This window comes from Spinacia oleracea, chromosome 2 (assembly GCF_020520425.1).
Source record: "Spinacia oleracea cultivar Varoflay chromosome 2, BTI_SOV_V1, whole genome shotgun sequence".
NCBI lineage: Eukaryota > Viridiplantae > Streptophyta > Magnoliopsida > Caryophyllales > Amaranthaceae > Spinacia > Spinacia oleracea.
The window spans coordinates 31,177,237-31,249,325 of record NC_079488.1 but is presented as its reverse complement, the minus strand read 5'-3'; the positions used below and the strand labels follow the sequence as shown (position 1 = coordinate 31,249,325).

The window sequence follows — 72,089 nt, the reverse complement described above, 5'->3', positions numbered from 1 at the left end:
CTGCTAAAAATAGTAACTGCCGTAAAGGGTAGTTGCTAAAAGTAGTAAAAAGATAGAAACCTATCAGAATTAGGTGTTGCACTCCAACATAAATCCTAAAAGAGATAGAATTGTAAAAGGAATTCTATTCCTATCGCAGTTCGATAAAAGAGTTAACGTATTAATTAAACTCATAACGAACCTAGAGTTCGTAAAGGGCCCAGACGCATTCCGTCGTAAATTGATACGCACCAAATAACTCGGATTAAGTCTCTTAATGAACTCCGTACTCTAGAGTCCAATCTGACAAAGAATTCTGCCAGACCCTATTTTCAACGCCCAGCCCTGGGCGCCGAAATCTTTGACGCCCAGAGCTGGGCACCGAAAATACTTGGGACGGATTCTTTTCCTAATCCGTTTCGTATTCAAATTCCTGAAAAACTATCTTTCTACGCCACTTTTTCCTATAAATAGACCCCTAAGTTCGACGTGAAAAACACACAACACACAATTCATATTCTGAGTATTGACTCCAACCCCTAGCCTAAGCCTCACGCTATGAAACTGTTCACGCGTTCTGTCGCAATCGATCCATAAATCGAACAGAACGTATCCTGTCCCATAATTTGAGATTCGTTAAAAAAAAGGAGAAATAGAAAAGTCAAAGTGGTTAGTTTTCTGAGAACCGTGACGCACCTCTCATGGGTGCGTCGTAATGTGTCCCTTTTCGATGATTTAATTGCTTTCCTCGCCCTTTTTATGAACTGTTAAACTAACTAAATCTGATTGTTCTACCACGCCTAACAAATATAATATTTTTGGGAAATTGGATTATCATGCTAGGTCCCTTAATGCTATTTAAATCAGATAATCGCGATCGATCTAGTATTATATGTTGCATATTGCTAAAATCAACTCAGATTAGTTTAATAGTTAACGCATGTCCCTTCAGTTATTTATGCTGAGCTAGTAAGGATATCCTGCCTCTGGAGTTATCGACGAGCGAGTACTCCTCTCGGTAGTTACAGTCCCCCGAACCCTCAATCTCTACCTTGCGGGTGTATGTTGAGAGATCCCCACACCAGGGATCACAAGGGAACCTACGGCCGTCGTGGTCAAACATAATTGCACTCCCTTTATGTCACGATAACCGGGTTTTGTCAGTTTTTCTCATTGTCGTTAAAAACTGAATGGCGACTCCTATATTACTAGTCAATTGGGTGTAAACTCACAGGAAATCCAATTACACTTGATTGAATAAAAAGAATCGTCACACCCACGAGGGACGAGGTCACGCATTAGCCTCGTGCTTTTTCGACCCCCTCACAGTGGCGACTCCACTGGGGATAGTGAAGGAAATACTCGTGCTTGTAGGTAATCAAAATAGCCGAAGGGTGAAACGATCCTGTCCCGCGTTTATTTCCCCATCAAGTTGGGACGACCTGAAAATCAGCATATTAATGTGAACGGGCAGAACAGCATAACGAATCTCGGCTCCCTCGGGAGTTGGGACTAAGGATACCTTTTTTCGCCAATAGGGGGTGCATACGCCGCGCATGTTGCCCACTCGGTACTTGTGCAGGTAGTACACCTATCCCGAACCCAATCGATCGCTCATTAGGTCCCTCTCGCCTGCATGCCCCCTTGGCTTGCACTTGCGGGTTGGCCTCTTGGGCGAAATTCGTCTGTTGAAGACACTACCTCGACCGGGGCATGTGTTGGATCTACGATAGAAGCGGTACCAAGCCAGGCGCAAATACTACCCATTGAAGCCTATCATAAACTACGTGACATATTTAATTTTCAAATCCATGTTTGTAATGTAGTTATGTGTAGCGAACTATGTGACTATGTTATGATTGCGCGTACGAATAATGCTAGAAAACGAACGACCTTAAAAATTGCCCAAACATTCATGGACCAATTGGCCAAAGAGTTATACCAAAATACGTGTTCCGCAAGCCCGAACGATCGCCACAAAAATAAGCGACGCTCGGGATGGCCGTAACGAATCCCACAAACGCTGCACAACGCGTAAAGGACGTTATCAGGCAAGCACGCAAATTTAAAATCACAAAAACAAAAGTAGACGAAAACTGAAAACGAGAACCAGCCAGGGATGCATTTTCAACGCCCCTGGCTGGGCGCCGAAATTTCTCACGCCCACTGCTGGGCGCTGAAGTTGCTGCTTGGCCTTTTGGTCAGGCACAGCAGCCTCGGTGCCCGCGCATAAAAAAATATACGTAGCAAAAAAAAAACTTTTCGTGAATTTTTTTTTTGCTACGAGGGCGTATGAAAAGCACTCGATTCTAAAAGCGACTAAAAAATAAAAATAAATAACTCTTTGTGTCGTTGTTAGGCCTCCTACGACGACAATGCTCGGCACCAAAACCGAGCATGCTAATTAAACGACCTTGAATGTCACATGGGCAAAGTATTCAAAAAAATAATGTTCGAATAAAGTCTTCAAAAAAAAAATGTTCAAATAAAAAAAATACATAAATCCAAGTCTAGACTAGGCTATGCCAAAGTACAATCTAAATCCTAAGTCTTAGTTGTCTTATCCATAAGAATCGGTCCCAATGCTTGGTGTCGTTCTGCAAGCTAAAAGGTTAAACCATATTGAGTCTCCCTTCCTAACATTTAAATCAATGAGCACCCATATGTAATTGGCATCCCTTGCTAGGAATCCACGGCCTCAATACTCTCTCTCACCAATAAAAAGGATATATTATAGTATTTGCAAAATGGAAATGGTCACATTCTGGAAATCATTCCCCCATAGTCGCACAACCCCCAAAGTGAACCTAAGGTGTTAATACCATTGGCAAAGAAAAAATTAATGGCCCCAAGGCTTATAATCACATTGGGTCACGACTATCATAGTCCTCTCGAGTCACTCACTCCTTGAAATACTACTAAGTACGGTCTAAAAGATTTTCCATGAATGCAACATGACCAACCATGAAAATACCCAAATCGGCATACCATAAGGCTACCATTGGAGTAAAGCAATACACACTAAGAGAGAAGCCGCACTAATGATTCTAGTCTTGCAAAAATAAAAATTCGATCTCCCCAATTAACTACCTTGCCAACATTAAGCAAAATGGCGCATGACAAATGAACACCCAAGGGTTAAAATCTAAAGTGTCAACCAACGAAAGTTATGGTCCAATTAGCCTAAGTCTGAGAGTCGCTTGGTCAAGTATTATAGGCTTATGCCACGTCATTATTTTGAGTCTAGGCCACCTCCTTATATTCCTACACGGGTTATAATCAGAAAGATTAATGAAAGTTCGAGTCTAAATCACAACTTCCAATTAAATCCCATAAACTGGAATCTGAAAAGAAGCAAAAAAAAAAAATTATTTTCAATGTAATTCTTTCGTTAAATTTCAATAAGGTAGAAGCAACATTTTGAATCTACGCTATTTGCACATTTTAAGAAACGACTAAATACGCTTGCAAAGTAAGACAATTTAAAGGTCCACCCTAGGCCCGCTAAAATTAAAGGTCCACTATAGGCCTACCAAACGAGACTCACTCAGTCTCGCCTCGTGACTCAAAGACCACAACCATCTACCTCTTAGCCCAAACAAAAAATTGATTGAAGAATTTATGTTAGGGAGAAATCCCAAGCAAAAAGAAAAAAAGAGAAAGAGAAAAGGGAGAGCGAAAAAGAGCCATGAAATACTTAGCCCGTACCTCCCAAAGTGCGAAACCTACCCAAGTAAACGAAGGAAAAGAATTGAGTCAACCAATTCAAATCATAAAATTCTACGATCCTTATGCTCTTAGACGCATTCGCTCTGGGGTCCCTGTTCAGCTCATCTAACCCATCCATATTCTCATTGCCATAACCCAAGAAACCATTACCTCGACTCTTGTTCTTGAACTTGTTGTCAACCGCAAACCACGCACGGCCATTGACACGTGCGTCATACCCATTATTTCCAAAGCCCAAAACCTGTTCTTACACCACCATTAGCATTATGACCATATAACTTGTGTGGATACATCCTGTTGATATACCCTTAAGCCGTCCCCATACTACTCATTGACCTTGGTTGATTTAAACTCATGACACTAGCTTGAGGCTGCAAATTTTGAGCCCTAGCAGGTGTAATCCTCATGCTCGACTAATACCTATACAACTTATCCTATCTCATTCAACCCGTCTTTCAAACCGTCTTGAGTCACGAATAAAAAAAGAAGACAAATGAAAAGTACAAAAAAGTAATAAATAATAAAGAAGGAACTTTGCAAAGCGCCTCTAAATTTAGTCTAAAAGGAAAAGGAGCATTTAGCGCACCAAAAAAGATCCTCCCAGAAGTCATTTTCAGCGCCCATAGCTGGGCGCCGAAATCTTTAGCGCCCCAGCCTGGGCGCTAAATCTCTCTGCTCGCCAAATTTTGTCCAGAAGTGCTCGTCATTTTATCCGCACATGCACGGAAAAATAACGAACACTTGGAGGGGTACAGCACGTATTCAGATATACGTACCACCAAAAAATACATGTACTCAAAAAATATATAAAACAAATTTTTGGCTTACGTAAAAGCAGTAGATTAAAATAACAATAAACTTCACTTATTCTACCGTTTCAAATAATATGTTTCCACCTCAGAACGTACTTGTTTAAAATCGGCATTCTAAGAAACCATTTTCTAGGCTAAGAACTACGCAAGACCTGATTCCAAATTAAATCCATTTAAGGCGGATACGTAGGCAATCCATGATTCGGTCCAACCAATTCGCAAAAATATTAAAGCCTATAGAAAAACAAGAATAAGAAATAGAGTCCCTTATAGAAATTTAATTACTTGCAATCCAAGTCGAAAGAAAAATTTAAGACTAAGGAAGAATCCAAGTCATCAAGATGCCAAAATTAATGAGCACACATCAAAAAACAATAAGGGCACGTACCCTTGCCAGAAGGAGCACTCACACTCCTAGGCACTTAGCCAAGACTCAAAAGACCGCTTTGCCTCAATTGAATGGGGGCTAGCGCAAGCGTCCATGACCTCTAAAGTACTCGACTTGACCCTCCCTAAAGCGAATTAACTCACTTAAAGACTTTCTTTCACCACTAGACATAGTCGTTCGCTTAAAGACCTTCTTTCACCATTAGACACAGTCATGATCGCCAACAAATAGTAAAGGCATAAGCTTGCAATGAAAAAGATTCTTCTACGGCATCGCCCCATCGTTCCTTCGAACTCAGGGCACCCGTTCATGGTAATTCAAATTCTTGCTAATCTCCTTTGAAAAAAAATCAGACATTGTGAATAGGATTTGGCACTTAACCAAGGCTCACCCTACTCAGACATATGACACGGGCATCTAAAAATCTGAAAGCATCCTTAATGGGAAGACATAATAGCAATTGGGGGCTAAAAATTGAAATGAAAGAGCTAGGGAAAGAACTAAATATACCTTGACCTTTTGTACGGACATACACCAAGAAAACCAAAGTCAATTGGAAAACGATTTATATTCCCGCAATTCTGGAAAAGATAGCCCTAAAAGCCTAAAAGCATATGCCAAACGGGCACAAGTAATATCTTGACACCTGCACCCTGGCTTCCAGTAAATCCTTAGACAGCATTCCAAAAATCGTAACAGTATTTTGATTCACTCATATAATCCTGTACGAACCTTTCTATAAGTCAACTTACCTAGGACACCTCGGATTGTACACAGTAGGATTCGGATTTTAAATAATTTCCAAATAATTTTCAAAGACTTTTTCGAACATAATAAAGTGTCGTTGGTTTAATCTAAGTATGCGTTTATCCCGATGTTGCAAGTGAGTCAAAAAGATTTCTAAATATGAGTATGGGTAAAGTTAGACACCTAACTTTTGGTCAAGGCACACTTCCACATGTTACTACCTTGACCATGGCGATGTCGCATAATACGACATTTACAAGAGAAGTAGCAGGTCACTACTCGAACGTACCTCGCACTAAACGAGTCTGGTTCAAACTATTCATGATCCATGTCACCATGAATGCATAAAGACGTATGCAAAGCATTATAGCACCAAGCCAATCCCGTAGCTACATTTGGAGGCTTGAGAAAAACACTCTAAAAAAAGCTAGAAATGACGATTTTATCGCAAATTCTCGACGCTAATGCTATACATACATCATAGGGGCACAATCCTAAGCTTTAATCGTGTAAAACGAACCTTAGAATGGCTACAACCCCTCCCAAATTCTAAAGCACTACTTAGAATATATAAAGTCACCCCACTATCAAGGGTAACTGAAAATCGCGAGTCACCAAAACTCCGATCACACTACTGCACATAACGCTCGCCCTACAAGCGCCCGTTACATAGTCTACGTCGTTCCAAAGCAAAAGCGAAAGAAAAATCAAGGATAAGAACTGTCAAAATATACCCAGAGATAATTTTCAACGCCCAGAGCTGGGCGCCAATATCTTTAACGCCCCAGCCTGAGCGCTGAATATCTCTGCTTGCTAAATCTTGCCCTGATATAAAAACAAGAAAGAAACATCTATGAATGCTCGCATCGAACGAAGTAATAAGCCGTACAAACCCACGCAGAAGATGCTACACTTGTTCGAACACCTGAACGAGGCATGATGAAGTACTCCAATGCAAAAAAAAAAAATATCCCAACACCTGAGGAATGTTCTAAGACACGCCGTTAGGCCACACAAGCCTACGTCGCACCATAAGTTCAACCGTCCCACGGTACAAGTCTAAAAGAAGAGTAAGGCATATTGCACTAATGTAGGCACGACCAAGAGCACGTGTAAAAGAGGCAAAGACTACTTATCGGCCAAATTCAAAATGCAAGCCACACGACTTCTACATTAAGGATTAAAGGTAGCAAAATATTACCTACCACGGAAGGGATAGCCCGCACCTACACGAGCGGAACCCCAAGGCATCTTTCTCGAAAGAACCTACAAAAATCGTACGCCAAAAGGAAAGCATCCCAACATGCATACTTGGGGGTTCCAAGCTACGAAACAACCATAGCAAAATAAAAAAAATCTCGAAGCAAATGTTTGAACAATCGAAAGGGCACGATGAGCCCACTTCATGAATGGGCCTGAACCTTATCAAGCTTCTAAGCAAACTATTCAAAATCAGTCGTTGCTAAAAAAAAAATGAAACAATTCAAGCAAACTGATTAATGGACCGCACACCACGGCCATTCTATGAACGCTCGTTCGCACACACATATCATCTTTTCTAAGTATCGAACATTGACGAACGCGTTCAAAAGGAAAAATATACAACAACAAGGGCGGTCAAAGTCTTACGCCTCAGGGTATGTTCCTCGGGCCATATAGACTCGCCCAACTATCGCAATAACTGTACGCCTTAAGAGCAACAGTTCCTTAAAATAATCGCCCCAAAGCGACAAGCACCGTAGTCCACCAATCGGCTACGGCTTCTCAAGCAAATCATCACGTTCTAAAAACAAAGAAAAAAACAAAAGAAAAGAGAATACATAGAACTTCCAAGTGAAATAAACGAATGAACAAGAGGCCAACTGTGTCATCAAAAGACCAGCCCAAACAACACTTTCAACGCCCCACCTGGGCGTGAATTATTTCAACGCCCAGGCCTGGTCGCCGAAAATGAACCCAGGCTCAAAAAAGGGGCCCTAACTTCTAGTGGGCCCTACCGCATCCATTCGACTCGAAAATTGTCGATTTCCTTACTGAAAGTCGCACCTCACGACTTTGTCAAGAGTAGCACACCACTACAAAGACCGCTCGCATTTACGAGCACAATCCCAAACACGATCAAGGACATTACAGAATGCGTATCCCCAAGGAACCTCTTTGACAAGAAATGACCGTCAAGCACGAATGCTTGGGGGCTCGAAAGAAAATATATATTATGCAAAGTTAAAACAATATTCCCAGACTACGCTGTACGAAGTCCCGTGTTTGGATGTCTCAAAAAATAAAACCGGATTACGACCTCAAGACAAAGGTCGCCGTTGATACTTATACATAGTCCCCTAATCAATGACCCAAGTAATGGCAAAATTGAGCCATAAAGACTAGCTCAAAACCATGAAAGAAGATGACGTCTAAGCACGTTGTCAACCCACATTCAGGTTGCAACTAAATCCGAGCATCCCTCGAAAGAATTCGCTCCTGCAAGAATGAATGAAAAGAAATTCTCAAGAGAAATCACAAGAAAAAGATGAAATAGGGACTTGTCCACCTCAACCAGGCAAGACCGCGGCACGCGAATCCCAAATCAAAAAGACGAATTCAGGTTCGCTCACCTCCAGCGAGCGGGGCGTCCACCCTTAGCGGACAGGGCTCGCCATCTTCAGCCGGCGGGGTCTGCGTCACTAACCGCGCAGGTCCTCAGTTTTCAAAAATGAGATCTTCAAAACACAAACAGGCTCGCCATCTTCAGCCGGCGGGGTCTACATCGCAAACCGCGTAGGTCCTTATTTTCAAAAAGCACAAACAAATTTCAAAATAGATTCGTCCACTTCTATCGGACAGGGTGTCCACCCTTAGCGGACAGGTTCGCCATCTTTAGCCGGCGGGGTCTACGTCACAAGCCGCGTAGGTCTTTATTTTCAAATTTCAAAACCAGATTCGTCCACTTCTATCGGCCGGGGTGTCCACCCTTAGCGGACAGGCTCGCCATCTTTAGCCGGCGGGGTCTGCGTCACTAACCGCGCAGGTCCTTAGTCGCTGCAGCGATAACTTTTTCTGGTTTTCCCTTTTTCCAAAAATTAAAGGATTGGTTTTCCAAATAAGAGCGATGTGCTGGATTTTCCTTCGTTTTACGTCCCATAAAAACAAGGGGGTTTTCTCGTTTAGCTAGCCCTGAAAATGAGAATCTTTAAAAACATTTTTACCTCGTGGTTGGGCTTTGCCAGGCCCAATTACACTTTATAGCTTTGATTTCGAAAACATCTGTAGCTACTCCCAATGACAAAGTGAGGGAGTTTCTACGCCTCTTTAGATACTTCCAATGACAAAGTGAGGGAGTATTCTATACTATCCGTTGACAAATCCCAATGACACGTAAGGGATATGTCGACATTTCAAGTGATGACCCTTAAGTCAAATGTTATCACTCGGGGGCTCGTGAGACCCTCGCAAAACAGGTCACATACACCATGGCTTGTGCGACGCACTCCGTCTAATACTTTGACCATCATCTTATTCCAAGACTCAGTCAAAGTGGGGGCTAACTGTAGACACCTACTTTTGTCCCGATTCCCGAAAGGGAAGGTTCGATGATGAAAACGTAAATCTCCACTTGACAACGCATCTCCTATAAAATAACGAATCTCAATTCCCCTTTTCATTTCACCCGAAACCTGCTATTTATGGAAACCTGCTAAAAATAGTAACTGCCGTAAAGGGTAGTTACTAAAAGTAGTAAAAAGATAGAAACCTGTCAGAATTAGGTGTTGCACTCCAACATAAATCCTAAAAGAGATAGAAATTGTAAAAGGAATTCTATTCCTATCGCAGTTCGATAAAAGAGTTAACGTATTAATTAAACTCATAACGAACCTAGAGTTTGTAAAGGGCCCAGACGCATTCCGTCGTAAATTGATACGCACCAAATAACTCGGATTAAGTCTCTTAATGAACTCCGTACTCTAGAGTCCAATTTGACAAAGAATTCTGCTAGACCCTATTTTCAACGCCCAGCCCTGGGCGCCGAAATCTTTGACGCCCAGAGCTGGGCGCCGAAAATACCTGGGACGGATTCTTTTCCTAATCCGTTTCGTATTCAAATTCCTGAAAAACTATCTTTCTACGCCACTTTTCCTATAAATAGACCCCTAAGTTCGACGTGAAAAACACACAACACACAATTCATATTCTAAGTATTGACTCCAACCCCTAGCCTAAGCCTCACGCTGCGAAACTGTTCACGCGTTCTGTCGCAACCGATCCATAAATCGAACAGAACGTATCCTGTCCCATAATTTGAGATTCGTTAAAAAAAAGGAGAAATAGCAAAGTCAAAGTGGTTAGTTTTCTGAGAACCGTGACGCACCTCTCATGGGTGCGTCGTAATGTGTCCCTTTTCGATGATTTAATTGCTTTCCTCGCCCTTTTTATGAACTGTTAAACTAACTAAATCTGATTGTTCTACCACGCCTAACAAATATAATATTTTTGGGAAATTGGATTATCATGCTAGGTCCCTTAATGCTATTTAAATCAGATAATCGCGATCGATCTAGTATTATATGTTGCATATTGCTAAAATCAACTCAGATTAGTTTAATAGTTAACGCATGTCCCTTCAGTTATTTATGCTGAGCTAGTAAGGATATCCTGCCTCTGGAGTTATCGACGAGCGAGTACTCCTCTCGGTAGTTACAGTCCCCCGAACCCTCAATCTCTACCTTATGGGTGTATGTTGAGAGATCCCCACACCAGGGATCACAAGGGAACCTACGGCCGTCGTGGTCAAACATAATTGCACTCCCTTTATGTCACGATAACCGGGTTTTGTCAGTTTTTCTCATTGTCGTTAAAAACTGAATGGTGACTCCTATATTACTAGTCAATTGGGTGTAAACTCACAGGAAATCCAATTACACTTGATTGAATAAAAAGAATCGTCACACCCACGAGGGACGAGGTCACGCATTAGTGTGAGGCGGTCGAAAAAGCGCGAGGCTAATGCATGACCTGTCCCTCGTGGGTGTGACGATTCTTTTTATTCAATCAAGTGTAATTGGATTTCCTGTGAGTATACACCCAGTTGACTAGTAATATAGGAGTCGCCATTCAGTTTTTAACGACAATGAGAAAAACTGACAAAACCCGGTTATCGTGACATAAAGGGAGTGCAATTATGTTTGACCACGACGGCCGTAGGTTCCCTTGTGATCCCTGGTGTGGGGATCTCTCAATATACACCCGCAAGGTAGAGATTGAGGGTTCGGGGGACTGTAACTACCGAGAGGAGTACTTCGCTCGTCGATAACTCCAGAGGCAGGATATCCTTACTAGCTCAGCATAAATAATTGAGGGGACATGCGTTAACTATTAAACTAATCTGAATTGATTTTAGCAATCTGCAGCATATAATACTAATTCGATCGTGATTATCTGATTTAAATATCATTAAGGGACCTAGCATGATAATCCAATTTCCCAAAAATATTATATTTATTAGGCGTGATAGAACAATCATATTAGGTTAGTTTAACAGTTCATAAAAAGGGGTGAGGAAAGCAGTTAAATCATCGAAAAGGGACACATTACGACGCATCCTTGAGAGGTGCGTCAGGGTTCTCAGAAAACTAACCACTTTGACTTTGCTATTTCTCCTTTTTATTTAACGAATCTCGATTATGGGACAGGATATGTTCTGTTCGATTTATGGATCGATTGCGACAGAACGCGTGAACAGTTTCGCAGCGAGAGGCTTAGGCTAAGGGGTTTAGAGTCAATACTCAGAGCATATTATGTGTTGTTGTGTCCTTTCACGTCAAAACTAGGGGTCTATTTATAGGGAAGAGTTCGTGGAAAGATAGAATTGCAGAGTTCTAATCCACAAAGAATTAGGAAAAGAAACGTACCCAGGTATTTTCAGCGCCCAGGCCTGGGCGCCGAAGATTTCGGCGCCCAGAGCCAGGCGTTGAAAATAGGGTATGTGCAGTTTTTGTTTAGTCAGATTCGGATTCTAAAATCCGTAGAGTTTGAGATTAATTTTAGTCTTTTAGCGCGTATCAATTTGTGACGGAATGCGTCTGGGCCCGTTACGAACTCTAGGCTCGTTAGGATTTTAATTAATACGTAACTCTTATTTCCGAATCCTTTTAGGAATAGGATTCTCGCAGTTTTCTATCTCATTTAGGATTTATGTTGGAATGCAACGCCTAATTCTGACAGGTTTCTATCTTTTATGATTTTGCCACTTTTAGAAGCTACCTTTTACGGCAATTACTATTTTTAGCAGGTTTCCATAAATAGCAGGTTTCGGGTGAAATGAAATGGGGAATCGAGATTCGTTTATTTTATAGGAGATGCGTTGTCAAGTGGAGTTTTTATGCTTTCATCATCGAACCTTTCCCTTGCGGGAATGGGGACAAAAGTAGGTGTCTACAGTTAGCCCCCACTTTGACTGAGTCTTGGAGTAAGACGATGGTCAAAGTATTAGACGGAGTGCGTCACACAAGCCATGGTGTATGTGACTTATCTTGCGAGGGTCTCACGAGCCCCCGAGTGATAACATTTGACTTAAGGGTCATCACTTGAAGTGTCGACATATCCCTCACGTGTCATTGGGATTTGTCAACTGATAGTATAAAAACTTCCTCACTTTGTCATTGGAAGGATCTAAAGATGCGTAGAAACCCCCTCACTTTGTCATTGGGAGTAACTACAGATGTTTTCGAAATTAAAGCTGTAAAGTGTAATTGGGCCTGGCCAAGCCCAATCACGAGGTAAAACGTTTTTAAAGATTCTCATTTTCAGGGCTGGCTAAACGAGAAAACCTATTTGTTTTTATAGGAAGTTAAACGAAGGAAAATCCAGTACCCTTGTTTTTATAGGAAGTAAAACGAAGGAAAATCCAGTAAAAGTTATCGCTGCAGCGACTAAGGACCTGCGCTGTTAGTGACGCAGACCCCGCCCGCTGAAGGTGGGCGAGCCAGTCCTGTGAGGGGGACCCCCCGTCCGATAGAAGTGGACGAATCTGTTTGATGTTTTTGAAAATAAGGACCTACGCGGTTTGTGACGTAGACCCCGCCCGCTGAAGGTGGCGAACCTGGTCCGCTGAGGGTGGACACCCCGTCCGCTGAAGTGGACGAATCTGTTTAAAAGTTTTTTTTTGAAAATAAGGACCTATGCAGTTTGTGACGTAGACCCCGCCCACTGAAGGTGGCGAACCTTGTCCGCTGAGGGTGGACACCCCGTCCGCTGAAGTGGACGAATCTGTTTTTTGAAATTTATTTTGTTTTGTCTTTTTTGAAAATAAGGACCTACGTGGTTTGCGCCGTATACCCCGCCCACTGAAGGTGGCGAGCCTATTTTAAATTTGAAGTTTTTATTTCTTTCGAAAACTGAGGACCTGCGCGGCTAGTGACGCAGACCCCGCCCGCTGAGGGTGGGCGAGCCCATTTTGAATTTCTTATTTTGCCTATGTAGGAGGGCTTTTGTGATTACAACCTGTTGGTGGGCCGTAATTTTTCCTGATTAGATGTGTCCTGTAAGTGGGTCCACATTGTGTATATTTTTGTTTAACAATATTTTTTTTGAGATATCCAAACATGTTATGGTACGTGGCGCAGTCTGGGAATGTGATTTTGATTGCACACTCTTTGTTGGAGTCCACTTTTCGCGAGCCCCCAAGTGTTGGGGCTCGTTGGTTGTTTTTCGCGTCTTGTAATCATGTTTGGGGTCAAGCTCGTATGTGCGAGCGACCTCCTATAGTAGTGTGCTATTTTAGTGAAGCCGTGGAGTGCGACTTTAGCTTTCAGGCGACATCCGGTTTTGGCTTGGCCCAGATTATCCCTTTGACAGACAGACATTTTCTGTTTTGAAAACCAATGACTTGACGACACATATTTCTGGTGTTTCGAAGTATGACCATGATATTTAACTTGCTTTTTATTTTTTGAAAAGTGTACATGAGCGTTTTCTGAGATGAGTCTAAGTGGAGACCAAGTTTCAATGTTATTATTATTTTTTTGCTTATTTGGGAGCTAAAGGTGCTTTGGGCTTGATCTTACTTGTAATAGGGCCTCGTGTTTTAGCAACACGGTCTTAAGTCCTTTCCTGTTCCGTGTTTTTTGTGAAATCTGGGCCTTGGGCTGAAGGAAATAATGCCCTTGGTCCAAGTATGCATTCTATGTTAAGTCTAATAAATGCGGTTCAGTATTAGTTAACAAGTTAATAATTCAGTGAGATCAAGTGAGCTGAATGCCTAGCTAGAGGCCGCTTCAGTTCAAGTGGAATTAATTATATTAATCCACAGCTTACTCTTGACTGAACCCGTAGGGTCACACAAATAGTACGTAAACGGATCAAGTATTTAATGCCATTAAATACTCCATCTATGGATATTCGGAATCGACGGATCTTGGTTTCAGTGGGAGCTGAGATCGTCACAGGCAAGAAATGAATACTCCGGAAACGATGATATTGCCGGAAACGGAAATATGGATCGTATCGGAAATATAAATATTATCCAAGTCGTAGATGTTGCCGGAAACGGAAACATGGTACGTATCGGAAAATATTATCGGAAATGGAAATATTGCCGGAATCGGAAATATTGCCGGAAACGGAAATATTGTCAGAATCGGAAATATTATCAGAATCGGAAAATAATTCCGGAAACGGAAATATTAAATATTTGTTCGAAACGGATATTAATTCCGGAATCGGAAATATTAAATGTTGTTCGTATCGGAAATGAATTCCGGAATCGGGAATTTAATCGGAAGCGTATCGTACGAATTAGCATCGGACGAGGCCCGCTAGACGAAGGCCCAGCACGAAGCCAGGCCATCGCCCAACGAGCCGCACGCAGCAACGCACGCCTCGACCAGGCCCAGCGCAAGGCCAGGCCCAGCCAAGGGCGCGCGCGCGCGCAACACCGCACATGGGCTGTGCGCTTGTCGTGGGCCGCAAGGCCTGCGCGGGTGCACGGCTTCTACGATGCGTGTGCGGGAAATCCTAATCCTATTAGGATTCGTGCGAAGATTAAAATCCTAATCCTATTAGATTTGCTTTGTTATTTGGAGTCCTAATAAAGTTCTAATTAACAAATCCACATCCTAGTAGGATTACAATTCCTTTTCCATACCTCTATAAATAAGGGCCTAGGGTCATTATTTGAAAACACGATTCAAGTATTCAAAGTGATTTTTGAGAGCAAAAATTCAGTCATATAATTGCCTACAATAGCCGAAAATTCTAAGTACCTTAAGGGCGATCCTAGTTGGTCAAGCTTAAGGCGGATCCGGACGTGCTGTGGACTATCTACGGAGGGACGACATTTGGAGTCCTAAAAGACTTGTTCTTGTTCGGTTCGGGCGTAGCTAGGGAAGGCACGCAACAAAGTGTATGCATCTAAACTATGCTAAATGATTATGTGTAAATAATCTGCTTTCCTGGCTTTATGGTTTTTCCGCATGATTTATGAATTGTCATATGTATCATAACCTAACAGTGGTATCACGAGCCTCTTATTATTTTCATAATCTAAATTGCATGAACATGGTTAAATATTACAAATTTGCAAGAATTAAAAGGGGTGATTAATTTTCGTAATTGTTAATTAATTGCAAATTGCGTTTATTTAATTATACGTACGCAGTTTTTCGGCAGTTTCTTTGTTACTCATCCAAATCGAGTGATTTTTGTGTCAATTTCGCATGTAAACGGCATTCTAAAATTTTGACAAAATTAATTATTTTTCGGCCGAACCCAGAATTCTCAAATTCGAAGCCTAACTATGACTTTTCGGAGGTTTTAGTTTTTCGAATGCAAAATTTCGTAAATTTAAGATGTTAAATTAAATATTTGCGATTCTTGTTGATAAATCTTGAATTTTTGATTGACCTACTGTATATGTTTAACAAGTTTGAATGCCTAGCCTTGTTAATTATGCAATCTAATTTGTAATTATGATTAATTTGTTGAAAATTGGAATAATTTAGAATTAATTTGATTTTCATAATTAGTTATAATTTAATTAGATACCTATGATTAAAAACCACCATAAAAATTGTAAATTTATGTTAAATTTTAAATTTTTATGACCTAGACTTGAATCCATGTTAATCGGAAATCAATTAAATAATAAATTTTCGATTTTTCGCCCTAAAATTATGAAATTAATATTATTTATTAATTAGTCATTAATTTTGAATATAAATTTTTAATTTTATGCGACTCGCTCATATAACTTGCACGCACAAAGCAATGGACGCTACGTGTTACCCTTAAGGGGTGTTGTATAGTGCGGGCATGCGACGACGAACAAGGGAGCTCGTCGCCCATGCGGTACGAATGAATCGAGCAAGGGCATGGTGCACTAGCACAAGGCAGCAGCCCTGCCTTGTGTTGTGGGCTGTGAGCCATGGGCGTGTGGGCAGGGGCGAAAGCAAGGCACGAGCAGTCGCGTGTGGGCAGCAAGCGTGCTGCGCCACAGCGCGCACTGCCTCGCGCAAGCATGCGGAGCCTCGCGCGCAGCGAGCGCAAGCTCGCGTGCCACGAGCGCTACGCACAGCGTCGATGGCTCGCGCGCAGCGAGCGCCAGCTCGCATACTGCTGCCTCGTGCGATGAGCGCAAGCTCGCGTGCGGGAAAGGCAAGCGCGCAGCGAGCGAAGGCTCGCATGGATCGAGCGCTGGCAAGCGAGCGCAGCGAGCGATGGCTCGCGTGCATCGAGCGTTGGCGCGCGCAGCGAGCACCAGCTCGCGTGTTCGATTGATGCCTTGCGATGGTGAGTAGCAGCGATGCGACGCAGCGCATGGGCTGCGCGCACATGGCCAGCGATGGCTGTGTGCGTGTGGCCCATGGGCGTGCATTGCGTGGGGTTGTTGCGTTACGATTAGATCGTTTTGAAATTTTAATTTGAAATTTTCAGTTTACGTAATTTTAATTAATTTTAAAATTAATAATTTAAATTATTTTCTTGAATTTTAATTTTGAATATTGTAATTTTAATAAATTTTATTTATTCTAATTATTTTACTAAAATTAAAATCATGAATTAATTTAAATACGACTGAAATTAAATTAAATTTGTGGATTCAATTATAAATTTATATGAGCTTTAAATTTTAATTAAATTTGTATGTTTCCGGTTACACTAGAAATACATTTTTATGTTTAAAATTAGTAAAGCATATGAATTTATTGGTTTAAGTGGAAGCCCTTTTAGTCATATACTCTTGATTGGGTCTACAAATCCTTAAGGTTAAAACAACTTGATTAGAATTAATAAGGACTGAATAATTTGTAGATTATTGGTGCCCTTGATTAATTGCAGCAAATGTTTATGTGATGCATAATGTGTTTTACTAACCAGCTATGTGGGCCATTCATGATAATGAATGGGTGAATGGTATATATTGTATATGTACTGTTTTGCAGGTTATGAAGTGACTAGTATGGCCCAAATAGGATAGAAAATATGGTCTGCGTACCATTAATTTGAATGTAATTGGTCTAAAGTACCAAAGTTGTTTTTCAATTCAAATATGGTCTGCGTACCATCAAATAGTTGTAATTAGTTTTAATTATAGCTTATCCTATTTGAAGAAAATGGTGCCTCCCACGGAGATTTTCAAGACGGACTTTGAAGTTAAAGCTTCAAGATGAAGTCGGGCCATACTAGATCACATTTATCTTATGCATGTTTTAAGTTATTTATTGCTTTTAAATATGTCTTAAAATGCATGAGATCAAAAGCTTGATTATGTTGCATGATTAAGGATTTTAGTTCACTTAAAATCTAACCAACATAGTAAGAGCCTTAAGTTCCAAACTTAAAAATTGAGTTAAAAGGTGCCATGCCAAAATATACACTTGCTTGGATATCCTTTACATCAATCTAGTAATAGTTTTCGCTCAGCGAGGTGTTACTTATTGGTCCTAAAGGGGCAAGGTACACAAATAATTGTGAGTACATGTTAGTTTTGGTGAAACTCAACGATATAAGTAAGGAGTCCTTTTATGTCGTGGCAAAATCGATAGGTTTACCTAAAAAGTTCTTAGACGTACCTATCAACCAAGAATAGTTTCTAGACTATTAGCAAAAGGTTTTTGCTTACCTAAGATGTTTTAGGATTAAGTCGACAAACTGTGCTTAATTCTTCAATGATTTTAGGATCTTGGAATCATTTTATTCACACCTGCCGGAACACATAATTCGAATAAAATGCTAATGACTTGTTTAAATTGCATGATTGCCTTCATTTTCAAGTTATTATTCATGATAAATGTTTAGACTTTGCATGCTTCAATGTATGTTTTAATTATTGTTTATAATTAAATATCTTGCACTGCAATAAATCCTTTTAGAAAGGTAACAGTAAATTTCCTCGATTGGTAGTGAATTCAAGAACGATTCACGGAAATGAGAGAAAATGAGGGATTTAAAATGTACGTTTCTTTTAGCGATTTTTATGTTTGTTTTCGAGTATCAAAGTCGAATGGCAAACCGATTGGTGCTTGTGAATTCAAAATACAATGTAGTTTTGAGATCATAAAGCATTGAGTTTAAACGCTAAGCCTTACCAATGGTTAACAACCTAATATCTTTTTCCATTTAATTCTCGAATGAGTCTAGTCCCTAGACATTCGAATAGATCGATGCTTAGAGAACTTTAGAAGCTTCTGGTAAGATCATCTAGTTGAAACAAAATATTCAACATAAATTAAAATGGTAAAGAACCTTGTTGGTGACATTGGACATGTCTAACAAAGTATAAAAGTCAACACTAGAGAATTCAATTCTTAAAACTATAAGAAAGGGTACAAGAAATAGGAAAACAAGGAACAAATGAAAGGAATTTACAATTCCGTTTCTACCTAAAAGTAAATGTTTAAAGAACAGTGACCTAGCAATCAAACTTTCTTGGTATCATATACCGCTTGAGGTTCTTACTTCGGTAATAACTCAAATAATGGAAGGTAGGCTACACTAATGGCCTACAAGTGAAAAATGAAGCATGGCAATGCTACATTAGTTGTAGGGTCATCTAGTTTGTTTTAAGTCCTTCAAGGCTGGAACTTAATGGCTATTTTGTTCCATAATCAGCATACCTAAATTTCTGTTTCAAACACAGAAAGACTCACATTCAAGAAAACAAAAACAATGTTTGTTTGTTTATTTGAATGAAATGGTCAATTACGGGTTGAGTCAATATGCTTGATTAAAACAAACAACTCTTTAAAGAACTTTACTAGGTTCAAATCAACCTCTTGATTTGAGTTCCACTAATCTTTGGCATTGTTGCTTAGACCATATGAATAAGTTAACATTCAAAAGCTCTATTTTGATGGACTTTTGAAAGTTCATTGATTTCTAAATCAATTTACGACAACTAGTCTTACTTGTTGAAAGTAACAAAAGATATGAACTATTGTTAGAACGCCTAGACAATAGAGTTCAAAGCTAAATTTTATGACTTTATTATTTCACATGGATTTGAGTGAATATAGGTTTATTTACTCAAATGTGATATAAGTTGAAAGATTCAGGAGTATAAAATCCACTTGGCAAGAAATCATAAAGATCTAGGTTAGATCATGTTGATGATTACTTAAGACCAAATATGATCATCAATGATTGTGTGTTGTAATTTCACAATCTAGCTCCATAAGATATGGCATATCTACGTTGGAATGATCGAAGTCAATTAGTACTTCATTCGATCAATGATGAATCATAAAGACTTTTCCTATAATTTCTAAAACAAAATGCTCAACTACCACCAAACTAAACCAAATTCGTCAAAGCTATTGAAAAGTAATTTCAGAATAACTTTTCATAAAATATATCTAGAGAGTTGCAAAACTCAGTGGGAGCTTAGTGTTTGTCATTCGACAAACTAAGGCCCAAGTATAGATATATGTTTCATTGTGATTTATTCAAATGAGACACAAGGGTATTGTTTCTACCACGAATTTTTGAGAACATAATGTTTGTTTGCTCGAAATAATGTCCTTTTGGAGATTCGTTTCCAAAATGACAAGTGGGAGAAAATAGGCCTCGAAAGTCTTCGAGGCGAACAACAAACATAAACGGACATTCCGGAGGCTTTTCGAAGTGCTTCAGAAAATCCGAACTTATTCTGTAAGGACTTTACAAGTGGCTTTAAAGAATAGACATCTCTTAGAAGACTTTACAAGTGCTTCAAGGAGAACAGAATATTCAAAGGACTTTCAAGTGGCTATTGATATTCTATTGTTTGATGTTCTATACCCAAGTAGGCATAGAATTCAAGTCACTGAAACTATGAGATTCTTCTATTAGATAGTGAAGAAACATAGAGATCAGGTCAATGAAACTATGATATTCTTCTATTAAATAGTGAAGAAACCTACAACTTGCAGTCAAACTATTATCATATAGATTAATGAGTTTGTGACTTGTAAGAAAGCTATGACGAAATATAGATTCCCTAAAATGGTTAGAGGCCATATATAGACTATATGTTTAATTGGTTAAAGGCCATAAAACATACTCAATGTTTTGATGACAAAATTGAAATTTTGTTGATTTGCAAGAATAGTTTCACACCTATTGGTTGCAAGTTTGTTTTAAAGGATAAAAACCATCAAACATTGAATTGTGTTCACACACAAAGCTAGATTAGTTGCTAAAAGTTACAAGCAAATTCACGGTGTGGATTGTGTTGAAACCTCATACATAATCGTAATGCTCAAGTCTATATTCAAGCAAAGATTGCATATTGGTACATATGGCAATTGGATGACAAAACGTATTCCTCAATCAAATGTTGGAATAAACTATGTACATGGTATGTCATAGGATTTGTGGATCCAAATAAATGCTTGAAAAGGAAAGCTAGCTTATAAAATCTAAGTACATATTTAAGCAAGCAATTGGGAATTGGAACTGTATTTTAAGTGAAGCTAATAAGCATTTTAGTTTCATAAAATATACATGATTCTTATAGATATATAAGAAATTTAGTGGGAGTACATAAAAACTTAATTGGTCCTATGTGTATCACACACATATCTCTCTATTGTGAAATAACATTCAAATGCTAATGACTTAGATTTGAAATTATTCATCAATGACGGACCATGGCGAAACTTAGTACATACTGGGTATTAAGATCTGGTTACAAAGATCTTATAATATTGTTTTAGATTAAGTAATGGAATTTACTAAATCAAACATGAAAGACTCCATTGGAGATATTCGACCCATATGAATAAATCTAAGTAAAGGATGTTTGAACTATGTATAAGCATTTACTAAGTTAAAGATCAAAGAGTCTAAATGAGATTCTTAAACCTATATTATATGTCAAAGAATTTAGCTGGATTCAGTATCTGCTGAAATTGAATGAGCTAAAGTTACATGAATAGAATTCAATTGGGAATTATTCTGCAAAAGAATTTATCATGTATGATATAATATGAGGATCGCCAAAAACGTATCGTATGACTTTAGGCATGACGAACATATACCAATCTCTATTGATCTAAGTGAAGATCAACTAGATTGAGATCAAGAATACTTATGGTACTTGAAAAGGTACATAGGAATAGTTCTTGATTCAAGGAAATAAAGATATGCTAAATATTGATGCTACACGCATAAACACTGGCACTACTAGAAAAAGGGTTTATAACGACGAACTTTTTCGTCGTTATAAGTCCAAAATGTTGTCGTTAAAACCTTTAACGACGAACTTTGTTCGTCGTTAGTTTTGTCGTAATAGCTTCCGACGTTAATAGCATTAACGTCAACGTTCGTCGTGAATTTTACACGACGAAATTATTGTTTGTCGTTACTTATTAACGACAAAATTATTGTTTGTCGTTATTTTATAACGACAAAATGATCGTTCGTCGTTATTATGTATTCAATGATGTCGAAGAAACGACAAATAACGACCAACAAAGTTGACGTAAAAAGAGAATCATATTGGCACAATGATTTTAGTTATAGTCCAACAACGACAAAATATCTTGACGTTAATGTGACTATATAAAATAAATATATTTTGTCGTTAATATGAAAAATATTTATAACCTGCAATTTATTCAAAATCATAAAAAGTATACAGAATAATACACTAAATTTAGATTAAACGTAATCAATCACAAAATATGTATTATAATTAATAAACAATTTCAATGAGTCAAAACAACCAAACTAATAAGATCAAATAACTTGTTCTATACTAAGAGTTAAATCTAAATATTCCTTGTTCTTGAACAAAAAATATGAAAATTTGCACCAAATATCTAAAACTGATGTGTAGCGGCTTCAACCTAATTTTGCATTTCTGATCCAGCCTGTGAAGTTTGAATAGTAACATCCTTCTTGCCTTAGGAAGCTATATGTTGAGCTGGTCTCAGTTTTGGTAACCTGTATACGATGCAAGGAGCAGACATTTCAGATATTCGATTGATTATATATAATAATGTGAGAGCAGAACAAGATGCTATTCATGGAACGCAACCACATCTTTGAACAAATTGTATTTTTTAGTTATACGGGCCTAATGCTCAAGTTTGAACAATTTTCAGCATTCAGCAATGCAGCATACTCCAATACGTTTTCCTTGATACGCAAACCTAGAGCAAGATGATATGATGCAAACAGTTCATCATATTTAAAGTGTATTGTTGTCGTTCTGGAGTCCACAATGTGTAAGTGATGAAATGCGAGGAAAATATGACTGAAACTACAAAGAATCTTGTCTTAGTCAAGGAGAGGGATGATATTTGTTTTTTTACTTATTCTTTGATCAACTTTGATGTTTCTGATGTTTCTCTACCCTAGCCTACATTAATTTACAGGTAAACCTTAGCCGATTGGGGTCACAGTGGACTAGTTATAATAATGCAAGGGACGAGGAAGATTTACCTATTTTCTCTGTCCATGCAGTCCATCTTCTAATTTTCCCTGCAATCAAACATATTATCTTTAGATTGTCAGTTCCTGGTAATCACCCGCACACAAAATGAACATCATTTAAGTAAAAACTAAAAAAAGTGTCCCTTCACTTTTTTGCAGTTACCTTGTATAATGTGCCAAAACCACCTTGCTCAAGCTTGTTAATTTCCTGAAAATTGTCTGTCGCGATTGCCAACTTTTCCAATCCGAACACTGGTAAATCTACAACTTCCACTTTACTAGTTCCATCTTTAGGTTTTGAGTTTTGCAATAGCATATCCTTGCTTTAAAATCTCATCATTACTACAACAACAATGTCCTTTCAGAGAATATAGCCAGAAATCAAGTTTCAAAATAGTGCAGTACAAATGAGTTAAAAGGGAGGAATACCATTTTTTCGACACTTCCACCTCCATATAGAGTACATGAGTACATCAGCTGTAGGCCTGTAGCTATTCCAATAATGACAATCACTATAAGAATTATTTTTATTTTCCTTTGTTTACCTTGGTGCTGCTGATTAATTTCACCTGAAAATAGGACGGACAATTTTCAAACTGATCAATATTTCAGTAATATTAATCTCGTGTACAATTATTTATTAGTCATCAATTGGAATATTGTACTTTAATTGGAATATTCACAGTTAAAATAACATAAATTTGCCAAACATGTCCTATTTTCAGGGCATGATCCAGATCAGCAATTAGATCATTCGCATCCTCGATGCCGACTGAAATGCGGACAAGATCTTCGGTCAAACCTCTAGCTTCACGAACTGCAGCTGGTATGGAAGCATGCGACATGAAGCAAGGCAAGCTTATAAGTGATTTCACACTTCCTTATGCAGAAACTAACATTCCAAGTTAAGAAACTAACATTAGTTAGCTAAAATGACTTATATCAAGTTACAGGTTTATATAAGTGCTCATTTATGGACACCCAAAAAACCAAAGATGCCAAATTATGCAGCGGGATTCAAGAAATGTTAAATCCCTCACAGATAATTTAGTTTCTAGCTAAATATGAGTGAGTAAAATTACCAAAACTGACAGTAATGCTGAAATACTTGGTTTTCTCCACAATGTGTTTTGAAAGAGCCGTAGAACAGGTTAGAAAACTAAGCACAGATCCTGCATCTTTTGCCTGCAACAAGTATGCAAATCTTTTTATCTTAAGGCAGAAATATAAAACGCTAGCATATAGAGTATCATATCAGGCTGTACCATGCATTGTAGCACGTTTAAAACACCTGGGAATAATGCAAAGACCGTCCAAGATGATCAGGAAGCCCATCATAGTTAACCTTCGTAACTCTTGGATGGGAAGAAAGAAAATCAGCGATCTTCTGTTTATTATCCTGTGGAAAGTACAAAGAAACATATCAGGGTAACATAATACATGAAATTCTTCATACCAATACGCATACTGATCCACAAGAACACAAGTAAAGGTTTCCATTCAAGAAAAGATCGTCTCAAGCAAACACCTAGATAGGCAGATTTTCCTTCTCGCAGTACAAACAAGTTAACAAACACATACATGATGTGAGAGACCAACAAGCAAGCAAGAGAAGAAAAAATTATCACAAGTAGAACATGTTAATGGATGGATCTTCAGCGACGACATCCATAGATGGCTGTAGATTTAGTAGTTCTTCTGAAATAAGTATAGGAGAATTTAGTACTGGTGGTCCTATAAGAGATAGGAAAAAACGTAAGAATAGGTGAATGAGTCGTCTCCAACTACAGAGTCACTATAAAGACAAAGTAATGAGAAGGTTAAGAAATATCTTTCATTTGAGTAATATTTTTCTTTTCCATCACACTGAAATGAGGTGTGTGAGGTTTTTCTTAGGTCTTCTTGCATCAAGAGGCATTGGTATTACCTATTTGAGTAGAGACTCGCACAGGATTGGGAAAGAAGCCATTGTCTTTATCCAGCATGGTTAACAATTAATGAACATTATTCCGACAAACTAATTTACACTGCAAAACAGGACAACTCTAGCTCCGTGAACATGATTCACGGAATGCATAGAACTAATGTAGAGAATGATAATGATATTTTCAGTCATAGATCATTAGCCAGAACTTAAGTAACGACTGAGATTTTACTGGTTCATATCATACCTGATTATCAAACTCCAATGCAGATACACCATGCCTGCATATAGGCAACAAATCTAGCTGAACAGACAATAAAAGATAACAAGGCGGAAGTAATTGTTGATGAACAAGGCAGCAAGGAGGAGGACAATAAAGATGGCCAATGGAATATACTTCGATAATGACACGTACCACACTGGGGACTTGCATCACAAATTTAGGTAGATCACTGCAAGCATATAATAATCTAACAAATTACAACAGCTATAGATAGTAGCAAGACCAATATTAACCGAGCAAGACTAGCTGCAAGTTCTATGTCTATTCAGGAGGAAAAACACACCAGAAAATACAGAAGTACGAGAGATCAAAGATAAAAAATATTATAATCTACAGAATTACAGATAATATCATCAAGAAAGACAGAATGTTAACCTTATATCTTGTTCCGCTCTATGGAAAACACATTAGGAAATTGAAGTTCAAGGACTTGAGCATAGCAATTCACAGTCGATTAATTTTTGGAAAGAGCAATTTAAGGACAGAAAATCAACAAGCTATCAAACAAACTCATCTTAGATTTTATGAACCGTAACATACATATTCCATTTCAAACAAATGCCCACAAAAATTCATTACCAAATTGAACAAAAACAACACTGAATTAAAATTTTCATGAAGAAATCAATCAGATTAAAAATTCAAAACAAACCTTCAAGCAAAAATGAGCCCCGAATTGCAATTAAAAATCCAGCCTCAAAAATAACTAATTTTATTGATGAATTCTGATTAGAGAGTGTGTAATGGGCACATCAACAAACCATAAAAACGCCCAAAACCAAATTCGAAACATACCAACTCGGATGATTAAACCTTCAATTTCGTAGATTTCGTAGCAAACTCCAACTATAGCAGCTTCAATTCCCTGATTTCATTCCTCTTCTGTCTTGCTTTTTTGTTCTTCTTATTAATTTTGTTTTTCGATTACATGTGAATCGTGAGTTTTGTGATTAGGGTTTTGGAAGGAGATTGAAGATTGATGAAAATTGAGGAAGAAGATTTAGGGTTTGAAAGATTTTCAGAGAATTGCATTATTGAATGAGAGAATTGCCGAGTTTTTTTCTTATTATACTTGTTCACATTAACGACAGTTCTATTAAATTTTTTTATTCTTAGTTTTAACCAATTGCTACCAACAATTAGGCTTGTCGTAGTAACATAGTGCAAATAGACTATTAACGACAAAAAATTCATTTCGTCGTTAATTGGTTGTCGTTAAAACTGCAAATTCTAGTAGTGTGGCAAAGGATCAAGCAAGACCCTTTGGAGTTAACCATTGATAAGGACGAGCTATAGAGCATCGTGTTTTGAAATGGCAACATGGATTGGAAACCATGAGTTGTTGCGTGGGATATTAAAATATTAATTTCTATGGTCTAAGATACAGCCGTAAAGTATTCCACATATCTTTGAACTGCTTGGATAAGTAATTCCAAACAAAGCATCACTAGCAACCTATAAAGTTGAAGTAAAAGTACTTATTGCCTAAGAAGCAATAAAACAGGGTTGTTTATGTTAAAGAGTTCTTCATTGAACTTGGGTAGATCACATGTCTGTTGACTTAATAGTTCTTCATTGGAAAATGCGTAGAACCACTATTTAAGTAAGAAAGACTAGATCACATAATAAACAAACTCAAAAGATCTTATCATCATATCTCGAAAATCATTCGATGAAAAGGATATTAAGATTGGCAAAGCATGATAACTAAACCTATGCAACAAGTGAGAAGCAACACTCACATTGTAGCACTGGAAATCAAACATAGCTTTGAAATTCCATGAACTGTTTTAAAGATGGGTTTAAGGCCCATGGTTGTAAAACATTGGGGTTGAACATTTATCATATATGAAATGGATTTTCATATTCCATTTAATCTTGGTTTAGTATTGAATGATGAGTCCCTTCAATTTGACAATATATTCAAGATAGACTGTCAGGACCAGTCCTGTGACTAAGAAATGTCTATCAAGTGAACTTGAATGTCAAAGGTTGAAAATGGTCCCTAGTCGGAGTTTTCTATAAAATTGGACGCATAGAAAACGTTAGACGATTAGAATGCAAGATGACTAGTAGTTCTGTTTCTTGAACTATGTGGACATGGCAATGTCATAATCATTTGCATAGATACATACTTTGGGAAGACTAGTATCGGACAAGACCTATGAAACTTTACTGTAAGAGATGAAAATCTGTCATAAGTAAATTTCATTAAAATTATTAGACACTAAATCCTCAATACCTGAGTGATTTGAGATTACTTGTTTGAGAACTGGTTGCTTTGACGTTGACCAACCGTCGCACCGTAAAAGGAGGCTATAAAGGCAACGATTAGGTACTCACCTATCAAACGAAGTCTAATCTCAAGATCGCAAGATTGGGATTGTCCTCCCATAAATCGGGATGAGATGCTTAAAAGTTGTACAAGGCCACTCGGAGAGCTAGAAACTGTGAAATGCATGGCCGTGCTCGGATGAATCATAGGCTATGATTATCTGTTTATTTGATCAGTTGAACTCTGAAACCGAGAAACACCTCTGGACATAATAAGGATGACAACTCTTACCTTATGTTCAAGAGCAAGCATCGAGCGACAAAGGAATTAGGAAATGCACACTTGTCCCTAAGGACAAGTGGGAGACTGAAGGAAATAATGCCCTTAGTCCAAGTATGCATTCTATGTTAAGTCTAATAAATGCGGTTCAGTATTAATTAACAAGTTAATAATTCAGTGAGATCAAGTGAGCTGAATGCCTAGCTAGAGGCCGCTTCAGTTCAAGTGGAATTAATTATATTAATCCACAGCTTACTCTTGACTGAACCCGTAGGGTCACACAAATAGTACGTAAACAGATCAAGTATTTAATGGCATTAAATACTCCATCTATGGATATTCGCAATCGACGGATCTTGGTTTCAGTGGGAGCTGAGATCGTCACAGGCAACAAATGAATACTCCGGAAACGATGATATTGCCGGAAACGGAAATATGGATCGTATCGGAAATATAAATATTATCCAAGTCGTAGATGTTGCCGGAAACGGAAACATGGTACGTATCGGAAAATATTATCGGAAATGGAAATATTGCCGGAATCGGAAATATTGCCGGAAACGGAAATATTGTCAGAATCGGAAATATTATCGGAATCGGAAAATAATTCCGGAAACGGAAATATTAAATATTTGTTCGAAACGGAAATTAATTCCGAAATCGGAAATATTAAATGTTGTTCGTATCGGCAATGAATTCCGGAATCGGGAATTTAATCGGAAGCGTATCGTACGAATTAGCATCGGACGAGGCCCGCTAGACGAAGGCCCAGCACGAAGCCAGGCCATCGCCCAACGAGCCGCACGCAGCAACGCACGCCTCGACCAGGCCCAGCCAAGGGCGCGCGCGCGCGCAGCACCGCACATGGGTTGTGCGCTTGTCGTGGGCCGCAAGGCCTGCGCGGGTGCACGGCTTGTACGATGCGTGTGCGGGAAATCCTAATCCTATTAGGATTCGTGCGAAGATTAAAATCCTAATCCTATTAGATTTGCTTTGTTATTTGGAGTCCTAATAAAGTTCTAATTAACAAATCCACATCCTAGTAGGATTACAATTCCTTTTCCATACCTCTATAAATAAGGGCCTAGGGTCATTATTTGAAAACACGATTCAAGTATTCAAAGTGATTTTTGAGAGCAAAAATTCAGTCATATAATTGCCTACAATAGCCGAAAATTCTAAGTACCTTAAGGGCGATCCTAGTTGGTCAAGCTTAAGGCGGATCCGGACGTGCTGTGGACTATCTACGGAGGGACGACATTTGGAGTCCTAAAAGACTTGTTCTTGTTTGGTTCGGGCGCAGCTAGGGAAGGCACGCAACAAAGTGTATGCATCTAAACTATGCTAAATGATTATGTGTAAATAATATGCTTTCCTGGCTTTATGGTTTTTCCGCATGATTTATGAATTGTCATATGTATCATAACCTAACATGGGCTGCATTTTCAGCGCCCAAGCTGAGGCGCTAAAAATTTCGGCGCCCAGTGGTGGGCGCTGAAATTTCTTTCCTGGTAATATTTGATTTTCGGATTTCTAAACACGTTTCCGAATGGGATCATGATGTTTATTGGGTGCGTTCAGCTATATATAGGGGTTGGGTACGTCCTTCTTTTCCACCACTCTCAAATTCTTTCTCTCTCTCGTTTTTTTGCTGTGCTCTAATTATTTACTGCTTTTGCCATGTCGATCCCTACTTTCTCACTCCAACGGACTGTTAGGCGTTGGCTACGAGCCCTTACTCCCACAGAAAAAGCTTTGTTAAAAGAATACCACTTAGAGGCACTTTTAGGCTTACAACAAATTAATATTGATTATAATTTTCTGCATGCTGCCCTAAACTTTTGGGACTCCGATCATCATGTTTTTTCCTTTCGGGGCAATGAAATATGTCCTTTGCCTGATGAATTTGCTGCGATCCTTGGTTGTCCTACTAATGCTACTCCTGTTACCCCTGGCACTGTTGAAGAGGGTAAAACAACCATAAGGGCTTTCCTAGGGTTAGATGATAACATGTTTGCTGAACTTGTTGTAGATGATAAGGTTAACTTGGCAAAACTCGTAAAACATCATTTTAGGCCTAGTAAGAATATGACCGAACAAAAATTGAACATTCGAGCCCTTGTATTTTGCTTGTTGAATCCTTATTTGCTGTCGAATAATAATGGTGAGTTCGGTGACATAAGGCTGATCCCCTTGATTAGCCAGATGGAAAGTTGTTATTCTATTATGCCGTTGGTTGTTGCTGAGACTTTGCTGAGTGCGGATGAGCTGAAGAAGGATGCCAAATCCGAAATTTTTAAGGGAAGCCCCCTATTACTGCAGGTAATCTACTTTTTTCTTTGCGCACATATACGCCACTTTTCTTTTCTTTTGCTTGGGGCTGAGTTTCAGCGCCCAGGGCTGGGCGCTGGAATATTCGGCGCCTGGTCCTGGGCGTTGAAACTGCGCCCCTTTTTTCTTTCTTTTCATTCTTTTGATTCGATTGTACCTGTTTTTGCAGATTTGGCTTGCGGAACGGCTTAGACTTTTGGAAGCTCCTGCCGATCCTAAACATTATCGCCCTATAGCTTTGGGTAACCGAAAATACTTGCACCAAGGCCAGGACGAGGCCCAATGGACCTCCTTTTTTACTTACGGCATTTGTTCTATTAAGTGGGTGGTACCATGGTGGGGTTTGACTACTATGACAGGGGGGTCTGATGTATCGGTTTATATTTCTTTGTTGGGGCTATCTTGTCCCATTTATATTTTCCCTTACCGAGTCATGCGTCAATATGGTTTAAGGCAGACTATCCCCTTTTCTGATACGGTACCACCTAAGGTAGCTCCTTTGCACAAACACGGGTCTTAGCGTGGGCTAGGTATTATGATGGTCTCCCGCGTTGGGCTGTAGCTACAAATGGGTTTGTGGGTCTTTCTGAAAACTATAAGTTGTGGATGAGTTCCGATGACAAGGATGTGAGGACCGAGGCTCGTAATGGAGAGCCGGCTGAGCTTTTGATACCTCGTATTCGTGTTAAGTATGAGGGTCCTGATTCTGCCAAACTTCGTACCTATAGTTTTAAGACTGTGAAAGCTCGTCCTGATCGAAAGCGAAAGGAAGTTTTTCCCCGTTCCAGTGTCAGGCCTAAAAAGGTGCCTAACATGAAGGGGCCTGCTGTTGTTAAAAGAAATGCAAGCTCTCGCGGAGACCGTCGCCGGAACAATGTATGGGTTAGGAAGGCTCAGCCGCCTGTAGAAACAGTGGCTGGTCCAGTCGATGATAGTAATCCTTCTCCCACCACTGTTTGTGCCCTTGAGGCTGAGCAGGCTATAACTGAGAATGTTTCTAAAGCTTTGACATCTTTGGAAGTTAGTGTCCAAGAGCCGGTTCTTATGGAGATTAATATTGGGGCAGCGCAGAAGACTGTGGGGGTGGATCCTGCGAACATTGCTCTCTACAAGACTTTATTTGATGATCCAGAAGAACTAGAGTAGTGTAGTTCTTGCTAGGGTGTAGGTGCCCTTTATTTATTTCAGTTGTGTTTGTTTTTATTCCTAGCACTTTGTTTTCCTTCTTATTATATTTTAATAAAGGCATATTTTTAGTTCCCATTCAATTTTGTTTATGTGTCTAACACTTTTTTACACAAAGAATATAATTTTGTTATTATTATTTGGACCGAATCCTTGGTAAGGATTGCCTACGTATCTTGTCAGAATCAGGTCGCGCGTAGTTCTTAGCTTTAGAATAAGTTCTAGTATGCCGGATTTTGGTAGATATGTTCTGAAGTGGAAACATATTACTTAATCGGTCAAATGAGTGAAGTATTTGCCATTATTTTCATCTGCCGTTTTCCATAGGTTGCGTAATATTCGACCAATTTGTTGGTAAACCTATTTGGATACGCTGTACCCCCCAAGTGTTCGTTATTTTTCCGTTGTGTGCGGATAAAATGACGAGCATTTTTCGAAAAAAGGAGAACTTTGGCAGGCAGAGAGTTTCAACGCCCAGGCTGGGGCGTCAGAAATTTCGGCGCCCAGCCCTGGGCGCTGAAAATAACTTGGGCGGTCAATTTTGACGTTTTGCTTCACATGTTCTTGCGTTTATTTTTATTTCGTTTTTTTTTTGTGCCTTGATATTTTGCTTCATAGTTAAAGTTAATTTTGAGGCTGTTTTGGAGGTTTTTTTACTGTTAGCGTGAAACGCATTTTTGTCCAGATTAATTTTTTCTATTGGTGACCCAAAACAGTTTTGAAAATGGAGTTAGGGTGCGGAACTTATGAAGATCTTTGTGGACGGTATGATGGAATCTTATGTGAAAGCTGTCGGTGGGTTCTACGTTTTATGAATTTATTTTTTTGGTAACATTTGCATTTGTTTTAAATTTTTGATTTCTTTTTTGATTTTGGGTTGCATGGGTTGGCTCTCATGATGACATTGGTTGGCTTTTTAGGTTTTGAGGATGGGATAGTGTGGTTTATTTTGTGGGTTTCGGGAACTGGTTCACATGGCATTGTTTCAAAACCGAGTGGGCTTTGTTTGTTGGGCCTATAGTGGGCTGTTTCTTTATTATTATTTTTATTTTGCAAGTACATTTGGTGTTTATTTAGTGTTAGAATAAAAAATTTAGGAAATTATTACGCCTTTATTGATTTGGAAAGTAAGGAAAACACACTGAAATAAATCTGACCCATATTTTCAAGGGCCTTAGGACCATCTAAAGTCTCTATTATTTTTTTTCTATCAATCTAAAGAACTACTAGGCGCTTTTTTACTAATGGTGCTCTATGTGGCTCAAGCCTGGGGTTTAGTCTCATAAAACTTCGGTCCTTCACCGGTACTCATCTTGAATTCCATTCCTTTTGCGTTGACCCACTGATATGTCTTCACCCATCCGTTCTCGACCTCTTCTAGTGTTGATGCAGGAGAGATTAACCGGGTTGGATCGAAACTTTCATCTTGTAAACCTAGGGTAGTCATCGCAGTCTCGTTCTCCATAGGCCTCGATTCGTTAAACAATGTCCATAGAGCCTGGTTGTCCAATATTTCAGCTGTTTTAGTCTTGGTGGGGTGGGGTGCCTCATCCAAGGTGTGGCAGTCATGGAAAATTTCAAATCCGGGTTTTAGCAGGCCATCCTGAACGAAGGGTTCAGGGAAATCACAGCATGGGTGTTCTTCTCCTTCCCGAACAAACATCCCGTTAAGGGTCCTTTGATATGGGGGAAGGAGGGTGGTTTGTTTGGCTTTGTTAAGGCGTAGCCTAGATAGGTGGTCAGCAATATCTTCCTCCGTTGGTTCATAGCCTAAGCCAAAGGGAGTAGATTTGTACGGAAAAGGATGGAATGTGCATTCCTTCTTCCTTATGCCCAATGGGGTTCCTGGAAAATAACCTTGAGCCAACAGCATTCTAGGGATGACTCGGGATGCATGCGGGTCTAGAAATGCTGGATCATAATCTTCGATGAACTGGATTGCTTCTTCCATTTGAAACCCATAAAGGTCATCTGCAGTTTCGGCTGTTCCAACCATAGTACAACTGACGTCGAGAGGAGGGGCGCGGATTTCTAGTATTACCCCGTTATGGTTAAGTTTAACCATTTGGTGCAAGGTTGAAGCCACACCTCCTAAGTCATGGAGCCAAGGTGGCCCCATGAGTAGGTTGAAAGTGGGCTTGATGTCGATTATTTGAAACTCCGTGGTGCGTGCCACAGGCCCAGTTTGTATGGTAAGGTTGATTTTTCCCAACACAGGCCTTCGGGAGTTATCATAAGCTCGTACCCCTTGTGAGGAGGTTTGGAAGTCATCGCTTCCTAGCCCCAAGCAATGGTTCGCAATGGGCAGACATTAACCGCCGAACCATTATCTACGAGCGCTAGGGGGATGTTTTGTCCTTTGCATCCAACCACTAAGTAAAGGGCTTTATTGTGAGTACCCCCCTCTTTGGGTAAGTCTTTATCAGTGAAAACTATGGCTTTTTCTCCGGCATCTCTCGTGACATGGCTAACTAATGAGTCAGGTGTGATATCTGTGGGTACTGAGATGAGGTCAAGTGAGCGAATAAGCTTTTCGCGATGTTCCTTTGAAGTACACATAAGATCCCAGATGGTAATCTCAGCTTTGGTTCTTTTCAGTTGTTTCAGGAGAGGATTTTCAATGACTTCCGCGACGGTGGCGTGCCGCCCGTTCTCAGGAGTTTGCCTAACCGGGATGTCGCCCATAGGAGGTGGGTGAATATCCGGTTGGTATATCCTTCCGGATCGGGTGAGGTTGTCGACCTCGGGCTCCTGAGGGGTGGTGTCAATGAGAGCATACCCGGGCCAAGTTTCAGTGAAGAGGTCCTGGCCCGAGACTTGAGATAGGTAAATATCTTCAGCATCATCGTTCCACACACCGCACACTTCCCCCTCGATTCGATCCATAGGTACCACAGCGAGTGGTGCACCTTGAGGTGTAATATACACCGTGGGGTCGAAATTCTCTGGTTGGTCGAGAGAGATGTGACAAGAGCCGAGTGGGCTCTTGTTGTTGTTGGGCTTGCCAACGTTAGGGAGAGGTATTACTTCATCCTCTATCATGTCCTGGATCGTATGTTTTAGATACCAGCAGTTTTCAGTGTCATTCCCATTTCCTTGATGGAATTTGCAGTAAGTACCTTCGACCCAATATTTGTTTTTGACAGGAGGGTCGCAGGTGGGGCCTATAGGTCTCAACTTTCCTTGATTGGTTAGTCTTTCAAAGGCTTGTACCAAAGTTGACCCGAGTGGGGCAAACTTTCGGTCTCGGACCCATCTTGCAGGGTATCTTCGGGCGGGAGCCTCTTCTACAGCATGGACTTGTTGGGCTTGGGGTGTGTTACCCCGATTATAGGTGTTGGTCTTATATGCAGGTTTGCTCTGTATGGTTTTGGCAAGGTCGTCCTCGATTTTATTCCCACATCATAGACTCTCTTGAAAGTGTCGAGTCCCAGGTACCTAAGGTGTTGCCTGTAGGCCGGGTCTAAGTTGTCAATGAATTTTTGGACCAATTCTGTTTCGGGAGGCCTATTGATTAGCTGGGCTGCCTGGTCCCTCCATCTAGCAAAGTAGGTTGTGAAACCCTCATTTTTCTTTTGGAAGAGAACTTCCAGCTCGCGCATGGTGACTTGGAAATCCATGTTCGACGAGTATTGCTTGATGAAGACATTGACAAAGTCTTCCCAAGTGGGGAAGAGCTTAGGGTCCTGGTGATAGTACCATTTGAGTGGCACAGGTTACAAGGACAAAGGAAAGGCAGGTAGGTACATGGACTTGTCCACGCCTTTCAAGTTCATGGTGTTCACAAAGCTCAGTAGATGATCACGGGGGTTGTCCGTGGCCTTGAACTTTGGTAAGTCAGATGAACTGAACTTTTCTGGTAATTTGCCAGAAAAAGGTTCAGGCTCGAGGGAGAAGTATTTGCTCCCCATGGTTTGCTGTAGGACCATTTTTTCGATCCTCTTCTCGTTTCCGAGGTCATTTTTGGCTTGTGCAGCCGCTAAGGCTTCGTTTTCCATTTTCAGTTGGCCCATGAGTTGGGTCATTTGGACCATCTGGTCTCGCAAATCTTCGATGGACATGTTTGGAGGTGCGAATCGAGGTTGGGGAAGCGGAGATCCTTGAAATGAGGGACGACGGACGGAGCTTGGGGTTACTAAACCTGGTGTTGGTGATGTATCTTCGAGACGTACTAGCCGTTGATTCCCTGATCGGCACCAAGTGGCAGGACCGGTCCTAGGCATAAGATAAGCTAAAGTTTAGGTTCCCAGAGTTTCAAGCATTACTTAGTCTAGACTTCGACTCTCTAAATTGGCTTTTTTTTTTACTTTCTCGCTCTTTCTTCTGTCGGTACACTTTTGGGGTTTTTTTTTTATTTTGGTCATTCTTTGGATTTTCGAAACACTTGCCTGTGTGACATTCATAGTTGTTAGCATGTTCGGTTTTGGTGCCGAGCATTGTCGTCGTAGTAGGCCTAACGACGACACAAAGAGTTATTAATTTTTCGCGAGTCACCTTTTGAAATCGAGTGCTTTTCTTACGCCCTCGTAGCAATTCTTTTGATGAACATTTTTTGTGCTACGTACTTTCTTTTTGCTTGGGCACCGAGGCTGCTGCGCCTGACCAGAAAGTCAAGCAGCAACTTCAGCGCCCAGCAGTGGGCGTGAGAAATTTTGGCGCCCAGCCAGGGGCGTTGAAAATGCGTCTCTGGCTGGTTCTCGTTTTCTATTTTCTGTTTATGCGACTTCGATTTGCGTGCTTGCCTAATAACGTCCTTTACGCGTGACAGCGTTTGTGGGATTCGTTACAGGCCATCCCGAGCGTCGCTTGTTTTGTGGCGACCATTCAGGTTTGCGGAACACGTGTTTCGGTATAACACTTTGGCAAGTTAGTCTATGAATGTTTGGGCAATTTTTAAGGTCATTGGTTTTCTAAGATAGTTTGTCACACAATCACATATTTCGCTACACATAACTACATTACAAACATGGATTTGAAAATTAAATATGCCACGTAGTTTATGATAGGCTTCTATGGGTAGTTTATTTGCGCCTGGCTTGGTACCGCTTCTATCGTAGATCCAACACATGCCCCGGTCGAGGTAGTGTCTTCAACAGACGAATTTCGCTCAAGAGGCCAACCCGCAGGTGCAAGCCAAGGGGGCATGCAGGCGAGAGGGACCTAATGAGCGAGCGATTGGGTTCGGGATATGTGTACTACCTGCACAAGTACCGAGTGGGAAACATGCGCGGCGTATGCACCCCCCTATTGGCGAAAAAAGGTATCCTTAGTCCCAACTCCCGAGGGAGCCGAGATTCGTTATGATGTTCTGCCCGTTCACATTAATATGCTGATTTTCAGGCCGTCCCAACTTGATGGGGAAATAAACGCGGGGTAGGATCGTTTCACCCTTCGGCTATTTTGATTACCTACAAGCACGAGTATTTCCTTCACTATCCCCAGTGGAGTCGCCACTGTGAGGCGGTCGAAAAAGCGCGAGGCTAATGTGTGACCTGTCCCTCGTGGGTGTGACGATTCTTTTTATTCAATCAAGTTTAATTGGATTTCCTGTGAGTATACACCCAATTGACTAGTAATATAGGAGTCGCCATTCAGTTTTTAACGATAATGAGAAAAACTGACAAAACCCGGTTATCGTGACATAAAGGGAGTGCAATTATGTTTGACCACGACGGCCGTAGGTTCCCTTGTGATCCCTGGTGTGGGGATCTCTCAATATACACCCGCAAGGTAGAGATTGAGGGTTCGGGGGACTGTAACTACCGAGAGGAGTACTTCGCTCGTCGATAACTCCAGAGGCAGGATATCCTTACTAGCTCAGCATAAATAATTGAAGGGACATGCGTTAACTATTAAACTAATCTGCTTTGATTTTAGCAATATGCAGCATATAATACTAATTCGATCGTGATTATCTGATTTAAATATCATTAAGGGACCTAGCATGATAATCCGATTTCCCAAAAATATTATATTTATTAGGTGTGATAGAACAATCATATTAGGTTAGTTTAACAGTTCATAAAAAGGGGTGAGGAAAGCAGTTAAATCATCGAAAAGGGACACATTACGACGCACCCTTGAGAGGTGCGTCAGGGTTCTCAGAAAACTAACCACTTTGACTTTCCTATTTCTCCTTTTTATTTAACGAATCTCGATTATGGGACAGGATATGTTCTGTTCGATTTATGGATCGATTGCGACAGAACGCGTGAACAGTTTCGCAGCGAGAGGCTTAGGCTAAGGGGTTTAGAGTCAATACTCAGAGCATATTATGTGTTGGTGTGTCCTTTCACGTCGAAACTAGGGGTCTATTTATAGGGAAGAGTTCGTGGAAAGATAGAATTGCAGAGTTCTAATCCACAAAGAATTAGGAAAAGAAACGTACCCAGGTATTTTCAGCGCCCAGGCCTGGGCGCCGAAGATTTCGGCGCCCAGAGCCAGGCGTTGAAAATAGGGTCTGGGCAGTTTTTGTTTAGTCAGATTCGGATTCTAAAATCCGTAGAGTTTGAGATTAATTTGAGTCTTTTAGTGCGTATCAATTTGTGACGGAATGCGTCTGCGCCCGTTACGAACTCTAAGCTCGTTAGGATTTTAATTAATACGTAACTCTTATTTCCGAATCCTTTTAGGAATAGGATTCTCACAGTTTTCTATCTCATTTAGGATTTATGTTGGAATGCAACGCCTAATTCTGACAGGTTTCTATCTTTTATGATTTTGCCACTTTTAGAAGCTACCTTTTACGGCAATTACTATTTTTAGCAGGTTTCCATAAATAGCAGGTTTCGGGTGAAATGAAATGGGGAATCGAGATTCGTTTATTTTATAGGAGATGCGTTGTCAAGTGAAGTTTTTATGCTTTCATCATCGAACCTTTCCCTTGCGGGAATGGGGACAAAAGTAGGTGTCTACAATTAGCCTCGTGCTTTTTCGACCCCCTCACACAATCACTTAGTCATCGACTTACAAACACATTAGAGAGCGACTTCGCTCGTTTTAGGGATAGATTTTAGGGGTGTAAGGGGTATTATCTTCACCTGATAAGAATTGTTTTTTTTTGAACTTGGAATTTATTAAATCTAATTGACCTGAGGATAAGCTTGAGATAGTAATCTTATTGGATCTGATTAAAACTTAATTAATGAACCTAGGTAGATAAAAGTCAGTGAACATGATTATATTGAAACTTATTGAAACTTGTGATGTACTATACTTAAATAACAACTAGAAGGCTTTGTTCTCTTCACATGGCCTTTGAGTAATTTTTCTAATTTCTGGCCTAATAAGCAATAAGAATAAGGTGAAAAGAACACGCCTAACTCTGTATCGCATATAGAGTTGGAAACAATGGAAATGACGAACAGTGCATACCTAATGCTGACATCATACATCAAGCCAAAGAGGAAGAAAGGTTAGAAGTCTAATGATTAGTTATACCCAAAATAGTGCATCAATGATTTGATTATGTTAAAGAAAAGAGGAACATATTAGATCTTTAGGCAATCCTTTATACCAGTTTATAACATCATTACCGGCACGCCTTTGATTAGATTATAATGTGGATTTAAAGCATCACAATACTACACTCGATCATTCTCTTAGTAACACCTTCTCCGTCGTCTTTTCTTGCCACCAATGAACTACTAGTAGTTTTGTCGTTACTTCTTCCCTATAGGGGCCGGTTTTAGATGAAAAAGTCTATGTCAAAAGTGTTTTGTCTTTAAAATGGACGCATGTGACTCTTATTGAGACTTATTAATTTGATATTGGTAATGAGATTAATGTGGTATTAATATTCCAATATACTACTAAGGAGTACTAAAACAAGTTATTTGCGTTATTGGTATTGACATATTATGTGTTAATACTAAAAATGGTTATATTGTGTAACCTTTTTCCAATTTGATCAATTTGGTCACAAACCACTTAACATTTAGAAAACTTCAATGTTAGATAGTGTTCCTTTCAGGCGAATGTGGCAAATTAACCCCATTACTTGTGTCTTATGTGCAAATTAGTCCCTTAACTTTCAAATATAACAAATCAACCTCACAAGTATTTTGTAAGCTGTAATTAACTCCAACTGTTAATTTGCCGACCAAAACTCATCGGAATTATATAATTTTCGCCGGATTGTGTAATTAACTCCATTTCCCAACTGCCATTGTTACTAGAAAAATGATAATCATGTTTATGGCTAGAACTATAGAATCTAATACTAATACTATAGAATCTAATACTCACAAACTTTAATCTAATACTAAGAATTGAATATGACATTTGCGATATGATGGGGGTGATGGTTCATTCTTTCTGCTATTGCCTACCGGGAAATTGAAAGGCAAACAAGAGAGCAAGAGAAAGAGTGAGATTGACGAGGGTGCTAGAGTATTTAGCGATATGGATTATGATTTACTCCCTCCGTTCCGGAGGACTCGAAACGCTTTGACCGACACAGAGTTTAATGCATTGTAATGCCATAGTGGGGTAGTGAGGTATTTTTTAATGTTTATTTTTAGAGAGTAGGGATGTAGGTGGGTCCTTAGGCAAGTTAGAAATTGATATATATTAATAAAAGTTTCCATTTTTAGAAACATTACAAGTAATCCGGAACGGCTTTATAAGAAAAGCGTTTCGAGTATTTCGGGATGGATGTAGTACATAAATCAAATGTATTTTGCTCGTACACTCGTTTCAATCCGGCAAAAATTATATATTTTCTGATGATATTTGACCAGTAAATAAATAATTTGAGTCAATTACACATTATAAAATACTTGTGGGTTGATTGGCTACATTTGAAAATTAAGGGACCAATTTGCACATTAAACATAAGTAATGGGGTTAATTTGCCATATTCGCCGTTCTTTTCATTTGCATGGTACTTCTAATCCTATGTTATTTAAATTTGGAGTTCGTTTTATTTTCCTAATTTAGTTTTTTTTTCCTTAAATCAAGATGGTCAGGACTTAACTAGACTATACGAGACTCATAAAAACTTAATTTAGTTGCAAGTTGGATTTGGGAAGCACTTATTTTTCTTGAAATAGACTTATTTTAACTTATCTGAACATGTATTGCATATTATCCGTAAGAACCTAATTTTCAATTATTTGAATTTATTGTATTGTAAAGTGAAGGTGGAAGACTTTATTTTTCCTGCGTACTTTGTAGGGTAACGTAGTCTAGTCTAGATGTATAATTGGGTTTAGAGAAGGATGTCAACCAATCGACAATCGCATTCTTAACTTACGAAGTTTTCCATTGTTTTTAACTTTGAAAGTAGATGTAAGTTACTTTTTTGAAAGTTTAAACCTAAGAGCATGTACATTGGGGCTTTTGGAGTGGCTCTCCAATTAGCTCTCCAAGTAGCTCTCCAACAAGAACTAGCTCTTGGCCAACATTGGGGCTCTTGAGTGGTTCTTGAGGAGCTCTTGAGTAGCTCTTCATGGAGAGCTACTTCAAGATAGCTCTTGCCCAAGAGCCCTCCAAGAATTGGTTCTTGTTGAAAATTGAGGAGTAACTTTTTTCAAATAGATAGTAACTTTGGTTAAAATACAATTAAGTAGTAACTTTTTTACATTTAATATTTATGATTCAATAAAATGAAAAACTAATATGTTTAATATTTCTTTACGAAAAATCTACAATAATGGTTACTTTTTCTGTCATTTAACAAGTCTAATATTGAGCTATTTATTTGCAAATAAAATTATTTTGTCTTCTTCTTTTTAACCCATTGGTTGAAAATGAAATCTAATTATTGTTAATATTGCAGTAACCTAAAATTTTCTATCATAATTACTTAACTTATTAGTTATTACCAATAAATATTAACATTGTTTGATATATCTCTACCCAAATTCTTATATGAGACTGTTCTCACCATCAACTGATGGTGAGACCAGTTCACACTTGCGAATTTAGGTATGTTATTTCTATAGTTTAGACATGTTACTTTTTTTTTTATAATTTTAGAGGAGGTACTTTTTTAGTTTAATTATGTTACTTTTATAGTTCATACATGTTACTTTTTTTATACGGAGTAGTTTTAGGGGAGATACCTTCTTAGTTTAGGTATGTTACTTCTATAGTTTAGACATGTTACTTTTTTTTATATAATTTTAGAGGAGGTATTTTTTTTAGTTTAGGTATGTTACTTCTATAGTTTAGACATGTTACTTTTTTTTTTATAATTTTAGATGACGTACTTTTTAAGTTTAGGTATGTTACTTCTATAGTTTAGACATGTTACCTTTTTTTATACGGAGTTTTAAGGGAGGTACATTTTTAATTTAGGTATGTTACTTCTATAGTTTAGACATGTTACTTTTTTTATATATAATTTTAGAGGAGGTACTTTTTTAGTTTAGGTATGTTACTTCTATAGTTTAGATATGTTACTTTTTTTTCATAGTTTTAGGGGAGATACGCTATTGGTTTTGTGCTCGTCACACTATCAAGTTGATGGTGTGACTGGTCTCACAGGAGACGCACGGATATCTCTATTATATAAGCCAAGAGGAGAGGGTTATTTTCGTAATCATACTTTTGGTGTCCACCTTGAAAAAAACTAAAATACCCTCTACCTTTTACTTTAATTCAATTAATTCAATTCAAAAGTTAATTATTTAGTGGAATAAAGTACCAAATCAGAAAACCATAAACAATTTAAACGCCTAATTAAAATCTTCTTTAAGACTCATAACAAGCTATCCAAAAAAAAAGTCAACAGAGAATAATTTTATTTTAATTGAGATCAAAATATTAGGAAAGTCGCCCATAATCTATGTTGATTGAGAACCATTCACGTGACTAATAATAAAAGAGAATCAATTCACATACAAATTTATTACAATTTACGTAAAGTATTCTACTATAAACCTAATAGTACACTACAAGAATTTATATCTTTAACGACAACCTAATTACGACGGGTCAAAAATCCCGTCGCAAAAGCCTTTTGCGACGGGGATAACAACCAAACAATGACGGGAATAACCGTCGCAAATGTCTTTTACGACGGGTTTATGACGGATTTACGACGGGATTTCTATTAACGACGGCCCCCTTTTATGACGGGTTCGCGACAGGAAATCCCGTCGTTAATCAACGATTATTGGCCTTTCACGACGGGATTTTCCGTCGTTAATAGTACAATTTCTTGTAGTGGTAGGAATTACAATTACGTTACTGAGTTAGAGTGAATAATACAAAAAAAAATCAAATTATTCAACTGTATACCTAATACTACAAAGCTCATTGTATAAACAAAGTTCATCGCAAAAGCTCCACCGTCGTTTCCCTTCAAGTAGCACCGATACAAGTATGTATATTTTTCTTCTGAATTCATGCCCTAAAATTTTTAGAAATTGTGTTATTGAACAATTCATGATTATATTATCCGATGAAAATTGTATTATTGCTAAAATACTAGGTAGAATATGAATATGCCATACTAAAACAATTGCATTAATCTTTGTGTAGATTAGATAAATGGCCATTGCCATCAACCACTACCATCGAATTACTTCCAAAAGATAAGGTATGTCGTTCATTAAACAAAAAACTAATTGATATTGATTGTTCGTGAATTTGTATTATGAGGATGTCCAATTTCACATTTACACTTCTAGTAATTGGCTATTATGAAGGCTTGAATTTCAATTAAAAGTTAATCATCGCATGCAATAACCACCGGCCACTGGCATAAGGTATGTTTTCATCAACCTCTTAAACAAAAAGTAAATCGTAATATGCACGCTTTTATTGGCTATAATTCTTGGTTATATGTTAGTTCTTAAATGTCATTTAACAGTTAAAAAAATAGAAATTGTATGATTGTGCCGTCCAAATTACAAAATTATCTGTAATTTGAAGATCTCCATGTTGCTTTTAAAGAATTGACAGGCCATACCTAGAAAACAAGCCACTGGAAGATGCTCCTATGAGAAATCTCCTTAGATGTTCAGACTGCCGCATCGTCTTAGGCGTTCAATCAACAAAGTTCAGCTTGAACCTATGTAGAGCAAGGTGAAAATCAGTGAAAGTCAGCTACAACTTAATATGCCCCTGTAATTATTTAATTAAGAGCCGCCGCGCACCAAATGAATATGGGATAATCCCCGAAATACTAAACAAAACACTTGAAAACATAAAATGACTCAAATTTTACATGGATTCGGTTTTAATGCCCAGATTTTGATTACAATAACCCGGGATTTGTTGTCAAAAAGGATAATACCCTTGACTGGTGAGCATCTCAAAATCCAAACAAATAGACAACCCCCAAATCAACGATGCCAGAATATTTATCTCCAATCAGAAATTCACAATGAAACCAAAACGGGGAAAGAAACTCACCCCTAATTATATATTTTAATTTTTCAGTGGGATATGTTAGTTGTAACAAAATAATTGTAATTTTTTTAATATTTTCGCACGCATTGCGTTCATATAAGACTAGAGGAAAAGAAAAACAAAAGGCATCAAAATAATAATAAAAAAAAATTAATTTTAATTAAAACTTTCGTTTTAGAAGAAAAGAAAAACAAAAGGCATCAAAATAAAAAAATTATTTTATTTTATATTTTAAATTAAAACTTTGTTTTAGTGGAAAAGAAAAACTCGATTATAATCTAAATAAAAACTTAAAAATTATCTTTTTTAAAAAATCAAATTAATTAGTGAATAAATTACATTATTCACTCTCCAAAATATTTCGCACAACATTTGTGGTTTTTAATTTACGAGTTTGTTACTGATTTTGATAGGCATATTATGATAGAGTCAGTAACTGGTCAATTGAGTTATATCAAAGATACTGCCGATTATTATGACCTACTGCAATATCCTCTACTGTTTCCTTATGGTTCGTACGACTGAGATTTAAACGGTCGAAGTTGGACTGGTAAAAAGTTGACATGCCGGGAATTCTATGCATACACGTTTCAAGTGCATATTTCTAATAACTCTTTTTGTGCGTCTTATCTTTAAAATCTTATACTTATATCTTTCTGACCAAAATAAGTATTTTGTGTTATAGACGCGACAACATCTTGATTCTCTAACCATGAGAGGCAGTTGTCTACTCCAACAATTTGTCGTTGATAACTATGTCAAAATGCAAACCAATAGCTTGAGGTGGATTGCACTCAACCAATATAAGATACGTGCTGATTTATATAAGGGTTTAGAGAATTCTTTAAATGTTAGAGAGCATAACTGAGATTCTGATTTTTCGTTGAGATATGTCAGTTGTAACTAAATAATTTTAACTTTAATTCATACTTTCACACACATCGCGTGCATAAAAGACTGAGATTTGATAATGTTGTGTATATTCTTTATATTATGCTAATATATTTTTTTTTCTTAACTTTTCAGCCACGTGTTTGTGATGAAATCTTCCAATAAGCATTAAATCACTGGTTTCAAATACTTTTCTGAAGAAAAATACACTACTACAAAAAACCCTTTTGGAGTCGCCTCTTAACCACCTATAGAGTCGCCTCATGGGCGACTCGGCCGACTCCACATGGGGCGATTCTATAGGTACCCCCTTTACGTGTCGCCTGTGACCCGACACTATAGGGCGGTTTATGTGTCGCCTCTTATATTGTAGGCGACTCTGTAGAGGAAATCTATGAATTTGTATGTACTTTTTCGAGTCGCCTACTTCATTTGAGGCGACACATGGGGTACTTTATGATGTCCCCTGTATTTTTTGTCGATGCATATGGTGCTCTATCGTGTCGCCTGTTTCGTTTGAGGCGATGTAATAGTACTCTATGGTGTCGCCTACTTCGTTTTAGGCGACGCATATGATACTCTATGGTGTCGCCTGCTTAGTTTGAGGTGATGTATATAGTACTCTATGGTGTCGCCTATTTCGATAGAGGCGACGCATATGGTACTCTTTATAGTCGCCTACTTCGTTTGAGGCGATGCATATGATACTCTATGGTGTCGCCTCATTTGTTCGACGCGATGCATATTTTAGTTTCCTCTATTGAGTCGCATCTTAATTAGAATTGCTTTTTTAGCGCATATATATATTTGCAGCCTATTTAGGACTCGAACCTACATATACGTGCATGGCACATTGCTCTACCATTTGAGCTAATAGGCTTTGAAGAAGAATTAATGGTAGTACAATTTGAAATACTCCACTGGAAAGAGAGAAAAGTCACTTTAGATGCCGACGTTTTGTATAATGAGTAATACATCCTTCACAGCAAAGAGATCATCTTTTAGAATTATACCTGAATATTATGATCCTTCACATCAGAAGGAAGAATTTCAGACCCAAAGTCATTGGATCTTGGGTATGCCTGTGTTAGAAGTTTAAGTAGAACATATGTCTTAAACACATGAACTCCAAAGGATGCAATGTAAGGGTTACTTGATGCATCGTTTTGAGATAATCAAAGGATTTGGGTGTCCACTTGCCGCAGAAAATTGGACATCAAAATGATTTAGTCTTCTTCCTTTTCAGTTGTAAAAACAAAGAAAACATAAGCACATAATAGATATATTTTGTCACCATAGATTCCAAGTCAGCCCCCTTGGATTTTTCACAAAACTGGACAACTTGGCCTCTGTTGTCTATCTTCATCAATCCATAATCACATGCACTATAAGGCGTAAATGAAGCCAAATACAAGCAGGAAACTTAAGTGTCACTGTGGAACTGTGGAAGGGTAGCTCTCACCCACAGGATCACAAGAAACTGTGATATCGAAGTTTATGTTAATGTGATTCTGCAAGTGATTTAAGCGAAGATAGTTAAGATAATTTTGTGGTGACCAAGATTACATTAATTCAAAGCAAGAAGAATCTTATCCAATACCTGCACAAGATCCACATATAGTCCATTCTGTAGAGCTGATCACCAGACAATATGAGAACATTCTCGATATTCTTATTCCTCGCATCTTGTATATATTATAGAAATTCAGCACAAACTCTTCTCTCACATTCCAATACTTTTTATTCTATAGGTTCCCAAGCAGAAGTAAAAGAACTAGAAAATCAACTATCCCTACCTCAAACAGCCATATAAATTGTTTGACAACATCAGTTGTTCCTTGAAATAGTTCTTTCCAGTTTCTCCTTGTGTTTGTGTAGCTGCCAAAACCTATTAATCAAATAAGATTTGACAGAATTCTATGTCAATTTTTTATTCTTATTCGATTAGGCAATCCAAAGTCACATCTCAAGGCGAACTAAGGGTATGTTACACCAGAAGTTTACCTCTGAAATCCGTCTTCAAAGTTGATACCGTTTCCATGATTAGTGCGGTATATGTGGCGATTTAGGGAAGCAGAATAGAATTGAACTGAGTTAATATGAACACTTGGTTTATATGACTATTGATGCAGTTACTCATCGGAACATAAATAAGCTTGTAGCATCCTCCAACATTAACCTGTATCAAACTCGAATTAATATACTGTGAGGGGGTCGAAAAAGCACGAGGCTAATGCGTGACCTCGTCCCTCGTGGGTGTGACGATTCTTTTATTCAATCAAGTGTAATTGGATTTCCTGTGAGTATACACCCAATTGACTAGTAATATAGGAGTCGCCATTCAGTTTTTAACGACAATGAGAAAAACTGACAAAACCCGGTTATCGTGACATAAAGGGAGTGCAATTATGTTTGACCACGACGGTCGTAGGTTCCCTTGTGATCCCTGGTGTGGGGATCTCTCAACATACACCCGCAAGGTAGAGATTGAGGGTTCGGGGGACTGTAACTACCGAGAGGAGTACTTCGCTCGTCGATAACTCCAGAGGCAGGATATCCTTACTAGCTCAGCATAAATAATTGAAGGGACATGGGTTAACTATTAAACTAATCTGAGTTGATTTTAGCAATATGCAACATATAATACTAGATCGATCGCGATTATCTGATTTAGATTGCACTAAGGGACCTAGCATGATAATCCAATTTCCCAAATATATTATATTTGTAAGGCGTGATAGAACATTCAGATTTAGTTAGTTTAACAGTTCATAAAAAGGGCGAGGAAAGCAATTAAATCATCGAGAAGGGACACATTACGACGCACCCTTGAGAGGTGCGTCACGGTTCTCAGAAAACTAACCACTTTGACTTTGCTATTTCTCCTTTTTATTTAACGAATCTCAATTATGGGACAGGATACGATCTGTTCGATTTATGGATCGATTGCGACAGAACGCATGAACAGTTTCGCAGCGTGAGGCTTAGGCTAAGGGTTGGAGTCAATACTCAGAATATAATTGTGTTGTGTGTGTTCTTTTCACGTCGAATTTAGGGCTGTATTTATAGGGAAGAGTTCGTGGAAAGATAGAATTGCAGAGTTCTAATCCATAAAGAATTAGGAAAAAACACGTACCCAGGTATTTTCAGCGCCCAGGCCTGTGCGCCAAAGATTTCGGTGCCCAGAGCCAGGCGTTGAAAATAGGGCCTGGGCTGTTTTCTTAGTCAGATTCGGATTCCTGAAATCCGTAGAGTTTGAGACTTAATCGAGTCTTTTAGTGCGTATCAATTTCATGACGGAATGCGTCTGGGTCCGTTACGAACTCTAGGCTCGTTAGGATTTTAATTAATACGTAACTCTTATTTCCGAATCATATTAGGAATAGGATTCTCGCAGTTTTCTATCTCATTTAGGATTTATGTTGGAATGCAACACCTAATTCTGACAGGTTTCTATCATTTATGATTTGCCACTTTTAGAAGATACCTTTTATGGCAGTTACTATTTTTAGCAGGTTTCCATAAACAGCAGTTTTCTATAAATATCATGTTTCGGGTGAAATGAAAAGGGGAATTGAGATTCGTTTATTTTATAGGAGATGCGTTGTCAATTGGAGATTTATGCTTTCATCATCGAACCTTTCCCTTTCGGGAATGGGGACAAAAGTAGGTGTCTACAGTTAGCCCCCACTTTGACTAAGTCTTGGAGTAAGACGATGGTCAAAGTATTAGACGGAGTGCGTCACACAAGCCATGGTGTATGTGACCTGTTTTGCGAGGGTCTCACGAGCCCCCGAGTGATAACATTTTACTTAAGGGTCATCACTTGAAATGTCGACATATCCCTCACATGTCATTTGGATTTATCAACTGATAGTATAAAAACTTCCTCACGTTGTCATTGGAAGGATCTAAAGGTGCGTAGAAACTCCCTCACTTTGTCATTGGGAGTAGCTACAGATGTTTTCGAAATCAAAGCTATAAAGTGTAATTGGGCCTGGCCAAGCCCAATCGCGAGGTAAAAGCGTTTTTAAAGATTCTCATTTTCAGGGCTAGCTAAACGAGAAAACCCCCTTGTTTTTATGGGACGTAAAACGAAGGAAAATCCAGCACATCGCTCTCTTTTTTTTGGAAAAAAAAAACGGAAAACCAATCCTTTTAATTTTTGGATAAGGGAAAACTAGAAAAAGTTATCGCTGCAGCGACTAAGGACCTGCACGGTTAGTGATGCAGACCCCGCCGGCTAAAGATGGCGAGCCTGTCCGCTAAGGGTGGACACCCCGTCCGATAGAAGTGGACGAATCTGTTTTTGAAATTTAAAAATAAGGACCTACGCGGTTTGTGACGTAGACCCCGCCGGCTAAAGATGGCGAACCTGTCCGCTAAGGGTGGACACCCCGTCCGATAGAAGTGGACGAATCTATTTTGAAATTTGTTTTATGTTTTTTTTGAAAATAAGGACCTACGTGGTTTGTGACGTAGACCCCGCCGGCTGTAGATGGCGAGCCTGTTTCATTTTGTTTATTCTGAAGATTCTATTTTTCGAAAACTGAGGACCTGCGCGGCTAGTGACGCAGACCCCGCCCGCTGAAGGTGGGCGAGCCCTGTCGGCTAAGGGTGGACGTCCCTGAATTCGTTTTTTTTTTTTGGGAACTCGCGCGGTTTGTGACGCGATCTTGCCGACTGAAGATGGGCAAGTTCCTATGTCTTTGGTTCTTTGTGATTTCTTTTGAGAATTTCTTTTTGTTCATTCTTGCAAGAGCGAATTCTTTCGAGGGATGCTCGAATTTAGTTGTAACCTGAACGTGGGCTGACAACGTGTTCAGGCGGACCTTTGTCTTGCGACCGTCTGCTTTTGTGATTTTGAGCTAGTCTTTACCTCTCGACTTGATCTTCGATCAGAGGACCGTGCACAAGTATCAATGACGACCCTTCGATGAGGTCGAACCTGTTTTTTTTTTTTTTTTAGATATCCAAACATGATATGGTGTATGGCGCAGTCCGGGAATGTGATTTTGATCGTGCGCTCCTTGTTGGAGTCTATTTTTCGCGAGCCCCCAAGCACTGGGGCTCGTCGGTCGTTTTTCGCATCTTGTAATCATGTTTGGGGGTCATGCTCGTATGTGCGAGCGACTTTTTATAGTAGTGTGCTACTTTAGCGAAGCCGTGGAGTGCGACTTTAGTTTTCAGGCGACATCCGGCTTTAGCTTGGCCCGGGTTAATCCTTTAACACACAGACATTTTTTATTTGGAAAACCAACGACTTGACGACACATATTTTTGGTGTTTCGAAGAATGACCATGATATTTTTTTTTTTTTAAAGTGTACATAAGTATTTTCTGAGACGAGTCTAAGTTTCGACCAAGTTTTAATGTTTATATTTGCTTATTTGGGAGCTAAAGGTGCTTTGGGCTTGATCCTACTTGCAATAGGGCCTCGTGTTTAGCAACACAGTCTTAAGTCCTTTCCTGTTCCGTGTTTTGTGAAATCTGGGCCTTTGGCTGCATTTTCAGCGCCCAAGGCCAGGCGTTAAACATTTCGGCGCCCAGCCGTGGGCGCTGAAAGTCTTTTCCTGGTGATATTTGACTTTCGGATTTCCTAACACGTTTCCGAATGGGATCAGGATGTCATTGGGTGCGTTCAGCTATATATAAGGGCTAGATACGTCCCTATTTTCCACCACTCTCAAATTCTTTCTCTCCTTTTTGCTGTGCTTTAATTACTCATTGCTTTTGCCATGTTGATCCCTACTTTCTCACTCCAGCGGACTGTTAGGCGTTGGCTACGGGCCCTTACTCCTACAGAAAAAACTTTGTTAAAAGAATACCACTTAGAGGCACTTTTAGGCTTACAACAAATTAATATTGATTATAACTTTCTGCATGCTGCCCTAAGCTTTTGGGACTCCGATCATCATGTTTTTGCCTTTCGGGGCAGCGAAATATGTCCTTTGCCCGATGAATTTGCTGCGATCCTTGGTTATCCTACTAATGCTACTCCTGTTACTCCTGGCACTATTGAAGAGGGTAAAACAACCATAAGGGCTTTCCTAGGACTAGATGATAACATGTTTGCTGAAATTGTTGTAGATGACAAGGTTAACTTGGCAAAACTGGTAAAACATCATTTTAGGCCTAGTAAGAATGTGACCGAACAGAAATTGAATATCCGAGCCCTTGTATTTTGCTTGTTGAATCATTATTTGCTGTCGAATAATAATGGTGAGTTCGGTGACATAAGGTTGATCCCCTTGATTAGCCAGATGGAAAGTTGCTATTCTATTATGCCGTTGGTTGTTGCCGAGACTTTGCTGAGTGCGGATGAGCTGAAGAAGGATGCCAAATCTGAACATTTTAAGGGAAGCACCCTATTACTGCAGGTAATCGATTTTTCCTTGCGCACGTATACGTCCCTTTTGCATATATTTCTTTTTGCCTGGGGCTGAGTTTCAGCGCCCACGGCTGGGCGCTGGAATTTTCGGCGCCTGGTCCGGGGCGTTGAAACTGCGCCCCAGGATCCTATTTTTTTTTCTTTCTTTTCATTCTTTTGATTCGATCGTACCTGTTTCTGCAGATTTGGCTTGCGGAACGGCTTAGACTTTTGGAAGCTCCTGCCGATCCTAAACATTATCGCCCTATAGCCTTGGGTAACCGAAAATACTTGCACTAAGGCCAGGACGAGGGCGAATGGACCTCCTTTTTTACTTATGGCATTTGTTCTATTAAGTGGGTGGTACCATGGTGGGGTTTGACTACTATGACAGGGGGTTCTGATGTATCGGTTTATGTTTCTTTGTTGGGGCTATCTCGTCCCATTTATATTTTCCCTTACCGAGTCATGCATCAATATGGTTTAAGGCAGACTATCCCCTTTTCTGATACGGTACCACCTAAGGTAGCGGCCTTTTCACAAACACGGGTTCTAGCGTGGGCTAAGTATTATGATGGTCTCCCGCGTTGGGCCGTAGCTACAAATGGCTTTGTGGGTTTTTCTGAAAACTACAAGTTGTGGATGAGCTCCGATGATAAAGATGTGACGGCCGAGGCTCGTAATGGGGAGCCGGCTGAGCTTTTGATACCTCGTATTCGTGTTAAGTATTAGGGTCCTGATTCTGCCAGACCTCGTACCTATAGTATTAAGACTGTGAAAGCTCGTCCTGATCGAAAGCGAAAGGAAGTTCCTCCCCGTCCCAGTTTTAGGCCTAAAAAGATGTCTAACATGAAGGGGCATGCTGTTGTTAAAAGAAATGCAAGCTCTCTCGGAGATCATCGCCGGAACAATGTATGGGTCAGGAAGGCTCAGCCGCCTGTAGAAACAGTGGCTAGTCTAGCTGATGATAATAATCCTTCTCCCACCATTGTCTGTGCCCTTGAGGCTGAGCGGGCTATAACTGAGAATGTTTCTGAAGCCTTGGCATCTTTGGAAGTTAGTGTCCAGGAGCCGGTTCTTATGGAGATTGATATTGGGGTAGCGCAGAAGACTGTGGGGGTGGATCCTGCGAACATTGCCCTCTACAAGACTTTATTTGATGATCCGGAAGAACTAGAGTAGTGTAGTTCTTGCTAGGGTGTAGGTGCCCTTTATTTATTTCAGTTGCGTTTGTTTTTATTCCTAGCACTTTGTTTTCCTTCTTATTATTTCTCAATAAAGGAGTATTTTTATTTTTCATTTTCATTTATTTTTTTTTTCTCCTCTTTTTTATGTATTTTATATGTCTAACACTTTTTGCACAAAGAATATTTGTTTTTTTATTGGACCGAATCCTTGGTAAGGATTGCCTACGTATCTTGTCAGAATCAGGTCGCGCGTAGTTCTAGCTTTAGAATAAGTTCTAGTATGCCGGATTTCGGTAGATATGCCCTGAGGTGAAAACATATTACTTAATCGGTCAAATGAGTGAAGTATTATCATTATTTTCATCTGCCTTTTTTTTTGCCATAAGTTGCGTAAAATATGAAATTCGAAATTCGACTAATTTGTATGGTTATATTCTTGGTTGGTAAGCTTATTTGGATACGTACTGTACCCCTCAAGTGTTCGTTATTTTTCCGTTGTGTGCGGATAAAATGACGAGCACTTTCTGAAAAGAAAATTTTTGTCAGGCAGAGAGTTTCAACGCCCAGGCCGGGGCGTCAGAAATTTCGACGCCCAGCCCTGGGCGCTGAAAATGACTTGGGCGGTCAATTTTTGACGCTTTGCTTCACATGTTCTTGCATTTATTTCTTTTTTGTGCCTTGATATTTTGCTCGTATTTGAAGCCAATTTTGAGGCTATTTTGGAGGCTTTTTTTACTGTTAGCGTGAAATGTGTTTTCGTCCGGATTAATTTTTTCTATTCGTGACTCGAAACAGTTTTGAAAATGGGGTTAGGGTACGGAAGTTATGAAGATCTTTGTGTAGGCTTTTGAGGTGGGTTGAAGTGCGTGTTGTTAGTGAAGGGTATGATTAAATCTATGTTTTATGAATCTGTTTTTTCGGCAACATTTGCATTGTTTTGGATTTTGATTTCCTTTGATTCTGGGTTGCATGGATTGACTCTTATGATGACACTGGTTTGGCTTTTTAGGTTTTGGGGATATGAATGGGATAGTGTGGTTTATTTTGTGGGTTTCGGGAATTGGTTCCTATGGCACTATTTCAAAACCGAGTGGGCTTTGTTTGTTGGGCCTGGAGTGGGCCGCCTCTTTATTTTTGTATTTTGCAAGTACATTTGGTGTTTATTTAGTGTTATAATAAAAATTTTAGGAGAAGTATTACGCCTTTATTGATTCGGAAAGTAAGGAAAACACACTGAAATAAAACTGACCCATATTCTAAGGGGCCTTAGGACCATCTAAAGTCTCTATTTTTTTTTATCAATCTAAAGAACTATTAGGCGCTTTTTACTAATGGTGTTCTATGTGGCTCAAGCCTGGGGTTTAGTCTCATAAAACTTCGGTCCTTCACCGGTACTCATCTTGAATTCCATTCCTTTTGCATTGACCCACTGATATGTCTTCACCCATCCGTTCTCGACCTCTTCTAGTGTTGATGCAGGAGAGATTAACCGGGTTGGATCGAAACCTTCATCTTGTAAAGCTAGGGTAGTCATCACACTGGTTGTCCAATATTTCAGCTGTTTTAGTCTTGGTGAGGTGGGGTGCCTCATCCAAGGTGTGGCAGTCATGGAAAATTTCAAATCCGAGTTTTAGCAAGCCATCCTGAACGAAGGGTTCAGGGAAATCACAGCATGGGTGTTCTTCCCCTTCCCGAACGAACATCCCGTTAAGGGTCCTTTGATACGCGGGAAGGAGGGTGGTTTGTTTGGCTTTGTTAAGGCGTAGCCTAGACAGGCGGTCAGCAATATCTTCCTCCGTTGGTTCATAGCCTAAGCCAAAGGGAGTAGATTTGTCGGGAAAAGGATGGAATGTGTATTCCTTCTTCCTTATGCCCAATGGGGTTCCTGGGAAATAACCTTGAGCTAACAGCATTCTAGGGATGACTCGGGATGCATGCGGGTCTAGGAATGCTGGATCATAATCTTCGATGAACTGGATTGCTTCTTCCATTTGAAACCCATAAAGGTCGTCCGCAGTTTCGGCCGTTCCAACCATAGTACAACTGACGTCGAGGGGAGGGGCGCGGATTTCTAGTATTACCCCGTTATGGTTAAGTTTAACCATTTGGTGCAAGGTAGAAGCCACACCTCCTAAGTCATGGAGCCAAGTTCGCCCCAAGAGGAGGTTAAAAGTGGGCTTGATGTCGATTATCTGAAACTCCGTGGTGCGTGCCACAGGCCCGGTTTGTATGGTAAGGTTAATTTTTCCCAATACAGGCCTTCAGGAGTTATCATAAGCTCGTACCCCTTGCGTGGAGGTTTGGAAGTCATCGTTTCCTAGCCCCAAGCAATGGGCGGTTCGCAATGGGCAGACATTAACCGCCGAACCATTATTTACGAGCGCTAGGGGGATGTTTTTTCCTTTGCATCCAACCACTAGGTAAAGGGCTTTATTGTGAGCACCCCCCTCTTTGGGTAAGTCTTTATCAGTGAAAACTATGGCCTTTTCTCCAGCATCTCTCGTGACATGGCTAACCAATGAGTCAGGTGTGATATCTGTAGGTACTGAGATGAGGTCAATGAAGGAAATAATGCCCTTGGTCCAAGTATGCATTCTATGATAAGTCTAATAAATGCGGTTCAGTATTAATTAACAAGTTAATAATTCAGTGAGATCAAGTGAGCTGAATGCCTAGCTAGAGGCCGCTTCAGTTCAAGTGGAATTAATGATGTTAATCCACAGCTTACTCTTGACTGAACCCGTAGGGTCACACAAATAGTACGTAAACGGATCAAGTATTTAATGGCATTAAATACTCCATCTATGAATATTCGGAATCAACGGATCTTGGTTTCAGTGGGAGCTGAGATCGTCACAGGCAAGAAATGAATACTCCGGAAACGATGATATTGCCGGAAACGGAAATATGGATCGTATCGGAAATATAAATATTATCCAAGTCGTAGATGTTGCCGGAAACGGAAACATGGTACGTATCGGAAAATATTATCGGAAATGGAAATATTGCCAGAATCGGAAATATTGCCGGAAACGGAAATATTGTCAGAATCGGAAATATTATCGGAATCGGAAAATAATTCCGGAAACGGAAATATTAAATATTTGTTCGAAACGGAAATTAATTCCGGAATCGGAAATATTAAATATTGTTCGTATCGGAAATGAATTCCGGAATCGGAAATTTAATCGGAAGCGTATCGTACGAATAAGCATCGGACGAGGCCTGCCGGACGAGGGCCCAGCACGAAGCCAGGCCATCGCCCAGCAAGCCAAGCGCGCCACACGAACAGCCAAGGCCACGCCAGGCCCAGCGCAAGGCCAGGCCCAGCAGGCCGTGGCAGCGCGCACAGCGCGCGCAGCGCGCGCAGGTGCTTGCGTGGGCTTGTAGCTCGCGTAGACCTCGCTGCGTGGGCTGCTGCTCGCACGCACGCGCATGGGCGGCCCATCGTGGCTGCCGTGTGTGTGTGCGTGAGTGTTTGTGTTCATGCACGATTCCTAAAACATGCAGAGTTCGGTTAATGATTAAATTCCTAATTCTATTAGATAAATTAATTAATTAGAGTTCTTGTAGGATTCTAGGATTAATTAATTTGTATCTGAATAGGATTCCAATTCCCTTTCCATACCCCTATAAATATGTGGCCTGGGTTCACAATTTATAAAGAGTTTGAAAGTATTCAAAGTGAGTTTTTGAGAGAAAAATTCAATCACACATCTTGCTCAAAAGTGCCGAAAATTCTAGTACCTTAAGGGCGATTCTAGTTGGTCAATCTTAAGGCGGATCCGGACGTGCTGTGGACTATCTACGGAGGGACGACACTTGGAGTCCTAAAGACTTGTTCTTGTTCGGTTCGGGCGCAGCTAGGGAGGGCACGCAACAAAGAGTATGCATCTAAATTATGCTATATGATTATGTGTAAATAATATGTATTCCTGGGTTAATGGTTGTTTCCGCATGATTTATGTAATATCATATGTATCATAACCTAACAGTGGTATCACGAGCCCCTTATTATTTTCATAATCTAATTTGCATAAACATGGTTAAATATTACAAATTTGCAAGAATTAAAAGGGGTGATTAACTTTCGTAATTGTTAATTAATTGCAAATTGCGTTTATTTAATTATACGTACGCAGTTTTTCGGCAGTTTCTTCGTTACTCATCCAAATCGAGTGATTTTTGTATCAATTCCGCATGTAAAAGGCATTCTAAAATTTTGACAAAAATAATATTTTTCTGCCGAACCCAGAATTCTCAAATTCGAAGCCTAACTATGACTTTTCGAAGGTTTTAGTTTTTCGAATGCAAAATTTCGTAAATTTAAGATGTTAAATTAAATATTTGCGATTCTTATTGATAAATCTTGAATTTTTGATTGACCTACTGTATATGTTTAACAAGTTTGAATGCCTAGCCTTGTTAATTATGCAATCTAATTTGTAATTATGATTAATTTGTTGAAAATTAGAATAATTTAGAATTAATTTGATTTTCATAATTAATTATAATTTAATTAGAAACCTATGATTAAAAACCACCATAAAAATTGTAAATTTATGATAAATTTTAAATTTTTATGACCTAGACTTGAATCCATGACAATCGGAAATCAATTGAATAATAAATTTTCGATTTTTCGCCCTAAAATTATGAAATTAATATTATTTATTAATTTGTCATTAATTTTAAATATAAATTTTAAATTTTTTATGCGATTCGTTCATATAACTTGCACGCACAAAGCAATGGACGCTTCGTGTTACCCTTAAGGGGTGTTGTATAGTGCGGGCATGCGACGACGAGCAAGGGAGCTCGTCGCCCGTGCGACACGAATGCAATGAGCAAGGGCATGGTGCACGAGCACAAGGCAGCAGCCCTGCCTTGTGTCGTGGGCCACGAGCTATGAACAAATGGGCATGGGCGAAAGGCAAGCCAAGGCAGTCGCGTGTGGGCAGCAAGCGAGCTGCGCCACAACGCGCACTGCCTCGCGCAAGAGCGCGCAGCCTCGCGCGCAGCGAGCGCAACCTCGCGTGCCACGAGCGCTGCGCCCAGCGAGCGATGGCTCGCGCGCACAGCGAGCGATGGCTCGCGCGCACAGCGAGCGTTGGCGAGCGCGCACTGCGAGCAATGGCTCGTGTGCGTCGAGCGCTGGCGCGCGCGCAGCGAGCAACACAGCGTGCGATGGCTTGCGATGATAGATGCAGCAGCTATGCGACGAGCGCATGGGCTGCGCGCACATGGCCAGCGATGGCTGTGTGCGTGCGGCCCATGGGCGTGCAATGCGTAGGGTGTTTGCGTTACGATTAGATCGTTTTGAATGTTTAATTTGAAAATTTCAGTTCACGTAATTTTAATTAATTTTAAAATTAATAATTTAAATTATTTTCTTGGATTTTAATTTTGAATATTGTAATTATAATAAATGTTATTTATTCTAATTATTTTACTAAAATTAAAATCATGAATTAATTTAAATAACAACTGAAATTAAATTAAACTTTTTGGATTCAATTATAAATTTATATGAGCTTTAAATTTTTAATTAAAATTGTATGTTTCCGGTTAGACTAGAAATACATTTTTATGTTTAAAATTAGTAAAGCATATGAATTTATTGGTTTAAGTGGGAGCGCTTTTTAGTCATAAACTCTTGATTAGGTCTACAAATCCTTAAGGTTAAAACAACTTGATTAGAATTAATAAGGACTGAATAATTGGTAGATTATTGGTGCCCTTGATTAATTGCTGCAAATATTTACGTGATGCATAATGTGTTTTACTAACCAGCTAAGTGGGCCATTCATGATAATGAATGGGTGAATGGTATATATTGTATATGTACTGTTTTGCAGGTTATGAAGTGACTAGTATGGCCCAAATAGGATAGAAAATATGGTATGCGTACCATTAATTTGAATGTAATTGGTCTAAAGTACCAAAGTTATTTTTCAATTCAAATATGGTCTGCGAACCATCAAATAGTTGTAATTAGTTATAGCTTATCCTATTTGAAGAAAATGGTGCCTCCCACGGAGATTTTCAAGACGGACTTTGAAGTCAAAGCTTCAAGATGAAGTCGGGCCATACTAGATCACATTTATCTTATGCATGTTTTAAGTTATTTATTGCTTTTAAATATGTCTTAAAATGCATGAGATCAAAAGCTTGATTATGTTGCATGATTAAGGATTTTAGTTCACTTAAAATCTAACCAACATAGTAAGAGCCTTAAGTTCCAAACTTAAAAATTGAGTTAAAAGGTGCCATGCCAAAATATACACTTGCTTGGATATCCTTTACATCAATCTAGTAATAGTTTTCGCTCAGCGAGGTGTTACTTATTGGTCCTAAAGGGGCAAGGTACACAAATAATTGTGAGTACATGTTAGTTTTGGTGAAACTCAACGATATAAGTAAGGAGTCCTTTTATGTCGTGGCAAAATCGATAGGTTTACCTAATAAGTTCTTAGACGTACCTATCAACCAAGAATAGTTTCTAGACTATTAGCAAAAGGCTTTTGCTTACCTAAAATGTTTTAGAATTGAGTCGACAAACTGTGCTTAATTCTTCAATGGTTTTAGGGTCTTGGAATCATTTTATTCACACCTGCCGGAACACATAATTCGAATAAAATGCTAATGACTTGTTTAAATTGCATGATTGCTTTCATTTTCAAGTTATTATTCATGATAAATGTTTAGACTTTGCATGCTTCAATGAATGTTTTAATTATTTTTTAAATTAAATATCTTGCACTGCAGTAAATCCTTTTAGAAAGGTAACAGTAAATTTCCTCGATTGGTAGTGAATCCAAGAACGATTCACGGAAATGAGAGAAAGTGAGCAATTTAAAATGTACGTTTCTTATATCAACTTTTATGGTTGTTTTCGAATATCAAAATCGAATGGCAAACCAATTGGTGCTTGTGAATTCAAAATACAATGTAGTTTTGAGATCATAAAGCATTGAGTTTAAACGCTCAGCCTTACCAATGGTTAACAACCTAATATCTTTGTCCATTTATTTTTCGAATGAGTCTAGTCCCTAGACATTCGAATAGATCGATACTTAGAGAACTTTAGAAGCTTCTGGTAAGATCATCTAGTTGAAACAAAATATTCAACATAAATTAAAATGGTAAAGAACCTTGTTGGTGACATTGGACATGTCTAACAAAGTATAAAAGTCAACACTAAAGAATTCAATTCTTAAGACTATAAGAAAGGGTACAAGAAATAGGAAAAACAAAGGAACATATGAAAGGAATTTACGATTCCGTTTTTACCTATAACTTTATGTTTAAAGAGAAGTGACCTAGCAATCAAACTTCCTTGGTATCATATACCGCTTGAGGTTCTTACTTCGGTAATAACTCAAACAATGAAGCTAGGATACACTAATGACCTACAAGTGGGAAATGAAGCATGGCATTGCTACATTAATTGTAGGGTCATCTAAGTTTGTTTTAAGTCCTTTCAAAGGCTGGAACTTAATGGCTGTTTTGTTCCATAATCAACATACCTAAATTTCTGTTTTCAAACACAGAAAAGACTCACATTCAGAAGACCAAAAACAATGTTTGTTTGTTTATTTGAATGAAATGGTCATTTACGGAATGAGTCAATATGCTTGATTAAAACAAAAAACTCTTTAAAGAACTTTACTAGGTTCAAATCAATCTCTTGATTTGAGTTCCACTAACCTTTAGCATTGTTGCTTAGACCATATCAACAAGTTAACATTCATAAGCTCTATTTTGATGGACTTTTGAAAGTTGATTGATTTCTAGATCAATTCAAGACAAGCTAGTCTTACTTGTTGAAAGTAACAAAGAATATGAACTATTGTTAGAACGCCTAGACGATAGAGTTCAAAGCTAAAGAAAGGTTTTATGACTTTATTATTTCACATGGATTTGAGTGAATATAGGTTTATTTACTCAAATGTGATATAAGTTGAATCTGTTTGGCTAGTTCAAAGATTCAGAAGTATAAAATCCACTTGGCAAGAAATCATAAAGATCTAGGTTAGATCATGTTGATGATTACTTGAGACCAAATATGATCATCAATGATTGTGTGTTGTAATTTCACAATCTAGGTCCATAAGATATGGCATATCTTAGTTGGAATAATCGAAGTCAATTAGCACTTGATTCGATCAATGATGAATCATAAAGGCTTTTCCTATAATTTCTAAAACAAAATGCTCAACTACCACCAAACTAAACCAAATTCGTCAAAGCTATTGAAAAGTAATTTCAGAATAACTTTTCATAAAATATATCTAGAGAGTTGCAAAACTCAGTGGGAGCTTAGTGTTTGTCATTCGACAAACTAAGGCCCAAGTATAGATATATGTTTCATTGTGATTTATTCAAATGAGACACAAGGGTATTGTTTCTACCACGAATTTTTGAGAACATAATGTTTGTTTGCTCGAAATGATGTCCTTTTGGAGATTCGTTTCCAAAATGACAAGTGGGAGAAAATAGACCTCGAAAGTCTTCGAGGCGAACAACAAACATAAACGGACATTCCGGAGGCTTTTCGAAGTGCTTCAGAAAAGACTTTAGAAATGGCTTTAAAGAATAGACATCTCTTAGAAGACTTTACAAGTGCTTCAAGGAGAACAGAATATTCAAAGGACTTTCAAGTGGCTATTGATATTCTATTGTTTGATGTTCTATACCCAAGTAGGCATAGAGTTCAAGTCACTGAAACTATGAGATTCTTCTATTAAATAGTGAAGAAACGTAGAGTTCAGGTCACTGAAACTATGCAATTCTTCTATTAGATAGTGAAGAAACCTACAACTTGCAGTCAAACTATTATCATGTAGATTAATGAGTTTGTGACTTGTAAGAAAGCTATGACGAAACCCAGATTCCCTAAAATGGTTAGAGGCCATATATAGACTCAAATGTTTTAAATGGTTAGAAGCCATAAAACATACTCAATGTTTTGAAGACAAAATTGAAATTTTGTTGATTTGCAAGAATAGTTTCACACCTATTGGTTGCAAGTTTGTTTTAAGGATAAAAACCATCAAACATGGAATTGTGTTCACACACAAAGCTAGATTAGTTGCTAAAGGTTAAAAGCAAATTCATGGCATGGATTGTGTTGAAACCTCATGCAAAATCGTAATGCTTAAGTCTATAATTCAAGCAATGATTGCATATTGGCACATATGGCAATTGGATGACAAAACGTATTCCTCAATCAAATGTTGGAATATAATATGTACATGGTATGTCATAGAATTTGTGGATCCAAATAAATGCTTGAAAAGGAAAGCTAGCTTATAAAATCTAAGTACAGATTTAAGCAAGCAATTGGGAATTGGAACTGTATTTTAAGTGAAGCTAATAAGCATTTTAGTTTCATAAAATATACATGATTCTTATAAATATATAAGAAGTTTAGTGGGAGTACTTAAAACTTAATTGGTCCTATGTGTATTACACACATATCTCTCTATTGTGAAATAACATTCAAATGCTAATGACTTAGATTTGAAATTATTCATCAATGATGGACCATGGCGAAACTTAGTACATACTGGGTATTAAGATCTATTTACAAAGATCTTATGATATTGTTTTGGATTAAGTAATGGCATTTACTGAATCAAACACGAAAGTCTCCATTGGAGATAATCGACCCATGTGAATAAATCTAAGTAAAAGAATGTTTGAACTATGTATAAGCATTTACTAAGTTAACATCAAAGAATCTAATGAGATTCTTCACCTATATTATATGTCAAAGAATTTAGCTGTATTCAGTATCTACTGAAATTGAATGAGCTAAAGTTACATGAATAGAATTCAATTAGGAATTATTATGCAAAAGAATTTATCATGTATGATATAATATGAGGATCGCCAAAAACGTATCGTATGACTTTAGGCATGACGAACATATACCAATCTCTATTGATCTAAGTGAAGACCAATTAGATTGAGATCAAGAAAAACTTATGGTACTTGAAAAGGTACATAGGATTACTTCTTGATTCAAGGAAATAAAGATATGCTAAATATTGATGCTACACGCATAAACACTGGCAAAGGATCAAGCAAGATTCCTTTGAAGTTAACCATTGACAAGGACGAGCTATAGAGCATTGTGTTTTGAAATGGCAACATGGATTGGAGACCATGAGTTGTTGCGTGGGAAATTAAATATTAATTTCTATGTTCTAAGATACAGCTGGAAAGTCTTCCACATATCTGTGAACTGCTTGGATAAGCAAATCCAAACAAAGCATCACTAGCAACCTAAACAGTTGAAGTAAAAGTACTTATTGCCTAAGAAGCAATAAAACAGAGTTGTTTATATTAATGAGTTCTTCATTGAACTTGGGAAGATCACATGTCTGTTGACTTAATGGTTCTTCATTGCAAAATGCGTAGTACCACTAATATAGCAAGAAAGACTAGATCACAAAATAAACATACTCAAAAGATCTTATCATCATATCTCGAAGAACATTCGATAAAAAAGGATATTAAGATTGGCAAAGCATGATAACTAAACCTATGCAACAAGTGAGAAGCAACACTCACGTTGTAGCACTGGAAATCAAGCATAGCTTTGAAATTCCATGAACTGTTTTAAAGATGGGTTTGAGGCCCATGGTTATAAAACATTGGGGTTGAACATTTATCATATATGAAATGTATTTTCATATTCCATTTAATCTTGGTTTAGTATTAAATGATGAGTCCCTTCAAATTTGACGATATATTCAAGATAGACTGTCAGGACCAGTCCTGTGACTAAGAAATGTCTATCAAGTGAACTTGAATGTCAAAGGTTGAAAATGGTCCCTAATCGGAGTTTTCTATAAAATTGGACGCATAGAAAACGTTAGACGATTAGAATGCAAGATGACTAGTAGTTCTGTTTCTTGAACTATGTGGACATGGCAATGTCATAATCATTTGCATAGATACTTACTTTGGGAAGACTAGTATCGGACAAGACCTATGAAACTTTACTGTAAGAGATGAAAATCTGTCATAAGTAAATTTCATTAAATTATTAGACACTAAATCCTCAATACCTGAGTGATTTGAGATTACTTGTTTGAGAACTGGTTGCTTTGACGTTGACCAACCGTCGCACCGTAAAAGGAGGCTATAAAGGCAACGCTCAGGTAATCACCTATCAAACGAAGTCTAATCTCAAGATCGCAAGATTGGGATTGTCCTCCCATAAATCGGGATGAGATGCTTAAAAGTTGTACAAGGCCACTCGGAGAGCTAGAAACTGTGAAATGCATGGCCGTGCTCGGATGAATCATAGGCTATGATTATCTGTTTATTTGATCAGTTGAACTCTGAAACCGAGGAACACCTCTGGACATAATAAGGATGACAACTCGTACCTTATGTTCAAGAGCAAGCATCGAGCGACAAAGGAATTAGGAAATGCACACTTGTCCCTAAGGACAAGTGGGAGACTGAAGGAAATAATGCCCTTGGTCCAAGTATGCATTCTATGATAAGTCTAATAAATGCGGTTAAGTATTAATTAACAAGTTAATAATTCAGTGAGATCAAGTGAGCTGAATGCCTAGCTAGAGGCCGCTTCAGTTCAAGTGGAATTAATGATGTTAATCCACAGCTTACTCTTGACTGAACCCGTAGGGTCACACAAATAGTACGTAAACGGATCAAGTATTTAATGGCATTAAATACTCCATCTATGAATATTCGGAATCAACGGATCTTGGTTTCAGTGGGAGCTGAGATCGTCACAGGCAAGAAATGAATACTCCGGAAACGATGATATTGCCGGAAACGGAAATATGGATCGTATCGGAAATATAAATATTATCCAAGTCGTAGATGTTGCCGGAAACGGAAACATGGTACGTATCGGAAAATATTATCGGAAATGGAAATATTGCCAGAATCGGAAATATTGCCGGAAACGGAAATATTGTCAGAATCGGAAATATTATCGGAATCGGAAAATAATTCCGGAAACGGAAATATTAAATATTTGTTCGAAACGGAAATTAATTCCGGAATCGGAAATATTAAATATTGTTCGTATCGGAAATGAATTCCGGAATCGGAAATTTAATCGGAAGCGTATCGTACGAATAAGCATCGGACGAGGCCTGCCGGACGAGGGCCCAGCACGAAGCCAGGCCATCGCCCAGCAAGCCAAGCGCGCCACACGAACAGCCAAGGCCACGCCAGGCCCAGCGCAAGGCCAGGCCCAGCAGGCCGTGGCAGCGCGAACAGCGCGCGCAGCGCGCGCAGGTGCTTGCGTGGGCTTGTAGCTCGCGTAGGCCTCGCTGCGTGGGCTGCTGCTCGCACGCACGCGCATGGGCGGCCCATCGTGGCTGCCGTGTGTGTGTGCGTGAGTGTTTGTGTTCATGCACGATTCCTAAAACATGCAGAGTTCGGTTAATGATTAAATTCCTAATTCTATTAGATAAATTAATTAATTAGAGTTCTTGTAGGATTCTAGGTTTAATTAATTTGTATCTGAATAGGATTCCAATTCCCTTTCCATACCCCTATAAATATGTGGCCTGGGTTCACAATTTATAAAGAGTTTCAAAGTATTCAAAGTGAGTTTTTGAGAGAAAAATTCAATCACACATCTTGCTCAAAAGTGCCGAAAATTCTAGTACCTTAAGGGCGATTCTAGTTGGTCAATCTTAAGGCGGATCCGGACGTGCTGTGGACTATCTACGGAGGGACGACACTTGGAGTCCTAAAGACTTGTTCTTGTTCGGTTCGGGCGCAGCTAGGGAGGGCACGCAACAAAGAGTATGCATCTAAATTATGCTATATGATTATGTGTAAATAATATGTATTCCTGGGTTAATGGTTGTTTCCGCATGATTTATGTAATATCATATGTATCATAACCTAACAGTCAAGTGAGCGAATAAGCTTTTCGCGATGTTCCTTTGAAGTACACATGAGATCCCAGATGGTAATCTCGGCCTTGGTTCTTTTTAGTTGTTTCAGGAGAGGATTTTCAATGACTTCTGCGACGGTGGCGTGCCGTCCATTCTCAGGAGTTTGCCTAACCGGGATGTCGTCCATAGGAGGCGGGTGAATATCCGGTTGGTATATTCTTCCGGATCGGGTGAGGTTGTCGACCTCGGGCTCCTGAAGGGTGGTGTCAATGAGAGCATACCCGGGCCAAGTTTCAGTGAAGAGGTCCTGGCCCGACACTTGAGATAGGTAAATATCTTCAGCATCATCATTCCACACACCGCACACCTCTCTCTCGATTCGATCCATAGGGACCACAGCGAGTGGTGCACCTTGAGGTGTAATATACACCGTGGGGTCGAAATTCTCTGGTTGGTCGAGAGAGATGTGACAAGAGCCGAGTGGGCTCTTGTTGTTGTTGTGTTTGCCAACGTTAGGGAGAGGTATCACTTCATCCTCTATCATATCCTGGATCGTATGTTTTAGATTCCAACAGTTTTCAGTGTCATGCCCATTTCCTTGATGGAATTTGTAGTAAGTACCTTCGACCCAATATTTGCTTTTGACAGGAGGGTCACGGGTGGGGCCTATGGGTCTCAACTTTCCTTGATTGGTTAGTCTTTCAAAGGCTTGTACTAAAGTCGACCCGAGTGGGGCAAACTTTCGGTCTCGGACCCATCTTCCAGGGCTTCTTCGGGCGGGAGTCTCTTCTACAGCATGGACTTCTTGGGCTTGGGATGTGTTACCCCGATTATAGGTGTTGTTCTTATATGTGGGCCGGGTTTGCTTTGTATGGTTTTGGCGAGGTCGTCCTCGATCTTTATTCCCACATCATAAACTCTTTTGAAAGTGTCATGTCCCAGGTACCTAAGGTGTTGTCTGTAAGCCGGGTCCAGGTTGTCAATGAATTTTTGGACCAATTCTGTTTCGGGAGGCCTATTGATTAGCTGGGCCGCCTGGTCCCTCCATCTAGCAAAGTAGGTCGTGAAACCCTCATTTTTCTTTTGGAAGAGAACTTCCAGCTCGCGCATGGTGACTTGGAAATCCATGTTCGACGAGTATTGCTTGATGAAGACATTGACGAAGTCTTCCCAAGTGGGGAAGAGCTTAGGGTCCTTGTGATAGTACCATTTGAGCGGCACGGGTTCCAAGGACAAAGGAAAGGCAGGTAAATACATGGATTTGTCCACGCCTTTCAAGTTCATGGCATTCACAAAGCTCAGTAGATGATCACGGGGGTTGTCCGTGGCCTTGAACTTTGGTAAGTCAGACGAACTGAACTTTTCTGATAGTTTGCCAGGAAAAGGTTCAGGATCGAGGGAGAATTATTTGCTCCCCATGGTTTGCTGTAGGACCATTTTTTCAATCCTCTTCTCGTTATCGAGGTCATTTTTGGCTTGCGCAGCCGCTAAAGCTTCATTTTCCATTTTCAGTTGGCCCATAAGTTGGGTCATTTGGACCATCTGGTCTCGCAAATCTTCGATGGACATGTTTGAAGGTGCGAATCGAGGTTGGGGAAGCGGAGATCCTTGAAATGAGGGACGACGGACGGAGCTTGGAGTCACTAAACCTGCTGTTGGTGATGTATCTTCGAGACGCACTAACCGTTGATTCCCTGATCGGCACCAAGTGGCAGGACCAGTCCTAGGCATAAGATAAGCTAAAGTTTAGGTTCCCAAAGTTTCAAGCATTACTTAGTCTAGACTTCGACTCTCTAAATTGGTTTTTCACTCTTTCTTTTGTCGGTACACTTTTTGGTTTTTTTTTATTTTGGTCATTCTTTGGATTTTCGAAACACTTGCCCGTGTGACATTCATGGTTATTAGCATGTTCGGTTTTGGTGCCGAGCGTTGTCGTCGTAGGAGGCCTAACAACGACACAAAGAGTTATTAATTTTTTCACGAGTCGCTTTTGTAATCGAGTGCTTTTCTTACGCCCTCGTAGCAATTCTTTTTATGGACATTTTTTTTTGCGCTACGTATTTTCCTTTCGCGCGGGCACCGAGGCTGCTGCGCCTGACCAAAAGGCCAAGCAGCAACTTCAGCGCCCAGCGAAGGGGCGTTGAAAATGCGTCCCTGGCTGGTTCTCGTTTTCCGTCTGCGACTTCGATTTGCGTGCTTGCCTAATAACGTCCTTTACGCGTAGCAGCGTTCGTGGGATTCGTTACAGGCCATCCCGAGCGTCGCTTATTTTTGTGGCGATCATTCGGGTTTGCGGAACACGTGCTTCGGTATAACTCTTTGGCAAATTAGTCTATGAACGTTTAGGCAATTTTTAAGGTCGTTGGTTTTCTTGGATAGTTTGTCACACACAATCACATATTTCGCTACACATAACTACATTACAAACATGGATTTGAAAATTCAATATGTCACGTAGTTTATGATAGGCTTCTATGGGTAGTTTATTTGCGCCTGGCTTGGTACCGCTTCTATCGTAGATCCAACACATGCCCCGGTCGAGGTAGTGTCTTCAACAGACGAATTTCGCCCAAGAGGCCAACCCGCAAGTGCAAGCCAAGGGGGCATGCAGGCGAGAGGGACCTAATGAGCGAGCGATTGGGTTCGGGATAGGTGTACTACCTGCACAAGTACCGAGTGGGAAACATGCGCGGCGTATGCACCCCCCTATTGGCGGAAAAAGGTATCCTTAGTCCCAACTCCCGAGGGAGCCGAGATTCGTTATGCGGTTCTGCCCGTTCACATTAATATGCTGATTTTCAGGTCGTCCCAACTTGATGGGGAAATAAACGCGGGGTAGGATCGTTTCACCCTTCGGCTATTTTGATTATTTACAAGCACGAGTATTTCCTTCACTATCCCCAGCGGAGTCGCCACTGTGAGGGGGTCGAAAAAGCACGAGGCTAATGCGTGACCTCGTCCCTCGTGGGTGTGACGATTCTTTTATTCAATCAAGTGTAATTGGATTTCCTGTGAGTATACACCCAATTGACTAGTAATATAGGAGTCGCCATTCAGTTTTTAACGACAATGAGAAAAACTGACAAAACCCGGTTATCGTGACATAAAGGGAGTGCAATTATGTTTGACCACGACGGCCGTAGGTTCCCTTGTGATCCCTGGTGTGGGGATCTCTCAACATACACCCGCAAGGTAGAGATTGAGGGTTCGGGGGACTGTAACTACCGAGAGGAGTACTTCGCTCGTCGATAACTCCAGAGGCAGGATATCCTTACTAGCTCATCATAAATAATTGAAGGGACATGCGTTAACTATTAAACTAATCTGAGTTGATTTTAGCAATATGCAACATATAATACTAGATCGATCGCGATTATCTGATTTAAATTGCATTAAGGGACCTAGCATGATAATCCAATTTCCCAAAAATATTATATTTGTTAGGCGTGATAGAACAATCAGATTTAGTTAGTTTAACAGTTCATAAAAAGAGCGAGGAAAGCAATTAAATCATCGAGAAGGGACACATTACGACGCACCCTTGAGAGGTGCGTCACGGTTCTCAGAAAACTAACCACTTTGACTTTGCTATTTCTCCTTTTTATTTAACGAATCTCAATTATGGGACAGGATACGTTCTGTTCGATTTATGGATCGATTGCGACAGAACGCGTGAACAGTTTCGCAGCGTGAGGCTTAGGCTAAGGGTTGGAGTCAATACTCAGAATATAATTGTGTTGTGTGTGTTCTTTTCACGTCGAATTTAGGGCTGTATTTATAGGGAAGAGTTCGTGAAAAGATAGAATTGCAGAGTTCTAATCCATAAATAATTAGGAAAAAACACGTACCCAGGTATTTTCAGCGCCCAGAGCCAGGCGTTGAAAATAGGGTCTTGGCTGTTTTCTTAGTCAGATTCGGATTCCTGAAATCCGTAGAGTTTGAGACTTAATCGAGTCTTTTAGTGCGTATCAATTTCATGACGGAATGCGTCTGGGCCCGTTACGAACTCTAGGCTCGTTAGGATTTTAATTAATACGTAACTCTTATTTCCGAATCATATTAGGAATAGGATTCTCGCAGTTTTCTATCTTATTTAGGATTTATGTTGGAATGCAACACCTAATTTTGACAGGTTTCTATCCTTTATGATTTGCCACTTTTAGAAGCTACCTTTTACGGCAGTTACTATTTTTAGCAGGTTTCCATAAATAGCAGTTTTTTATAAATATCAGGTTTCGGGTGAAATGAAAAGGGGAATTGAGATTCGTTTATTTTATAGGAGATGCGTTGTCAAGTGGAGATTTATGCTTTCATCATCGAACCTTTCCCTTTCGGGAATGGGGACAAAAGTAGGTGTCTACATATACCAGGGTCCATAACCGAAAAATCTGATTCAAAACTTTATTTGTTGCACAAAATTTATGTACATAACATATCTGGCTTATGAATTTAAATTTACTTACAGCAGGTGTTGTTGTTCTGCTGGTAAGAGGAAATAGTTGAGCTCCTGCACCTCTTCCCAATATAATTGATGCAACCTTTTTCGGATCAACTCTTTGCCTTTCGATTATTGGTGCCTCCCTAATGTGCAATATAATTAACTTCAAACACTAAAACTTTATTTTCTTTGGATGAAAAAAATAGTCTGAAAACGAATAAATACTACATCAAAGTAAACCACAATAGAAGATACTCTCATAGACAACAGACCATAGTATCCAACTCCCTGCAGTTGTCGGCGAAGGCAACACCCATTTTTTCTGTTTAATGTCAGCTATATGCATTCTTTGTCACCCATTTATTCTTCGATTACATCATTGAAGCTCTTCACCATGCTTCGTTGAGGTGAGAATAGAAGTCCAAAAACAGTCAATTCAAGTTCAAATTCCAATGCAATCTTATGAAGGAAAAAAAATATGAATTAAACTTTCCAGTCAGGAAACAACAGGAGCAAGCAGACAACTGCTTGGAGAGGCTGAATAATGATCAACCTTAATACCAGTAAATATTATTGATAGTAAGGTCCATTTGGAACTATATGTTCTGAACGCAAGAAGTTACCTATGATAGTTGATAATATACATCAGAACTTGAATATAGAAGAGAAAGAAAGCCTTGGGAAGGATTTATTATGTCTCTCAAAAGTAAAAGAAGGCAGCTATGGATATGTCGATAAGAATAAGACAATTTAACTAGTCCTAGAGCATCTCTCATCTAGCACAAGAAAAGAAATGTGCAAATAACTGACAGTACTGGCTAGCTGCATACAACATACATCACCATCAAGTACGGAATTTAAATTTGAAGCATGATTTTTCCATCGTCATACAAAATGGTTAATTATGGGCAGCATAAGCCTCTTCAAATATGGGATAAAGCATGAAGTATTTTATCTCCAAAACTAAAAGCAGTAAAACAATATATCCATCCATTCAAACCAAAATTAAACTAACTCCAAAATAGTTAAACATGTTAAAATATGCTGGACTGTTTTAAAATATATGTTAATCTTGTGTGAACATGAGATGAGATACTCCGTATATGACTGTTGTAACTACTCGTATTAAAAAGCACCTATTTTATTGAAAATCAATTTAATGGTAATAAAAAAAGCTATAGAAATTTCAAATTTCATATTCATGTACACACATGTTTTTGCAAAGAAATCACATCATCATTCAAGTCATGACAAGGGAATTACTACAAAATATATATAATGGTCAACTCCTTTATTACCCTTTACTTCATCGTAGGTGTAGGTTTAAAGAATGATGATAAAGATAGGAGTTAAAAAAATCATATGTATAATTTCATCTGTTTCTCCATTTCCTTTGTAACAGAATAGAGATCAAAATTGATATCTGTCTTCTGCAAGTATAGAGAAAAAGCTTGCAAATAACGAATATCAGTCATCATCAATTCCTGAACTCCAGGATGTTGGACCTAGAAGATTTTCAAGAATCAGATAAAAGTCACACTATTAAAGCTTCTAAAGATACATCCAAGTTATCTACCTTAACAACGACATCACTCGAGTTACAATAAAAGAGAACACACCAAATCCATAAGATTCAACAAGCCTTTTCAAGCAAACTTGAGTATAGAGAAATTCTCTCTTTACCCTCATAAGGCATGGTTAACCCAGCTATAGCGTAAATTCGAACACAAGAAAATTCATAAGATTCAGGAAGCCTGTTCAGGCAAAGTTGAGTATAGGGAAATGCTCTTTTTACCCTCATAAAAATAATTCAATAGAAACAACTTAGCTGAATCTTAGATATATCTATGTGAGAATAAGGCATGGTGCAGAATGCAGCCCTGAACTACGAAGACAACTTATGTGTATCCTCATCGTGCTCTGAATAACCATGAAATCCAGAGCAGTCTACAGGAAACAAAATAACACACTTATACCTAAACAGGCCTTAAAACATTCACAAGCGGCATAGACCAAATTTTTCGCTCACACCAGCCGCATGATGGACTTCACCAATTGGTACCTGTATTCATATTGATTACATCACTATAAGACATAAGTGATTTAATCAGATTTCACCCTTATGCATATGGCCTAACAACTCCTGTTTTTTCAAGGTCAATTAAGATCGAGACTAGAGAGAAGATAGAAGTGACACCTACACCAAACAAAACCCAATCAACCCAACAATGAAAATGTCAAAACCTAATGTTCACAATCACTCGATCAAATTCCGAGAAAATATAACAATCACTCAATCAAATATAATCAAAGTCCAAGAAAATATAACGATTAATTGATCAAATTACATGAACAGAGAACGAGAGGGACGCACCGAAAACCGTTTTTGAAGGGTTTTCCACTGCCTGATTAGACGGCTCCGTGCTGCTGCTTAAGTGATTTCCTATGAATCTATAGCCAGCAATTTCGCGATTCTCAATTGGTGATGGAGGGTTTCAATTTCGTGGGTATTGATGGCGGTGCCCAATTCTTGATAGAGGGTTTCCCGTGATGGAATATGGTGGTTTTGGTTTCGTCTTTGATGGGGAGGGTTGAACGCTTTCCTATATTTTTTAATTTTTTTTTAAGTTTAAGTCTCATTCATTAATTTGATAGGTTATTGTATATGATGTTTTGTATTTTATTTAAATTCTTTTTTAATTCTAAGAAGACCCTTAATTTTTCCTTTTAGGCGGGAATTTATAAAATAATAAGATCCACATTTAAGGTGTCGACTGTAAATAAAAGGAGATATCTAAGGTTACGGTGTCGCCTGTAAAACAAAGGCGACACATAAGGTCAATTCTGTAGTGTGGGCAAGAATAAAAAATAAATTAAAAGAAACATCTAAGGTGTCGCCTATAATATAAGAGGCGACACGTAAACTATATACGCCCCCTGTAATGTAGAAGCCGACACATAAAGTATTTACGTCCCATTTTATGGGGCAAGGGACTCGTAAACTTTTACTTTCCGAATCGCCTACTATATAAAAGCGATTCTAAAAGTTTATGTATCGCCTGATATATTGCAGGTGACACATAATCCTTTTTTTTTGG

At 39.1% G+C, this 72,089-nt stretch overlaps 1 long non-coding RNA gene and 1 pseudogene across 1 annotated transcript; both read right to left on the bottom strand.

The window, feature by feature from the left end:
- Positions 1-21,936: 21,936 nt before the first annotated feature.
- Positions 21,937-22,994, bottom strand: LOC130466863 (uncharacterized). The gene is made up of 3 exons (XR_008927006.1): positions 22,727-22,994; positions 22,573-22,611; positions 21,937-22,071 (listed from the first exon to the last, which is right to left on the bottom strand). It is a non-coding gene; the product is annotated as an uncharacterized lncRNA (long non-coding RNA).
- Positions 22,995-23,210: 216 nt separating this feature from the next.
- On the bottom strand, positions 23,211-69,308 carry LOC110774649 (glucose-1-phosphate adenylyltransferase large subunit 1-like; annotated as a pseudogene).
- Positions 69,309-72,089: the final 2,781 nt, after the last annotated feature.